This window comes from Medicago sativa, chromosome 6 (genome assembly GCF_051527215.1).
Source record: "Medicago sativa cultivar Bolivia chromosome 6, Bolivia_mono, whole genome shotgun sequence".
NCBI lineage: Eukaryota > Viridiplantae > Streptophyta > Magnoliopsida > Fabales > Fabaceae > Medicago > Medicago sativa.
The window spans coordinates 93,630,869-93,702,957 of record NC_140754.1 but is presented as its reverse complement, the minus strand read 5'-3'; the positions used below and the strand labels follow the sequence as shown (position 1 = coordinate 93,702,957).

The window sequence follows — 72,089 nt, the reverse complement described above, 5'->3', positions numbered from 1 at the left end:
AAGGACCCCATTTACAAATATGTTAGATAACAACTTTAACTACCACCAAGTAACAATCTAACTAACTTTAATATTTTACACTGTAAGTTAATCATAATCGTTCAATCATTAAAGATGTTTGACTTTCATCACATCTAACATTAATCACATCCAACTTGTTATCTATTACACTTAACATCTATTTATAGGACTAACTATATTAGTTAATTGACACTAAACTAACTTCTCTAACAACTTTAACTACCAGCAAGTAACAATCTAACTAAATTTCATTACCTAAAAGCAAATAAACTTAATCTGAATTATACCTCAACACACCCCCTTAATTTAGATTTTTTTAACATCTTAATTTGGAACAACAAACATTATTATTCCTAGATCCCGTTTATTGACTTGTTAGAGCTACCTATCATTTTTCTCTTTGCTGATGCAACGTCTGTGCTTCTCAGATAGCACTTTAACACTATCATCTTTTGTCTGAATAGAACCACATCACTTCTCAGATAGCAGACATTAGATTAATGTTGAAGGAAGATCTTGATTTATAGGATACAATGTGTACACATTTCCATGTCTTGAGCTCTTTCGATGACCTTATTCTCACCGAAATCAACTTTTGCTTTCACCACCGATAGTGTAATCCGCTTGAACATCTTTATCACACCATTGATGAAATTGGTGTTGTCGTTACAAGTGAGCTCTCTTTAGATATAGCGTTTTCTTAAGCTATAAATTGGCATTTGGTTAAAGAGTATATCACTTTTCATGACCTTGGAGTCCACCGACTATTTTGTCTCTCTAATACCGACTATTCTGATAAAAAATAATATGACAGTGACATTGGTACGAATAATAATTTTAAAAAATGAAAGTGATTAAATACAACTAGATGTATCAGTATCATGTTGGTCAGTTGGTGTCACACAAAAATATATCTGTTCGACGCCGAACACATGTTCAATCTAAAATGTCAATGCGACACAGCTTGTAACAAACAAAGATGGATTAGAGGGCTTCATATATTACACCTACTAGCTGCTACTACATGCATGTTTTTGTTTCTAATTGGTGAAATACTTAAAAAAAAATGCTTGTATTCAAGAGAGGATTTAGTTTCCGTAAACAAATGTGAATTGGATAAATCCTGTTTGTAGAAAGCAAATTCTAGGGTAAAGTACTAACTAGGGTTGGACTTATAATGGCATGTATAAAGCAAGATCAGTTTTTTAGTGTTAGTTAGGTCATGTGTTGTAGGGGTTTAGTTTGATTTTTTTTTCTCCTTTTTCTTTTGCATTTTTAAGGAGTTTCTCTTATCATATTGTATTTTAGTTACGTTCTTGATTTAGTCATACTCCACATTTGGTTTGTAAAGTTAGTTGCTATTATTAAGGTGTTTTGACCGAGTTATACTCAAATGTAAAACTATTTTATTATATATAAACTTAACATTTGGAGGTTCAACTAGCACACTATGTTTTTCACCACCACTCATAATTTCATTACTTAGATTGGAGTATTATTGCATTGGTCATTCATGCAATATTAAGTGTTTCTTTTGTTAAAGGTCTCGTCACATCAGAAGATGCTTTCCGGTGCATGTTATTATGATTATTACATCCGAAAGATCAAAGATGTATGCAATGTCATTATATAATCATAATAACATGCACCGGAAATCACTTTGGATGCGAGTAACTTTTAACCACAAAGATATCAATACTTTTACCGGTGCTTCATCACAAAGTAAAAGGTACAAGTCTAAATCTTTGATGTTTATGTCATCTAAACCAAAGTACCTCCAACATCTTAGTTAATAACTTCTTTGATCTTTGAAGTTGGTCCATATGACTTTTAATAAGCAATGGAAAGGTTCATAACTTCATGTGTATTATTACTGGATATATCTCTTTACAATTTCAATTTCCATGAAAATATTCTTTTAGTCTTTGGATCTGTAAGAGTATTAACAACTTTAACATTCAATAGAGAACTATTGGAATTTGCCAAGGTCCTTTGTTTGAAAGTGATGAGAAATGTGTTGAAAAACTTGAGATTTGTCATGATGGTTGCTACTTGTCAGTGCTACCAATGAAGCTGGTCCTTATTTCTTTTACATATACAATGAAAGAGTTCATAACTATTATATGTAAACATAACTATATATTTACGTTGCATAACGGAATTTGAAAAAACCTCTATTTTCTGCGATTCGCGTTTGACAACACTGCATTGGACATACTTTCAACATGGATTGTTGGTGATAGTGTTTTCTGTTTGTTTATGTATAATAGTATCATTAGTCTAAATTTTTACAGTTTCTTTTATATGATATAGCATTCTTTGTGAGCCGAATGATGTTGTGCAACTGATCCAAATCATAGCACACGTGAGTTCTCCTTTCGTATAGTGTTTGTTTAAGCTATAAATTGGGATTTGATTAAATAGTATAGCACTTTTCATGACCTTGGGATGTACTGACAATTTTGTCCCTCTAGTAACCTATGATGCACCGACACCGGTAATGATTGGAAAAAATAGAAGTGATTAAATGTAACCGCACGATATTGTTATCAGGGTAGTTAGTTTGTTAGTTTCTCACTAGCTCTATATACAGAGAATTTCATGTCTCATTTACCATATTTTAATCAATCATTCAATATGAATCATAAGCATTATCAACCTATCAAGCCTACTTCTCCTATGAAGTTCATCTTCAACTCTTTGATAATGTGGTTACTAAGAATTTATCTAATCAAATTTTGGATCATGATTTGCTCTTACCTTGCTCATGTTCATATTGATGCTTATCTCATCCAAACCAAAGTACCTTCAACTTCTAAGTTACTAACTATAAACCTCTAATGCTTATTTCTTGTTTGGGATGCTTTTCAACTTTTGGTTTTCATGATGTGTTCTTAAATTTGTTAATGGTGGCTGTCCATGAGTTGTTTTAAAATTGACTAACATTGATTTTTTATGAATAAACGGTCAATTAGGTTCCTAATATGTCACTCTCTCATCAATTTAATCCCTAAACTATTAAAATCAATTTAATCCCTATCATTAAAACCAACCAATTTCGTAAATCAAATTGATTGTTTGGACTAAATAGTTGGATGAGAGAATAGTTTAGGGACCATTTAGTTAATGTTAAATAGTTTGGGACCAAATTGACATTTTATTCTTGAATTTATAGGTGCTATCGAGTTATAGACTAGTTTTTCATACATTTTTAGTTTGTAACAAGGTTGTTCTATCCATTTCCAAAATTGTTTTTTAATGTGTACTATGTATAAAGCTCAAATGAAATTGAACTTTTTAGGGGAAGAAAATTATTCATGTTTTTCCTAGCGACACCAAGGGACCAATGTGAACAGATACATATATGTCATATTTGGCTCTACGGACATGAATTGGTTTTAAGTGAATCGATTTTGTAAAATTGATTCTAACTAAAAGTGAGTTGAATTAGCACTCTACTTAGAATTATTTCTATGTTTATTTCTATCATTTTGCACACCCCTATTTATGGTTTTGTTTAAATTGTTTGTCCAATGAGTTTGAATCTTTTACCATGCTAGCTGGTTTCGTCTAATGGTTTTGTGTCTTCTCCTTTGCGTTTGTATGGAAATCTAAGAAACCACATTTCCACCGCACGTTTGACTAACTCTACTATTTGTTGCTTCTACAAATTCACATCTGTATTGCATAAGGATGCGAGAAGTGATTAAATAGAAGTGTGGACAACATACAATATATTGACACTGATACCGGTAATAATTAAGTGGCAGTTTTCTAAAGAGTGAGAGATAGTTTTTGTTTTTGTTTATAAACGAGACCGGGAGGGTGCAAGTGGTGATGTATGTCTTGATGAAACGACAATTTATAACGTGTTTGGTTCTTTAATTGAACACTATATTTGTGTGAATATGTAGTGTAGCTTAATTATCACACAAGTGTTATCTATGTTAATGTTACCTCCCTAAATATGATATATTTCAACTAATTGAACCCTAAAAATACGTAGTTCTCGTTAATATGTCGCAAACATAATCTTTGGACCTGCAAGAGTATCAACAATTTTTGCATTCAGTGGACTTATTTCGTCGAAAATGTCATTGGCATACTATGAAGCACATACACTTCTTATATTAAGTGTGTTTCGGTGTCGAACATGTGTCGTTGTCTGACACTGACACAACACCCATAGATATAATTACATTGAATCATGTTATTTTTTTCAAATTTTTATTGGTGTTTGTATGTCAGTGTATATATCCGTGCTTCATAGATGACATACTGTCTCTGATAAGTCACTGCACCATACTTGGATTTTGCAACCTCTATTCCCAAGAACTATTGCTAAGGTCATTTGTTTGAAAGTATGAGAAATGTTCTTGTAACACCTGGGATATGACATGTTGGTTGGTACTTTCTAGTGCCACCAATGAAGTTGGACCTTATTTCTTTTATTTTATAATTTGTATCATTAAGGCTTTATCTCATATATAATAATTATTTTAAAATTTAAATCATTGACGACTTATCTCGTGTATAATAATTATTTTAAACCTTTAGCAGTGGCAATTTGTCCTATGTATAATATTTATTTAATAGTATGTGTCTCACTGACGACTTGTCTCGTGTATAATAATTATTTTATAATATATATATCAATGATGACATGTCACATGTTTAATAATTATTTTAATTTTATATCAGCGGCGACCCGACTCTTGTGTTATAATACTCACATGTCGCAAAAATGGAGAGAAAAAGTTTTACCACTTGTCAACTCACAAAATGGTCAATTGTCATGCATAGCGGCCGCCAAATGTTACCTATTGAAGGAGCTACTTGTCAGCTTCCTATGCAGCGTGCACATCCTTCTTATATTTTAAGAGGATATATTACAAAAAAATACCTCCAAAAAATATTTCGCGCCAACAACTTCGGTTTGAAAAGCCACACATGCTATTTCCCTATTATTATTTTTTAGAAAATGTTAGCATGTGCTCTTGGGGCACTTGTTAAGAAGTTTAAAAAAGAAATTTTATCTTGGAATGATGTATTCAACACATTGAAAGTTTAAAAAGTAATTTTATCTAAGTAAAACTTATAAATTATTTCTATATTTGAATCGTTAACTAGTGTCCTAAGGACATATTTTAACACACTTTCTAACACACTCACTTTGGTTGGTTAAAATTCATCCTATCAAAACACAAGTAAAACACAAGAACAACAACAGCTCCCGTGAGCTCTCTCAGTCTCCGTCAACAACAGTCTCTATCCCCTCCTCCTTCTCAACTCTCTGTCAAAGCTCTCATAGTCTCACTTCAGCTCTTCTACTTCACTTTCTCAAGGTAAAATTTTATTCATTTGAATCTAGGTTATTGGTATAGAAAGGATCAGGAAATTACTTGAAATAAAAAGTGGATTTTTGTTGAATGTTGTTTGGATTATTTGCTCATAAGATTCTTGTATTGTGTGGATTGTTATTGGTATAGAAAGAATCGAGAAAATGATTATTTAGTACAAAAATTATTTCGTATTATTGAAAGACAAAGATTTAGTGACATAGGAGGGGTAACATTGGCGCAACCGGTAAAGTTGTTGTCATGTGACTGAAATGTCACGGGTTCAAGTCCTAGTGGGACCCTTTCCCGGACTCTGTGTATGCGGGAGCTTTAGTGCACCAGGTCCCTTTTTTAAAGATTAAGTGACATGGGAAACCAAAGCTAATAACCAAGACTTCAAAAGTTAGTGGGAAGCTTGAGTTCCTCTTTTGGCTTAGCAAAATTTTTTACCTCCGTATCAAATAGTATCGAGGACCAAATTCTTTTTTTGGGAATCAAATGATCCTAGTCCTGTTACTAATCAAGCTATGGACTATGAATAAAGAAAGGGTTAAATTGTCCGTTGAGTTTTTTTCTTCTGGTTTTTTGATCCCTGATGCGGTTGTGTCTCGGGCTGAGTCGGTGTGTGTTGTTGCTGCGGTCAAGCTTTCTTATGTTTTTGGCTAGATTAAATACATCACTCTTAATCAGCCCTTGTTTTCATGTTTTGATTTGTTTATCCTAGCTAAGTTGTGAAAAATGTCCTGATTGTTTTTTAAGGAAGTAATAACTCTAATTGGCCATTGAATTGTTTGTTTGTTATGCTCACAAAGTCTTTGTGCAAAACTTTGGAAACAAATAAGTGCAACACATTGCTATGGTTTATAAGTGTTTGAAGTTGGTTTTGCTCTTGCCGGTATCACATTCTTTATGACTTGTTTGTTTTTTTTATTTTAATGTTGCTATGCAGGACTTTAGATTGATCTATAAGGCTATGGCTACAAGTGGATCTAGTAAACTATATACTATTTCTGATTTATGGAGCGGTCTTGAAGATATTCGTGATCAAGTCAATCAACAAAGTATCCGTTTCTTCAAATTACTTCCAGTTGACTCATCAGATTTACTTGCTCCGGTTGTGGAAGTACTGTTAAATTACTACAACATTGATTCAAACACCTTTATCTTCAACGGTCATAGTTTTGCTATTACTCTGGAGGATATTCTGTACATAACTGGTTTGCCCATTCGGGGCATACCAATCATGGATGCTTCCAATGACAAGAAGACATCCTCAATTTTCGACATAGAAATCGATAAAGGTGGTTACTCTATTAGCAAACTGAAGGAGCGCGCGAAGGATAAGAGTCTGGATCCTATTTCAAGGATGAAGGCAGCACTGTTGGTGTTAATTGGCTGTTTTGTGACCCCTAACGGGGATAAACACCAAGTAAACCAAAACTTTGTCAAGTATGTTGATAAACTTGATGAAGTCGACAATTATGCGTGGGGCGCAGCTCTTCTCGCTTACTTGCATAACGGAATTATCAAAAAGAAGAAAGCGGGGAATCGAAAATCGAAAATCAACGGCAACCTTTGGGTTGTACTGGTAAGTTGATTAGTTTTTTTTTTTCATGGTTAATTAAATTAAAGAAAGCTATTTAAACCAGTTAGAATTATCTAACAAGTTAGAAAACAAACATAAGACAGAAGCAGATAAACAAAGCTAGGAACTTGGTTGCAACTGTTTGTTTGTTAACCTACTGATTTTGTGATCCTATATGCTTACTTAAAGAATTAGGGTTGGTTCCACCACAGGTAAATCTCACATTACTTGTTACATGATAGAGACAAACCAAAGATTTAAGATTCCATTCAAACTGTTTTTACTATTAAACATCAACTTATTTTCTATTACAACTTTGGACGCAAGTTGCTTTAAGTGCCTTTCCTTACTTAACTGCAGTTTAAATTTTATGAAGTTTTACTTTTTGCAGTCGGTTTTTCTTATCCGTATTCGAAGTTTAAGAGAAGCCATTCCCATCGAATTGGACTTGAAAAATGCAGAAGTACCTTTGCTGCACTCAGTTGTGAAGGCAGTGAAGAGTATTTCGCACAACCACAAGCCCAAATACCTAGATAAAGTAAAGGAAGCACTGGACACTCTTTCTGAGAAGGTAAATCAAATTTATTGATTTCTTAACCAATATAATTTCAAAGTTCTTGTACTTAATTTAATTGTTTTTATTTTTAATTCTTCTCATTAGGACATAACTTGGGTGCCATACAAACAGTCACAGCTTCCTGGCATACTGAAGGAACAGGAAAAGTACAAGTTACTCCTGTCACCGATATATTGTATGAAGTCCATAGTACACCATAGACCGCATCTAGCCGCCAAGCAGTTTGAGGAACTGAAGCATCTAGATTTGAGCAAGCTAACCTGGCAGAAAACCGACCTCGTGTCAAAACGAAATAGGAGATTGTTTGGCCAAAAACTTTCTACAACTGAGCTCACGGAATGGAATGATGGGAAGCTGGTTACCGACTTTTTGCTGAGGTATGAAGAGGAGGGTCTCAGTCCTCATAATGAGGAAACTTCTATCTCTAGGGATGCAGATGCCTTAGAATATGAGAATCCAAATCATTCCGAGTCCCGAAAGATGTCTTTGGATACAAACATGCAAATTATTCACAGTCCCCGTCAGAATGGTGCAAATGAGGCAACTTCTCAACCTAATGATGCAGCCTTTGCATATGAGAATGCCCATCATTCTATACCCGAAGAATCTCAGTGCGGAAAAGTGTATAAACTCCGTAGAGGGAGTAATGCTGAGCAGGAAAAGATTAACATGCCAGTGGTGGACAACAAAGAGAAAAAATGTGGCAGGAAAAGAAAAATCATCCTGTTGAGTTATAAAGAAAATGAAGTTGCTCAGGAGGCTATGAGACAAGGTATGTTTTCTGATGTATAAATGTGTCAAGAACCAACTGTCCCAAGAGTTTAAGCTATTGGGTGAAGAAAAACGAATGACTTTATATTATAGTTCTTATATGCCTCCTTACGTAAGAACGTAGATAATGCATAAATTATCATGTTTGTCAAAATATGAAATAGAACTATCACAAAAATAATTATTAGCAAGACAAAAACCTCAACTATAGACCCTTTGTCTATTCACCTTAAAAGTTCAAAAGATGGTACATTGCTTGGATGCTAAAAGGTTCATTGTCCTAGCTACTGAATTTAGAGTTTGCATAAGGAAAAAGGCATTACTTCCTGTGTACAATTCTTTCCTTTACATTGTATAATTCTTCCCTTTTTTAAATTATTTAATTTTGAAGCATAACTTGAGCATCTTGTATAATACTGTCATCCCTCTTGCAGAAACTCCTCAGACAAAGTCCTCACAACCTGTTGAGAAGCTTTGTAAGAAGAGGCGTAGTGCTTGCTATGGTTGGATTTCTGATGACGACGATTAGGAGGAGGGGGAGCTAATAGAACTACCTACATTGTATAAGCTAGTGAATGGAGCCTTTACTAAAAATCCAATCAAAGCTGCTTGTGGAGGTATTTTTAGAGATGCAATGGGTGCTTGCCTTGGTTGCTTTGCACAAGATATCCCTAATTGCAACTCTGCTTTTTTTGCTGAGATTTTTGCGGTTATCCTAGCTATTGAAATTGCTGTCAGTAACAATTGGTTGAATCTTTGGCTTGAAACTGATTCCCAGATAGTGCTATTAGCTTGTAAAGATGCCTCAATGGTTCCTTGGATTATTAGGAACAGATGGAACAATAGTATGAAGGCAACTAACAATATGAATTTTTTTGTCAGCCACATTTTTAGGGAGGGGAACACTTGTGCAGATGGTTTGGCTAATCTTGCCTTAGCTCAATCTGCACATGTTTGGTTCCCTACTGTTCCTGATTGTATTAGAGCTGAGTTTGTTAGGAATAGGCTAGATCTTCCTAACTATAGATTTATCTCTTTTTGAAAAGGTCTTGACCTAGTTCCCCTTTTCTTTTTGTATCTATCTTATTTTAATGAAGTTTGAAGTAATGCTATTTGCATTACTTTAGTTTAAAATAAAAAAACTCTTGAAATTTGTTTTAAAATTTCCTTTGGTAGTTCATGTGTCTATTTGTTGGGGTTAATTATGTTACTCGTGTATTGCTAGCTAATGGATTTTAAGTCTTGCGATCCTCTTTAGATGTCTACTTGGTTTTTTTTTTTCCTTTCATAAGTATGTTCATAAAAAAAACGCAATTTTTTTAATACTTTTCTATTTTTTTAATACTTGGTAGATCCCTTTTCTATTTTTTATTTATCGTAACATATATATTACGGGTCGGCGGTCTAGTGACATAAACATTTATTTAAGTCTACTAGAATTCATGAAAATAATTTATAACATGTCCATAAATAAACCATAAAACACTATGTAACTACATTCTCTCCATAGGTATTTGGTTGAGTTGTTTATCTAGACAAATTGATTGGACAAATGGCAAATTAATTCATGGTAATGTATCAAAAAGGTGTAGTCCTTATTCTTTTTCCTTTTTAAACTTAAACGATAATCTTTTTTTTTTTTACTAATTAAAGATACTCAAAATTAAATCAAATATCAAAATATATAAATCAAAGAATAAGAAAGACACAATTTTATAATAAGAAATTTTGTCTTCATTTACTGATGATTGTTGGTTTCAGAGAAAGATATTCAAATCTCTTAAGCATATAGTACTAGTTTAAGTTTCAATTTTAGCAAGTAGTTGGTCTCAAATAATTCATGAATATGAGGTAAAATCAAAGACTAAGAAAGACACAGGAGTACTGGTTAGAAATAACACTATTGGAAATTGCAGGAGCAATTGGCACTCCTCTCATCATCGACGCCGCAACTTAGAAACGCACCTTTGGCCATTACGCCGCGAGTGCTGGTATATTACAAAGACGGACTAGAGGGCCTCCTATATTACACCTTCTGTTTGCTGCTACTACACATGCATGTTTTTGTTTTCATTTGGTGAAATACTACATTTTATTTGCTTGTATAGGAGAGAGGATTTAGTTTCCTTAAGCAATTGTGAATTGGATGAATCCTGTTTGTAGAAGGGAAATTCTGGGTTTAGTTTTATGTGTCAGGTTTTTGTGTGTTGCTGGGTTTAGTTTAATTTTTTCTCCTTTTTCTTTTACATTTTTAAGGAGGTTCTCCTATCATGCTGTATTTTAGTTACGTTTTTGATTTAGTCATATTCCACGTTTGGTTTGTAAAGTTAGTTGCTATTATTAAGGAGTTTTGACCGAGTTATACTCAAATGGAAAACTATTTTATTATATATAAACTTAACATTTGGAGGTTCAACTAGCACACTGTTTTTCACCACCACTCATAATTTCATTACTTATATTGTATAGTATTGCATTGGCCTGTCATTCATGTAATATTAAGTGTTTCTTTTGTTAATGGTCTCGTCACATCAAAAGATGTTTTCCGGTGCATGCTATTATGATTATTACATCCGGTGCATGCTATTATGATTATTACATCCGAATGATGTATGTAATGTCATTATATAATCATAATAACATGTCGGATGTGAGTAACTTTTAACCACAAAGATACCAATGCTTTTACCGGTGCTTCATCACAAAGTAAAAGGTACAAGTCTAAATCTTTGGTGGTTATGTCATCTAAACCAAAGTATCTCCAACATCTTAGTTAATAGCTTCTTTGATCTTTGTACTTGGTCCATATGACTTTTAATAAGCAATGGAAAGGTTCAAAACTTCATGTGTATTATTACTGGATATATCTCTTTACAATTTCAATTTCCATGAAAATGTTTTAGTCTTTGGATCTGTAAGAGTATTAACAACTTTAACATTCAGTAGAAAACTATTGGAATTTGCCAAAGTCCTTTGTTTGAAAGTGATGAGAAATGTGTTGAAAAACTTGAGATTTGTCATGATGGTTGCTACTTGTCAGTGCTACCAATGAAGCTGGTCCTTATTTCTTTTACATATACAATGAAAGGGTTCATAACTATTATATGTAAACATAACTATATATTTAGTACAAAATAGAAGCTATAGCGGCTCTATAACAATGTTGCATAACGGAATTTGAAAAAACCTCTATTTTCTGCGATTCACATTTGACAACACTGCATTAGACATGCTTTCAATATGGATTGTTGGTGATAGTGTTTTCTGTTTGTTTATGTATAATAGTATCATTAGTCTTAATGTTTAGAGTTTCTTTTATTTGATATAGCATTCTTTGTGAGCCGAATAATACTGTTAGATTGACACAAATCATAGCACACGTGAGTTCTCTTTAAATAGTGTTTTTCATGCTATAAATTGGGATTTGATTAAATAGTGTAGCCCTTTTCATGACCTTGGGGTGTACCGGCAATTTTGTCTCTCTAGTAACCTATGATGCGTTGACACATGATATTGACACCGACCCTATTATGTAATAATTGGAAAAAATAGAAGTGATTAAATGTAACCGCGAGATATTGTTATTAGGGTAGTTAGTTTGTTGGTTTCTCACTATCTCTATATATATAGAGCATTTCATGTACTCATTTACCATCTTTTATAATCATTCAATATGAGTCATAAGCATTATCAACCTATCCAGCCTACTTCTCCTATGAAGTTCATCTTCAATTGTTTGATCATGTGATTACTAAGAATTTATCTAATCAGATTTTGGATCATGAATCGCTCTTACCTTGCTCATGTTCATATTGATACATATCTCATCTAAACCAAAGTACCTTCAACAATTTGGTCCATAAACTACCATGAAAACATATGCTAGTTTTGTGACTAAACAGGTGAGAGAATGATAGTTTAGGGACCAAATTAACTTCTTATTCTTGAATTTATAGGAGTTAGAGCACATAGGTCATATGCATTAATATCAGTAAATATGTAAATTGCTCCAAGTCTTTGCAAAGGACTTAACGAAAAGTTATGCTAGCTAATAATTTGGACTGAAGTACATCCTCTCGTGATGAATATAAGCAACAAAATAGTCTTGCTTATGGGTTTAGAATGTCATTCAATTGATTCAGATTCGGAAGACAATAACTTTTTTATTACGCTGAAAAATTAAATGACATTTTTCTAAAGAGTGTGAGGAAGTTTTTGTTGTTGTTTATAAACGAGATCGGATGGAGCAAATAGTGATGTATGTCTCTAGAGTCTAGACAAAATACTTTCTTTGATGAAATGACAATTTATAATGTGTTTGGTTCTTTAATTGAACACTATATTTGAGTGAATATGTAACGTAGCTTCATTATCACAAATGTGTCATCTATATTAGAGCCCGTTTGTTATAGTTTTTTTAAGAAAAAAATCACTTATTTTAAAAAAAAATCACTTTTAAGAGTATTGCATATGTTTGTTACAGATTTTTAAAAAATCAGAATTTAAAAATAATCTAAAAACAGCTTCAAATGCGAAGCTGTTAGGAGCAGCTTCTCAAAAAATAGATTTTTTTTAGAGGAGAGAGAAAATATGTTTCAAAAGATTGAACTAATTTTGTAACAAAAAATCCCTTTTATGTAGTTGTAACCAAACAAACTAAATTATTTGTTCAAAAAAAGTGATTTTTATTACGGCAAACAAACGCAAAATAGATTCTGATTTTTCATAAAATCTCTAAAAAATAATCTCTAAATTATTTCCTGTCAAAATCACTTTTATTTTAATCTATAACAAACGGGCCCTTAATGTCGTCTCCCTAAATCTGATATATTTCAACTAATTGAACCCTTAAAATACGTAGTTCTCTTTAATATGTCACAAACTTAAATCTTTGGATTTGCAAGAGTATCAGCAATTTTTGCATTCAGTAGACTTGTTTCGTCGAAAATGTCTTGGCGTATTATGAAGCACGTACACTTCTCAGATTAAGTGTGTCCCAGTGTGGAACATGTGTCGTTGTCTGACACCGACAAACACCCACACATATAATTACATTAAATCATGTTACTTTCTCAAATTATTATTGATGTCGGCATATCAATATCTATATCATGTCTGGTATATGTGTCTATATCCGTGCTTCATAGATGACATATTGTCTCTGATAAGTCATTGCACCATACTTGGATTTTGCAACCTCTGTTCCCAAGAACTATTGCAATTTGCCAAGGTCATTTGTTTGAAAGTATGAGAAATGTTCATGTAATACCTGAGATCATGTTGGTTGGTACTTCCTAGTGCCAGGAAAGAAGTTGACCCTTATTTCTTTTATTTTATAATTTGTATCATTGACGCCTCGTCCTAGGTATAATAATTATTTTAAAATTTATATCAGTGACGGCTTGTCCTGTGTATAATAATTATTTCCGAATTTGTAACAGTGAGTACTTGTTCCGTGTATAATAATTATTTTAAACCTTTAGCAATGACAAATTGTCCTATGTATAATATTTATCTGACAACTTATTCCGTGTATAATAATTTTATAATATATATCAGTGATGACATGTCACATGTTTAATAATTATTTTAAGATTTATATCAGCGACGACTTGATTCTTGTGTTATAATACTCACATGTCGCAAGAATGGAGAGAAAAAAGTTTTGCCACTTGTCAACTTACAAAATGGCCAATTGTCATGCATAACAGCCGCAAGATGTTACCCATTGAAGGAGCCACTTGTCAGCTTCCTGTACAACGTGCACATTCTTATAATAGTAAGAGAATATATTATATTATTATTATTACAAAAATACCTCAAAAAAATATTTCGCACCAACAACTTCGGTTTGAAAAGCCACACATGCACTTTCTCTATTTTTTTTTAGATCTTGCTAACTTGTGCCCTAAAGATAGATATTAAGAAATTTAAAAATAAAAATATTCTCTTAAATTTTGCACATTCAATCAATCAAAAATAAAAAAATTAAATTCAAATCTATTGATTACAACACAAAATTTCTAATTTCGTCTCTTCAAAGTGTAACAACAATAGCTCTCAGTCTTGGTCAACAACAGTCTCTATCCACTCCTCCTCCTCAACTCTCTGTCAAAGCTCTCACCGTCTCACTCACTCTAAGGTAAGCTATTGATTCTTCAATTTCTCCTTCCTTCTCCAATTGCTTATTTTAGAGTTTCAAAATTGGTAATTGAAAATGGGATTGTTGCTTTTGTTATGAATTGTTTTGTTTGTTGAAAAGTTTGGAATTTGGGTATTTTAGAGAAGGAAATGCATGTCGCTTTCTTTACCTATAAAATGCAATTTTCACAGGTATCATGAGATATGGCATTGGTGATTATGCTTCTGCTATCACACGTTTTTCAAGTCACGTTTATCCTAAATTTTGTATTACTATCCTGATTAGGATTAAAAAGGGTTTATACATGTGTTAGTCTATGAAGCATGGACACCGGACACGACACGGACATTGACACGTCGACACAGCTAATAATTTAAAAAAAGGACATAATTCACTGTAATTACAAGTGTCGGTGCGTGTCCGACACCGGGACACGCCTAATCCGAGGAGTGTCCGTGCTTACATCACTCTTAATCAGCCCTTGTTTTCATGTTTTGATTTGTTTATCCTAGCTAAGTTGTGAAAATGTCCTGATTGTTTTTTAAGGAAGGAATACCTCTGATTGGCCATTGAATTTTGTTTGTTATGCTCACAAAGTCTTTGTGCAAAACTTGTGGAAACAAATAAGTGCAACACATTGTTATGGTTTATAAACTTTTGAAGTTGGTTTTGCTCTTGCCGGTAGCACATTCTTTATGACTTGTTTGTTTTTTTATTTTAATGTTGCTATGCAGGACTTCAGATTGATCTATAAGGCTATGGCGACAAAAGGATCTAATAAACTATATACTATTGCTGATTTATGGAGCGGTCTTGAAGATATCCGTGATCAAGTCAATAAACAAAGTATTCGTCTCTTCAGATTACTTGAAGTTGACTCCTCACAAATACTTTCTCAGGTTGTGCTCGAATTGTTAAATCATTACAACTGTGATTTGAACACTTTTATCTTCAACGGTCATAGTTTTGCTATTACTTTGGAGGATATTTTGTATATAACTGGTTTGCCCATTCGGGGCATACCAATCATGGATGCTTCCAAGGACAAGAAGACATCCTCAATTTTCGACATAGAAATCTGTAAAGGTGGTTACCCTATTAGCAAACTGAAGGAGCACGCGAAGGATAAGAGTCTGGATCCTATTTCAAGGATGAAGGCAGCACTATTGGTGTTAATTGGTTGTTTTGTGACGCGTAACGACCAAGTAAACCTAAACTTCGTCAAGTATGTTGATAAACTTGATGAAGTCGACAATTATGCGTGGGGCGCAGCTCTTCTCGCTTACTTGCATAACGGAATTATCAAATGGAAGAAAGCAGGGAATCGAAAATCTTTAATCAACGGCAACCTTTGGGTTGTACTGGTAAGCTGATTAGTTTTTTTTCATAGTTAATTAAATTAAAGAAGTTAAAATTATCTAACAAGTTAGAAAACAGAAGTAAGACAGAAGCAGATAAACAAAGCTAGGAACTTGGTTGCAACTGTTTGTCTGTTAACCTACTAATTATTGATCCTATATGCTTACTTAAAGAATTAGGGTTGGTTCCACCACAAGTAAATCTCACATTACTTGTTACACAAACCAAAGATTTGAGATTCCATTCAAACTGTTTTTACTATTAAACATCAACTTATTTTCTATTACAACTTTGGACGCTAGTGTTGCTTTGTGAGTCTTTCCTTACTTAACTGCAGTTTAAGTTTTTTGAAGTTTTACTTTTTGCAGTCGGTTTTTCTTTACCGTATTCGAAGTTTAAAAGAAGCCATTCTCGGCGATTTGGACTTGGAAATTGCAGAAGTACCTTTGCTGCACTCAGTTGTGAAGGCAGTAAAGAATATTTCGCTCAACCACAGGCCCAAATACCTAGATAAAGTAAAGCAAGCACTGAACACTCTTTCTGAGAAGGTAAATCAAATTTATTGTTTTCTTCACCAATAGAATTGCAAAGTTCTTGTACTTAATTTAATTGTTTTTATTATTAATTGTTCTCATTAGGACATAACTTGGGTGCCGTACAAACAGTCACAGTTACAGCTTCCTGGCATACTGAAGGAACAGGAAAAGTACAAGTTACTCCTGTCACCGATATATTGTATGAAGTCCATAGTACACCATAGACCGCATCTAGCCGCCAAGCAGTTTGAGGAACTGAAGCATCTAGATTTGAGCAAGCTAACCTGGCGGAAAACCGACCTCGTGTCAAAACGAAATAGGAGATTGTTTGGCCAAAAACTTTCTACAACTGAGCTCACGGAATGGAATGCTGGGAAGCTGGTTACCGACTTTTTGCTGAGGTATGAAGAGGAGGGTCTCAGTCCTCATGATGAGGAAACTTCTATCTCTAGGGATGCAGATGCCTTAGAATATGAGAATCCAAATCATTCCGAGTCCCGAAAGATGTCTTTGGATACAAACATGCAAATCATTCACAGTCCCCATCAGAATGGTGCAAATGAGGCAACTTCTCAACCTAGTGTTGCAGCCTTTGCATATGAGAATGCCCATCATTCTATACCTGAAGAATCTCAGTGCGGAAAAGTGTATAAACTCCGTAGAGGGAGTAATGCTGAGCAGGAAAAGATTAACATGCCAGTGGTGGACAACAAAGAGAAAAAATGTGGCAGGAAAAGAAAAATCATCCTGTTGAGTTATAAAGAAAATGAAGTTGCTCAGGAGGCTATGAGACAAGGTATGTTTTCTGATGTATAAATGTGCAAGAACCAACTATCCCAAGAGTTTAAGCTATTGGGTGAAGAAAAATGAATGACTTTATATTATAGTTCTAATATAATATAAAGCTTAGTGGGATAAGGCTTGGTTGTTGTTGTATATTATAGTTCTAATATGCCTCCTTACGTAAAAACGTAGATAATGCATAAATTATCATGTTTGTCAAAATATGAAATAGAACTATCACAAAAATAATTATTAGCAAGACAAAAACCTCAACTATAGACCCTTTGTCTATTCACCTTAAAAGTTCAAAAGATGGTACATTGCTTGGATGCTAAAAGGTTCATTGTCCTACCTACTGAATTTAGAGTTTGCATAAGGAAAAAGGCATTACTTCCTGTGTACAATTCTTTCCTTTACATTGTATTATTCTTCTCTTTTTTAAATTATTTAATTTTGAAGCATAACTTGAGCATCTTTTATAATACTGTCATCCCTCTTGCAGAAACTCCTCAGACAAAGTCCTCACAACCTGTTGAGAAGCTTTGTAAGAAGAGACGTAGTGCTTGCTATGGTTGGATTTCTGATGACGACGATTAGGAGGAGGGGGAGCTAATAGAACTACCTACATTGTATAAGCTAGTGTAAACAGAGCAGGATATTGCTTGACTTTCTATTACTAGACTTTTCGTCAAACCATCGTATGGTTCAACAACAATACTTGTTTTGGCGAGTTAAATTTTACTATATAAACCTTTTTGGTTTCTTAATTATAAATCTTATTTAGTTAAGTTTTTGGTGGATTCATAAGTTAAAGAAATTGAACCTTTGTTTATCAACTTCTTTCTTCTTCCTCTTCAAATTTTCTTGCGTACTCCATTGTTATCATGATTTATTTCTCACACGTTGTCATGTTTGGTCTGATATCAAAACTCCTATATTGTACAAGCTCCATAGCAGTGAGGTTTTTTCTACTGTTCTACAGTTGGTTCTTCTAATTTTATAATCATCGTAATTAACTCTTCAAATTTGTTTTAAAATTTCCTTTGGTAGTTCATGTGTCTATGTATTGGGTTTAAAATGTCATGATGGTTTATAATCATCATAATTAACTCTTCAAATTTGTTTTAAAATTTCCTTCGGTACTCCGAAAACTTAATGTTTGTTCTACCTTAGATATGTCATGATGGTTGCTACCAATGATGAAGTTGGTCCTTATCTCTTTACAATATCAGTTTTGATGAAATTATTTGAGATATAAAATCTTTGCTGGAACTCACTTAACAGCTTCAAACTTTGAGGAGTGCTGGTCCTTCACAATATTTGGAGGCATACAAAGATATATTGTTGAATCATTGTAGATTAGTTTTCACACATTTTTAGTTTTATTATGACAGGGTTGAATGTGTGCTATCTGCTATGTATAAAGCACAAATGAAATTAAACTTTTTAGGAGAAGAAAATTATTCTACTAATTTTTTCCTGAGTGATATCAAGTGACCAATGTAAACATAACTATTTAGTACAATATATTATGAAATATGAAATAGAAGCTATAGTGGCGCTATAACATTGTTGCGTAGCGGAATTTGAAAAAAAAACCTCTATTTTCTGCAATCCGCATTTGATAACACTGCACTGGACACTTTCAATATGTATTGTTGGTGATACTGTTTTCTTTTTGTTTACGTCTAATAGTATCATTAGTCTCAATTTTTAGAGTTTCTTTTATATGACATAGCATTCTTTGTGAGCCGGAGCCGAAGCCGAATGAGACTATTACTGTTAGTATCATTCAGATACTATGACACAAATCATAACAAACGTGAGTTCTCTTTTGATATAGTGTTTTTTTAAGCTATAAATTGGGATTTTATTAAATCGTATAGCACTTTTCATGACCTCGGGGTGCACCGACAGCAGACAAGATATTGACACTGACACCGGTAATAATTTCAAAAAAGAGAAATGATTATGTATTTGTGTCGACATTAACATATGTCAGAAGCCGACCACACCTTCAATTTAAAATGTCTGTGCTACGTAGCTTATAACAAACAAATAGGGATTTGAAGGCTTCATATAGTACACCTGCTAGCTGCTACTACATGCAAGCAAGTGTTTCCTTATGGAAATCTGAATTGGATGAATCCTATATGAAGAAAGCAAATTCTATGTTAAAGTACTGACCGTTGGACTTGGAATGGCATTTAGAAATGCAAGACAATTGAGTGATAGGTTAAGGACTAAATTGATACCTTTTACTACATTATACATAGGTTAAGGCTAATAATTTGAACTGAAGTCATGCTTAGGGGTCTAGAATATAAACACATCTTAACTAATTTTATCTTAGTTAATGGTATTATTCCTACAATGCCATTAAATTAATTCAAATTTGGAGGATACGATAAATTTCTATTACGTTGAAAAAATTAAATGACATTTTTCTAAAGAGTGTGAGAAAGTTTTTGTTGTTTGTAAACGAGACCGGGAGGGAACAAATAGTGATGTTTGTCTCTAGAGTCTAGACAAGATACTTTCTTTGATGAAATGACAATTTATAATGTGTTTGGTTCTTTAATTGAACACTGTATTTGAGTGAATATATAGTGTAGCTTAATTATCACAAATGTGTCATCTATGTCAATGTTACCTCCCTAAATCTGATATATTTCAACCACTTTTTTTTTTTTGAGAGAATAAATCTGATATATTTCAACTACTTGAACCCTAAAAAATATGTAGATCTCTTTAATATGTTGCAAACTTAATCATTGGACCTGTAAGAGTATCAGCAACTTTTGCATTCAGTAGACTTGTTTCGTCGAAAATGTCTATGACATACTATGAAGCGCAGACATTTCTCGGGTTAAGTGTATCCCGGTGTTGGACATACGTCAATGTCTGACACCGACACGACACCCACACATATAATCACATTGAATCGTGTTATTTTCTCAACTTATTATTGGTGTCGGCGTGTCAGTGTTTGTATCATGTCTGGTGTTTATGTCTGTATTCATTCTTCATAGATGGCATATTATGTCTGATAAGTCACTGCACTATACTAGGATTTTGCAACATCTATTCTCAAGAACTATTGCAATTTGCTAAGGTCATTTGTTTGAAAGTATGAGGAATGTTTTTGTACTACCTGAGATATGTCATGATGGTTGGTACTTGTTGCTGTCTGAATCATGTTATTGTTGAATCATTGTAGATTAGTTTTTCACACATTTTTAGTTTTATGACAGGGTTGTTCTATTCATTTCCAACATTGTTTTTGAATGTGTGCTATAGATAAAGCTCAAAAGAAAAAATTATTTTACTTATGTTTTTCCTGAGTGATATCAAAGGACCAATGTAAACAGTTACATATCTGGTAAAGCAGATATAAATTAAAACAATTAAGCGTGTGTTTGGTTTCCCGTATGCAACATACAAAAGCATGTTTGCATGCTTTCCGATGTGTTTTTAATGTGATTTCCAAAAGCTCCAGATACTAGCTTCTACGCTAACGTGGTTTTTTGCTGTGATTTCCATCAAACTCAGTTTTGCAAACACTGTACCAAACAGACACTAACTGTAATACTATTAGGCCGGTAGATGTTGCCTGTAAGAAAGAATGACAGAATCTGTTACGAACCTTTCTTTTGGTACAAGAAAGAATTCCCTAAACTGGGTGGAATTGAATTAACAGAAAAGTAATTCTAAGTAGAATAAAGTTTTCTTTTTGTTATTATCAATTGAATGAAAATGATATGAGTCTGAATCTTTTACCATGCTAGCTGGTAGTTCGTCTGAGCTGCTTAAATTTTTTTACCATACTTGTTTCGTGCCTTCTACATGTGTCTGTTTGGAAATCTAAGAAACCATGTTTCCACCGCACGTTTGACTAACTCTACTATTTGTTGCTTCAGCCAATTCACCTTTGTATTGCATAGGGACGCGAGAAAAGCAATCCAATCGTGCATCCAAACATAGTAAATCATTCACGGTAATAGCTCAGTCTAATGGTTCTGCCTAAGCTGCCTAAATTTTTTAGCGTGTTTGCCCTAGCGGTGGGAAAGTAAAAAACTTGCGTTTGGCCAAACTCTCCAACAACTACCTTCTCAAAAACCACGGTAAAAGTGCATAGGGATATGCGATATTAGCCTTCTTGCTGCTAAACCAAACACACTATTGGTATATTAGTGGCTCCGTTTAATGGTTTCATTGCAATTAATCTGCTTATTATACCTCTAAAAAAAAATTGTTTATTATAAAACTGAAACTTGCAGCAATATATATAACACTATCAACTCTAGTAATGTTACAGTAATTGTCATAAAGGAAAATGAAAATGAAGTAAAGTAGGACCCTAGTGACAAGTGAACATCTTTCTAAAAGCAATTATTATTAGACTACGTTTGGATACGCATTTTCTAGTGCATTACCGCGTCCCAATGCACCTTCACCGCTAAAAGCATTAAGCTACTATATACAGCTTCTACATTACTGTGACTTTAAATGTGAGTTTGGATAAAAGAGACGCCAATCCAAACATACACTCGGTAACTTCGTACAGTTTGTTGATCTGGCTATCCCTTTTTTGTTGCTAATATCATTATCTATATTTTGAATTGATAGGGCCATCAAACTAAAGCAATATTGTGACATTTTATCATATGTTTTTACTTGAATTTTAAAACTTTTTACTTTTCTGTTTTTGTCATTGGATCTGACAATTATATTTCCTGTCCATTGACCTATTAGACCTGATCCTGGCCCTCAACTATTGTTGCATTTAGCAACTGCCAGTTAGTGGACCTATCCTTTTGCTTATATAATTTTAGGGTTGAACAATTTTTCATGAACAGTATGCCTGACTGATAGTAGTATCAGCAACTTTTGCATCCAGTAAACTTGTTTCGTTGAAAATGCATGTGGCATACTATGAAGCACGGACATTTCTCTGAATAAGCACTTGGTCGGTTTCTGACACCGACACATTGAATTATGTGATTTTCTCAAATTATTATCAGGGTTGGTGTGTCAGTGTTTGTGTTATGTCTGGTGTCTGTGTCTGTATCCGTGCTTCATAGATGGCATACTGTCTCTGATAAGTCATTGCACCATACTTGGATTTTGCAACCTCTATTCCCAAGAAGAACTATTGCAATTTGCTAAGGTCTTTTGTCTGAAAGTGATAAGAAATGTTTTTATACTACCTGATATATGTCATGATGGTCGGTACTTGCTAGTGCCACCAATGATGTTGGACCTTCTTATGGTTCTTTTACATATACTACAATGGAAGGGTTCATGACTATATGTATTTATTACTTGATATATCTCTTTACAATTTCAATTTACATGACATTATTTGAATCATTGCTGAGACTTCACCTAACAGCTTCAAATTTTGAGAAGTGTTGGTCCTTGACATACATGATAATATTGTTGAATCATTGTAGACTAGTTTTTCACACATTTTTTGTTTTATAACCAGTCAGTGTAAACAGTTACATAATTTATAAAGGAATTAAAACATAAAACAATTAACTAGAATATTACTTGATTAAGTAACATACACCTATAAAACTATCTTACATAACAGAAAGCATTAAGGTAAGTAGTTACAGGGAAGAATGATAGAACCTGAAATCTGTAACAATATGCATAGCATATGAAGCACAATACTGACGCTGACACGGATACGACATGGATACTGACACATCGACACCGCTAATAATTTGAGATAATCACATAATTCAGTATAATTATATGTGTCGGTGTCGTGTCGATGTCGGACACGACACATGCCCGACACCGGGACTCGTCTAATCCGAGGAGTGTCTGTGTTTCATGTCATATTCTAAAAGCAGTGTTTTAGTAATTTAGTACAGTTTGTTGATCTGGCTATCCCTTTTTGTTGCTAATATCATTATCTATATTTTGACTTGATAGGGCCATCAAACTAAAGCAATATTGTGACATTTTATCATATGTTTTTACTTGAAATTTTAAAACTTTTACTTTTCTGTTTTGGTCATTGGATCTGACAATTATATTTCCTGTCCTTTGACTTATTAAACCTGACCCTGGCCCTCACCTATTGTGGCATTTATCAACTGCCAGTTAGTGGACCTATCCTTTTAGGGTTCAACATTTTTTCATGAACCATTGTCAGTTTTTCATATCGTTGATTGTCTAATGTATTGTTTTTAATCTTTCTTTAAGCATCCTTTGTTTTGTATTTTGTTTAAATGATAGTAGTATTTTAGTACACAACATTATGATGTTTGTTGCACCGACATTTTTGATTGAAGACGTATCCTAGTGTCCGATAAGTGTCGTGTACACCGACATCGACACTTATGATTACAATGAATTATATCATTTAACGGTGTCGACGTGTAAGTGTCAAGTGAACATCATTGATTAAAGACGTGCCCTGGTGTCTGACATGTGTCGTGTACGCCAACATCGACACTTGTAATTACAATGAATTATGTTATTTTCTCAAATTTTATCAGTTTCAACGTGTAAGTGTCTGGTGTTCATGTCTATATTTATGCTTCATAGATTATGATTCTTCAATAAGGCCGGCACCCATCAACATATATAACCAGAAGCAGTGTGGAAAATGTGATCTAATGGACATGGATACATTGCTATCTCCACATTTATTTTTTCTTGGCATGTTCCTAACCTCCTAGCCTTGTCTTTTTCGTTAGATGTACTACATATGATGCTATTTCCTTCTAGTTATAGTTACTTCCCTATGCATAATCCAAAGTGATTCCTGTATAGATCCTGGTAAGGGTAGTTATTCTTTTAAACCATTATGGCTTTGACTAACATAAAAGGAAAAACATATGATTTGAATTAAGTTTTCGCAGTAACTCGGTTGGTGAGCTAAACGACGAGACTATGAAAGAGTTTTAAGAATGACGTTCAGCGTTCAAATCTTAAAAACCAACGCAGTCACTAACTTACTGTGATTTGTCTATAAAAATTAACTAAATTCAAAAATAAGAAGGAAATATGAATAAAAGTGTCTTATGATCGGATTTGGATTTCCCGAGGTAAGAAATTTTCCATTTACAAGCAGTAAATGATCTCGATTGTTATATTGAAATCGGACGACTCAGTTTACACAATAATAAAATCAATGTACAACAATCTCAGTCGTTAATCAGATCAAACGTCGAGCATTTACAACACATAATATATTTCCCTTGTGAACAAGTTATACAAAAGTTTGATTAGCTTATTGTACATGTTTTACAACTCAAAGCCGGTTGTCAGTGGGCCCTAAGCAGGTAATCAATGGGACCAGGTGCCACAAAATGGTCTTTGTATCTTTGTTGGTGTAATGAATTTATGTGATGTAAGTGTATTTAGTAGAATAATAATAATCGTACCTTAAATGAAAAGTATAATCTACCTATACCTTTCTTCATTTTGTTCCTATCATTCACTTTTTATTTTTGATTTGCCAAACAATTTTTTCATTATTCTTAATCCAAACCGGCACTCATATTAAAGAATGTTCCAATCATAGCCAATCATTTGGTCATCTTTTGATTACAACATTATTTCATCAAATATAAAATGTGGTCGGAGACTTTAGGATAAAAATATTTTGCTAAGTCGTGCTCTCCTTAACATTAATTTTTTTTCTTTTAAATTAAAGAATTTTTAAGCATCTTCTAAACTTTACAAATATTTGTTTCTTTGCTGACCCTTTCTTATCAGGCATGCTAACCACTGAGCTGGCCTTCAAAAAAGGTAGGGTCTCCTTAATTAACGAATCTAATTTGTTTCATGTTAGTTTGAACAATACAAAAAAGTTGTTTGTTTTTGTTCTAACGTGCCGACAAGTACCAAGGGTTAAGAAAAGTATAGTAGTTTTGGTTTTTGTTTTTTAATTCATATTGTCGGTCATCAGATGATCTCACATTCACGCATTCGAGACATCAATGTTAAGGTTGCGGTCGCGTATAAGATTTTGCGATTTCAGCTGTTACGGATGTTGCGTTATAGATTGCAGTTGTCGCGGTGTTAATTAATCACAACATTGCACAACTCTTAAACTAAATAAGGAGATACCATTATGTAACTTATGATCAAATATGTGATAAAAACTTTCATCTATCTTGTTGAAAAAATATTCAGATTTTGTCTATTGTCATGAACGGCATTTTTTGCGGCCGTAACAATGTTTCGTCACGGCTGTAACGGCGTTTCGTCGTGATTTTTGTTCACTCTGTAAAAACGGTTTAAAACGGTAACGTCGGTACCTATACCTTTTTGTCGCAACATTTTCTCAATAACGGACCGTTTTTTAAAGTCTTTCAATGATAGTATGATCTTGATTGTACTGTCTTAAAATTGTAAATTTTAATTGCATAATCCAAAATACTAAGTTTAAATATAAATCGTCTGATCTTGATGGAACGATGATTCAATCCCGAATACATAGGGTCGGGTCCTTTTTGTAGTTGCCTTGCCTCTATTCCTTTTCTTGTATGTTTACTTTATCTAAATTAAGATGTTATGAGGAAGGGTCACAAAATTGGGTGGAGGGGGGGACAAATAGAAGCTGGTGGCTCTCATGTTGTGTTTTTCTAACACTTGTAAGATTCTAGCATGATTGCCAACTTTTTGATTCTACACTTCTTTAGATTACATGTTAATTGAACTTTTATTCTTCTAATAGATTATAAAATCTTAAAATGTTTCTCTCAAAAAAAAAATCTTAAAATGTTATGTATGGGGTGCATAATTTAATTTTGTTGTACGTGGTCCAAAGGTTATGTGTCCGGTTTAACGCATGTTAAGCAAGTTCAATCTTTCTAAATTTATGATAGGGGAGAGTTCATTCATCTCTACATTTTATTATGGGAGTTTCCTTGAGTTTGATGTGTCGAATTTTTGTGTCAAAATAAAAATACTCCTCCCTTTCACAATAATTGATATTTTTTGATAATGTACATTATTCAAATGACATGCATTGACTATAATTTTTTACTATTAGATAATGATAATTATAAAAACTAGAACCTCATTTGGGGTTGGTCCACCGGTTAGTTTGAGATCTTATAGTGCATTCTTTTTAAGATCCCAGATTCGATTTCTCTTAGTGTTAATTTTGATGGAATAAGTCCATACAGAGTTATGCTCTGGCTTTAAAAGGAACCTCCACAAGTGGGCAGTAAAATTGATCCTTTCAAATTAATCGGTTCTTAGATCGAATACCAAGTTTTAAAAAAAAAATAGAAGATAAGATGTTGGATTTTTCTCAAAGAATTTTTTTAAACATCAATTTTTTATAATTTTTACTGATAGATAATTAAAAATAATAAATATCAAATTTGTGTATTGATATATGTTAAAGAGTAGAAGAGGGTATTTATTATTGTTGGTGTGTAAGGTTTTGACACCAATGCTCAAGGGAAAAAGTGAAATGTCAAAATCAGCATATAATATCTATAGGCAAGTAGATATAATAAATGTGGAGTGGATGCTGTGAAAAAAGTGAGACCAATGCCACAAAATAGGGTTAGGAGACCTTTAAGGCTCTATCTTATCTTCAAATTGTACCATGTTCTTCATTGTAAAATGAGAGCCAAGCACATGGCACCCACAATTAAGGGACCGCCACCAAGTTTGGTATATAGTATTTTGATTTGCTATTCTATTATGTGTTACCACTTATATTCTTTTTATGGTCCTTATAATTCACTCAAAATTTTAGTTAACAGTTTCTTCTTCTTTTTTTGCTGAATCCAAATGTTAATTAATAGTTGATCCACTATTAAACCAAGAATTCATTTTCAACAATGCATTGCATAGTTGGCTAAACATGTATGGATTTCTTAGTACAAAACAGAGTAACAGTTGTAGAAAAGAGTTTTACTATTTTAAAGGAAAAATTATTGTTCACACATTAGAGAAGGCTGGGACACACATGTAAAATACGTTTTTGCCCCCTCGGCAGTTAACTGCCGAGGAATTTGAAATCCGGCTGCAGTTAACTGCCGAGGAAAGCATTTATGCAGACAGCAGGTCCTGCATTAATGCTAACCCTTACCAAGCCGTTTTTAGGCCAGTTTTGACCTGTAATTTCACCAGTGCATTTCCATAGGCAATTCAAATTATACAACAATGAAACTCGGTCATAAACAAGAAAAATACAATATCTTTTACATATGTCCATAATTAAATCAAACCGACATTTGGTTCAAACCACACAAAAGTTTGAAATTCATCAAAACGGAACAAAGTGTCCATAATCAAACAACACATTACAAGTCATTACACATCATTACACATCATTAAATTAAATCCCTACTTACATTCATTACAATTGCATATGGAACGAACATATATATATATATAATACATTATTTTCCACCATATTCCTAAACATAAATCCGACGTCGCTATCGTCTTTAATAATCCAAGGCATATAGCTTGCCGTTTTCCATGTGAATTCATCTCTATCTTCTCCTAGGTCTATCATTGGCATTAGAGCAGACAAGGTGGTCATGGCATAGGCTAGGAAAGGTGGGAAATCACTACAAGCATCTTGGAACTCCACTAATGCATTTGCATATAACTCTTGAGTGGACGATTCAACCATATCTTTCCATGCCCTCATGATCTTCTTGACAACATCGCGATTACTCACCTCTTTCCCATCCTTTTTTCCCATAGGATATTTACAATCTAAGACGCACCTTTGTTTAACATTTGCTTGCACATGAAAGTAACAATTCATACCATAACTTTCCGGGAAAACAATTCCAACCGCTTTCATCAAAGACCCATCTCTGTCGGTAACAATCACCTTAGGCATATTCATCTTTGAAGTAAGAAGTTTACGCAACATTTTTAAAACTCAAACAAAGTTTTCCTCTTTCTCATGCATCCAGAATCCAAACCCAACCGAATATGTCAAATCGGTCGAAGTTACCCCAACTACCTCAAACATTGGCATCTTATACAAGTTGGTTTTGTAGGTGGAGTCCATAACCAAAACCGTTGGAAAATTGTTAAACAACTTAACGGATGTTGGATGAGCCCAAAAGATATCTTCGATTGTATTACTTTCACCATGTGTTCTTGAGTAATAAGTATAGTTGTGCTCCTCCAACTTCGAGATTAGATATTGCAACGGCTTCTTGTCACCTCTATTTGCCTTCCATATTTTTTGACGTTCATTGTACACTTGCTTCACATTTGTCATGCAATGTGGTCTTTTGTTCTTCAAGTGTATCAAAATATTTCTTGGAAGCATCTTGCTCTTGGTCAAGTCATGTACAATCTTCTTGTCATCCTCCTTTAATCTACCGGCAAGAATGTGTCCTTCTAAAGTCGGCTCCATCGCATGGTTGTGAACTCCATTAAGAATGTTCAATCCCCATTCCTTTGTTTGCGTACTTTGATATCCACTAATCATGAACAAGCACCCGTATTTTCTTGAGCCCGTTGTCACATGCTTTGGTTTTTTTTTAGGCACTCTGTGAGCTCCACTCCTTTCACACACTAGGCGCAATATTGGATGGATCAAGCTTGATCTTTGTGTAACAATTGTAAATCCCGCCTTATTTGCTTGACAACGTACCCACCCAAGCAATTCTTCTCTATCTTGAAACTTAATGTCGTCAGAAAAAAACCTAGCCGTGTCCACTTCGTGGGCTTGAAGTGGGACGACACTGGGGCTAACATATTTAGAAGCTTGTTCAATGTTTGGTTTGACTTCAACCTTAGGCGGCTTGACATCTCCAAAAATTTGGACAAAATTACGTTTTGTCTCTAACGAAACATCTTCCGCGTTCTCGGTCATTACTATAATTAAACAACACATAAATATGAATTAACAACTAACTAATGCATAAACATCAATGCCATAATGAACTAAAACAAAAAAAAACAAAGAAAATTTTTTTTTGAAAAAATGGCAGTAGCTGCCATTTTTTCGTCCTTCAAAATTTTCCTAAGTGTTCCTCGGTACTTAACTACCGAGGTTTCCCTCGGCAGTAAGCTACCGAGGTTTTCCTCGGCAGTAAGCTACCGAGATTCCCCATGATAGTCTTACGTGACTGACGTTGTAAACCAACATGATAGTGTAACATATACCAAAAATAAACCGAATAAAATGCTCAATACCTATTTTTTTACGTCAAAAGTGTGTTGAATCATCCTAGGCTTGATGTTTGAATCATTTGGGGGAATATTTGATAGAAAAAAATTATTGGATTTGGGGGAAATGGATGAGTTTGATATGGAAGTTGATGAAAATAGTGTGTAGGGGAGCAGGTTTCCTGTTTCATCTGACGAAACATAATACTCGGCAGTTAACTACCGAGGAAATCCTCGGCAGTTAACTGCAACCGGATTTCAAATTCCTCGGCAGTTAACTGCCGAGGGGGTAAAAGGGTATTTTACATGTGTGTCCCAGCCATATGGAATGTGTGAACAACAATTTTCTTTTAAAGGAAGAAAAAAAAAAAGTAAGTATAGTTTCTAATTAAAAAATGATGTTGGTATATTAACAATGTGAGAATGTGTTTATTTATTCAAATGTAAGTTTCAAAGTCTCGGTGTTTTTAGATAAACTATTTTTTGTCAGATTTTACTTATCTCTTGGCTGAATTTTGAATTATTAGAACTCTTTTTTTCAGAATCGTAGGATTAACACAAAAAAATCTCGATATTTTTTTTCAACTCATTTTAATTAAATTCAATAGACGCTTTGGATAAATTATAAGACTAAGGATGGTGTATTGGATTGTGATTTAGAAGGATTTTAAAAGACTTTTTGGTTATAGAAAAATTTTGAGGTATTCAATCAAAATTTTAAAAGATTAGAAATAATTTCAGTGGTATTCAATTAGGATTTTAATGATTTTTTAAAGAGTACAACAAAATCTGGTGGTATTCAATCAAGATTTTTTACAACTTAAAAATTGTCTCTTGGTATTCAAAAATGTATAGATTTCAATGGATTGCTTGGTATAATGGATTTTGTGAGACTTTTTAGTTAAAATTTTTAAAACTAACAATCTCATACAAAGAGATGAGATTTCTTGAGACTCTTTTTACTCCCATCATACATTCTTTCCTTGTTTCTCCCACTTCATCGATCAACATGTGTACTGTTGATATCCTCCTTTCATTCTTTTTTTGTTTTTTTTTCTTTTTCCAGAATTTCATTTTTTTACTAAAGATCACTTTTACCAAATGTTTATATTTTTTTTTCCTGTTCTTACATGTTTATATTATTATCAATACGCTTTTTTTTTAAAGAATAACTTTTGATTTTATTAAGTAACTATCTTATAACAGTAAAAAAGAAAACGATATATATATATATGGGGTTTGCTAGGATACACCCACTAATTTTTATTAAGGTGTGTTTTAGCAAAGATATAACTAAAAAGTTGTTAAATACACCTTAAGGTGAATGTTGCTAAAACACACCTTCTAAAAAATAAGTGGGTGTATCCTAGCAAGGCATTTGGTAACATACACCCACTTATTTTTTAGAAGGTGTGTTTTAGCAAGTTATAACTAAAAAGTAGTTAAATACACCTTAAGGTGTAGCTTGCTAAAACACTCCCACATAAAAACTAGTGGGTGTGTTCTAGCAAATCCCTATATATATATATATATATATATATATATATATATATATATATATATCGTTAGTTGTTAAAAAAAGTTATTTCAAAGTTGAAGTTTTTAATTGTCTTAAAAATATTATCAATTTTTTGTTCAAATGGAGTAACATGTATAAGATGATGATAATTTATGGTAGAATAGTTTAGATGTGAAAAAATATTAGACATGAAACTAGAACCACTTTGTTATTGAAAAATTAAAAAATTGTATCGATTTTATTTTTTATCATGCAAACCTTTGATTTTCTATTATCTCTAGTCATCCACTCTTTTAATTTTGTATTTTTGTTAAAATTTTATAGAGTCATTTCAAATCTTACGAATTCTCTTAAAATACCTTCAAATCTTAAAAAATCTTTGAGTTAAAAATCCATCAAAATCTTAAAAGTCTTTTATAAAAATCTTGAAAGTTGTACATTCCTACACAATCTTTTAAAATCTTCATGACTTTTTTTGCCAAAATAATCTTTTAAAATCTCAATCCAATACACCCCCCTAATTATCTCGATTAGACTGTTTGGGTCTACTATGAGAGTAAATTTCAATTTATATTCGTTTATTTTTTTTTATATATAGGGTTCGACTGCATTCCAAATAAGTCATGTGGCACTACGTAATTGGTGAATGGCAGGTGTAGTTTCCCTCAGAAGGCAATGAAGTGCAAGTTTACCATTTATTCTATGAAGTTTACATTTATATTTACTTATCCAAAAAGACATATTTATATTTGAATTCCAAATAAGTCATGTGGCACTACGTAATTGGTGAATGGCAGGTGTAGTTTCCCTCAGAAGGCAATGAAGTGCAAGTTTACCATTTATTCTATGAAGTTTACATTTATATTTACTTATCCAAAAAGACATATTTATATTTGAAAATTATGTCATATTATTGCATTATTAACATTTCCCAACCATTTGTCAAAAACAAAAACATTGACTTCGTTATAGTTATGGTTCTCCTATTTTCACTTATCTATAGAGATGGTTCCCTCATTTAAAATCACTCGATTTTGGTCTCTTCATCATATTTCAGTGTTTGAAAGTAGTGATTTAACATATTTTAAATGACATAACATATGTTTTGATGATGTGAAGTGATCAACACTCATAAAATTAAAATAAAACTCATTAAAAACTTTAGTTTCAACTTCACTTTTACCATTTCTCATCCAATATTTATTCAATAGTTTTATCTTCTATTTTGAATAAAACAACAACACCTTCATTTTCACCACTACTTCTATTCGTCTAATGTTCTTTAAAATGGTAAATAAATTTTTTATGAGTCAATGTTTATTTTATGAAGGGAAAAAAAAAGGCTTCTTTCGTGGCCTCTCCCTCTATATATAAATTTTTAAGAATAAACACAAAATCCAAGCATGTGAAACAACTCAAAGTATCTTACTTAGAATATTGTCTTTTCCTCTACATTCAATCGAACGTTAAACGGTATAATCCAAACAAGACGGCAAGAGGAAGAAGACAATGTGTATCATTTTTCACAAATTGACAATGTGTGAAATATGCTACCTTCCTATGTTTCATTTGTAAAACTGGTGGTACTTGCTTCAACAAAAAACGAAGGGGGTCCATTGAGAAACGTCTGTAAAAAAATATCAATAAATATCAACTCGGTATGAGTAGTGTTATCCACCTTTTATTGATGGGTAAACAAGAATTTCCCTATAAATAAACAGATAAACAAAAGGACCTTGTCTATTTTGGTTCCTTAGCTTGTATATATTTCTTTTCTTACATAGGGATATTTCTACGTATGTATGTGTGTGTCTATATATATATATATATGGGATTTGCTAGAACACACCCACTAGTTTTTTATGTGGGAGTGTTTTAGCAAGTTACATCTTAAGGTGTATTTAACTACTTTTTAGTTATAACTTGCTAAAACACACCTTCTAAAAAATAAGTGGGTGCATCCTAGCAAATGCCTATAGGAGTTGCTAACATACATCCACTTATTTTTTAGAAAGTGTGTTTTAGCAACATTCACCTTAAAGTGTATTTAACAACTTTTTAGTTATATTTTTGCTAAAACACACCTTAATAAAATCTAGTGGGTGTATCCTAGCAAACCCCTATATGTGTGTGTGTGTGTGTGTGTGTACACACACACACACACACACTTATTTATATGATTTAGTATTTAATTATCTACCATAAATTTTAATCTCCTCTTAATAGAAATTATAATTGCAATATAATTTTATTTAAAATTATTTTATTATTATTTTACTATATTAATTATAATAAACATGATTTTTTCTAATTTATTATTTTGTATATATGGCAAGGGCGAGACAGGGAAATTTGATCTTCTTCGAGGGTGGGCATGGCAACCCAAATTCAAAAATCGACAGGGAACAATGTGGGTTGTAACATCTCAGACAAACTTTAAGTAGTACCAATTGACCCCACAAGCAAACACGGATATTTTCAACGTGTTTTACACTCGCACGCTTTCTGGGAAACTTTCCATAAGGTTACCCTCACATACAAGAAGAATACACATTTTGTTGGTATAGATTGTACCAAGCAATTCTTATAAGCTTTCCTTCAACCATGTTATCCCATACCCGCACGATCTAAGGATCTATCTCATTCAAATGTGAATTTGGTTTTCCTAGAAGATGTCAGGAGCCGCTCGTTGTCATATCTTGTGCCCCGACGACCACTCCCCGCCTCGTTACATGTCCACCAGTTCCGCTTGATTCGTCCCCTAAACCACATCGTATTGAGAGAGGTCTGATATGATACCACTTGTAACATCTCAGACAACTTTAAGTATTGCAAACTGACCCTACAAACCAACATAGATCTTTTCAACATGTTTTGTCCTCACACGTTTTTTGGAACACCTCTCAAAATGTCACTCATGCCAAAATTGCTCCAAGTCATGCACACTTAACTATAGAGTTCTTATGGAATGGACTACCAAAAAAAGAGACATCTTGTTGGTATAAGTAGTATCAAACAATTCTTATAAGTTTTATTTCAACCATGTAATCTTATATATGTACGATATCATGATCCCTCTCATTCTGATGTGATTTCTGTTCGTTTAAAAGTCGTTAAGAGTCTCTCATTATCATGTCTTATGCACAGGCGACCCCTCTTTAGTCTCAGGCGTTGCACGGATTGAGAGTTGGGGACAAGGATGGGGAAACCAAAATTCCCCCCAACAGCCCATTGCCATACATATTCTCCATTAAACTCTATTTTTATTAAGTGGTAAGTAGGGCTGAATATTAACTAGGCTAAGTTACTTTCTGGAAGATATGTGAGTCTGACCTACGTTTAAAGTTTATGGGTAATGTTAACCAATCCTCCTGGGGCACTGGTTAAGGAAGCATATAGCAATATGACATTAAAATTTGTGCAGTCAACTCATTAAATATTTAAAAAGTATTACTTTTAATTTAAAATTTCCTTTTTCTGGTTTTCTTAACCCGTGCCTCGGGGCACTGGTTAACATAACCCAAAGTTTATTAGGCAAAGTTACACTAGTATTACATCCATTGATGAAACGATAATAATGATGGTTTTTCGATCGAAGTAATCGTGTGCAGTAAGCAAGCCGCTAAATGCAACAAAGAAAAGTATTCTATAGAACTCTTATGATTAGGAGTGATCATCGTGAGGAGGATGGGACCAAATTATTCTTTTATGTGTTAACCAATCCGATTTTCATGAATATAATCATCATTTAGAATTTGAGGGTCTAGTAAATATAGTTTGGTAAAAAATTATTTGATTTAGGAATCAAGCTAATTCGTTTTTTTTTTAAGTTTATTAACTCCTTGAGTTTAATTGTTTGTTTAGACTAAATTATTCTATTATAATAAATTTTGAGTTAAATTACTTTACTTTTTAGATAGATTAAACAACAATAACCATTGAAAACACATACACAAGTTGAAGAGTTAAAGTTTGAATCCCGATTATAATATTTAACTTAAAAATTTTGGTATTTTCTTTAATTGAGTTAAGATTTATGAACGTTAAATTACTCTATTTTTATAAAACTTTCAAGTGTAAAAACTTTAAAAAAATCAATACATCTGAAATTTTTATAAAACTTTAAAACGGTTAATTTGCTTCTTCAAATAACTTGAATTTTGACTTTTAATAAACTTTTTTCAAAAAGACAAAGTATATACCAATCAAAAGATTACAAGGTATAAATTTTATATTGTTAATATGACTGATAATATATAATATGATCATCTAATTGATCAATGTTTAAATTGATTTTTTTTATGAAACTTATGAAGCATAATATATAATTGTATTTAGGGATTCTTTTTGAGGTGTTAACCTTTCTGTTACGGGAAAAGAGGTCTAATGTTTTAGAATTTGGTTGGAAGATAAGTAATACTTGATCAAGAATCCAACAAAGCTAAAAGCATTGGAGTGTTAATAACATAAAGTTACACATGAATGAAAGGTAAACAGGCAACAAGTTGCGCCACTAACCCTTTCTAAATGGCAAAATGGATCCTCTAAAAAACTGCATTCATAGACCTAAGAGATAGAACATTACTATGTATGATCCTTTGAACCCTCTATAGAAGATCCACAACCTCTAGTGCTAGGTAGCCAAAACTGTCAAACGCAGATAATATAAATGCATGTTGATCGTTAGTACATGTTTCGTCATGTTTGACCACGTTACTTGAATCTGCTTTGAAAACCGTTTATCCCACCGTAAAAGCCCTAGTGCTCGATCCCACGAGTAGGGAAACTCCGGTCAAGTCAAAACATGTATGTTCCCTCTTACACTACCCATCAGAACATATGTTGTCTAAGTTTCATCGAGAATTGTTTCACCTAAAAGTCAAATTTAAATCCTCTCGAATGATTTATTTTTTGTAGAATTTAATAACCACTTGAGTCAAATCATTTGTGTATTTTTCCAAAACTTTTTTTTCAATCCATCCTCTTGTTATGATTGTGTTAAAATCAGGGCCTGCCCATAGCTTGTCGAGGCTGGGCGACGACACTGGGCCTCCAATTTTTTGGGGCCCAAAGTTTATTTTTTATATGTAAGACACAAAAATAATGGCTATATATGTGTGTGTGTGTGTGTGTGTGTGTGTGTGTGTGTATATATATATATATTAAAAGCAAATTATTTCAGTTTGAACATCTTGCTTCAGTGGTGTGGCCACTTTTTGTTGATTTGTTGAGTGTGAGGTCATGTGTTCATTCAAGACCCACCAAAGTGTGATTTCTAATATTTTTTTTTAAAATGGCTTATTTATTTTTGTTGGGGCCAAGAATTTAATTTTTACTACATCCCTTATAAAATTAAAACCGGGCCTATGAATTTGTTAAGACGGCCCTGGTTACAATTGCTCTTTTTTCTTCATTTAATTGTTATTCCATTGGTACATGCTTCTTGTTGTCATCCATTGGACATGATAAACTTGACTTTTCTTCATACAGTATACTACTACTAGTATAACTATTATTAATTTAATATTATTATATTGATATTTAATATTATTATATCAATTAATGAAAAGAATATCCATTCCACACATAAGGTCAAAAGTCAAGGGTAAAACCAAAGGCTTTAAATGCTATATAAGTATATATTTCTCACGTATTTTGTTTGAACTTAAAAGAAAGGCCGAAAAGAACAAGTACTATGTACAAAATACAAATACATGGAAGAAGAAAAAGAAGAAAAGGATTTTCTCAAAAAAAAAAAAAAAAGAATAACGCGTCATATGATTCTAAAAAGGAGAAACATAATGGTATAAAAAAGAAAAAGAAAAGAAAAGGTGGAAAAGTTCATCACTTTTCTCATCCAATAAAAAATGATACTATATTTTATCATATTCCATTATAGTTATTCCATCCAAAAAAAATTCCATTATAATTAAGGTGGGGTTAAAGTTACTTAACTTCTTCTATACAAAAAAAAAAAAGTTACTTAACTTCCTTTGAGTTTATATCCTAGAAGTAAAACATAAAAGAAACAATAGGAAAAAAATATCCTTCTAAATATTCTTCTTTTCAATCAAAATAAATAAGTAACGAACCTAATTCCACCTTCTTCATTTGTTTATGAAGGAACCTTCTTCATTTTTTTATGAAGGAACCTTCTTCATTTATTCCTCCTTTCTTTCTCATAAAATATCAAACAAAGCTATAAAGTTCAAAAGGTCCTACAGAATAAATCAAATTCAAATGGTCGTAATCCCATGAAGAGTGGAAAGCACGAAGGGTGGAAAATTATGAAAATCATACCCCATCCTTTGATACATTGTGTGGTATATGGGGTAATGGTATAGTTACTCATGAAATGAAATAGATGTGTAAAATATATAACTTGATGACAAAGTTGACCTAAAAATTTAGTCATGCATGGATATAACTAAATATGTATAAATAATCAAAAGAATGACAAATAAAAGATATTGAGTAACAACAAAGCAAGAGGGAGTCAGCTTTATTACTTTCTTAATTTTCTCCGTGATTTTAGTCACCGCCTAAGTTTTTTATTTTCCTTCAAAAAAAAAGTTTTTTATTTTTCTTTTAGTTTTCTCTCACAAATCCATTCAAGGTATCTTTAATTTAAGAGTAAATTAAACTCCTTTAAAAAAAATTGAATTACACTCTTTTCTTCTCCGGATCTTATATTAAAGAGTAATAAAAAGAGTCATTGTGATCTTAGCTCAGTTGGTAGGGACAATGCATAATATATGCAAGGTCGAGGTTCAAATCTCGGTCATCATCACCAAAAAAAGAGTAATAAAAAGACACATTTTAGTCAACCAAAAAAAAAATCACAAGATCTAATTTGTTTTTTTTTAACAAGCAAAAATGTAATATATTAACGTTAAAGGAGAATTAGTTTTAACATAAGGCGTGTCAAAAACGACCTCAAGAGTTTACAACACAATCCAAGCTTACAAAACTAGATTAGCCGATACTCAAACAAACAATCGGGTTCGACCACTAAATGTGAAAGCTTAAACTAATATTAACATGAGTAGCCTTCATCCAGCAAAAAGAATGTAACTTGACTTTATCTAACAACTGGTATATGAAGCTTTCGTTGTGCTTAAATAATATGTTATTTCTCTCATTCCACATAACTCAAGCGCAAGACATACAAAAAGTTGCATAAAAGAACGGTGCCGTAACCCACCTGAAAAATGAACAAACCGAACAAGTGATCTTGTATTATTCTTGTATGAGGAGTGAATGGGTATTATTTTTTTATATTTTTTACAAAGAAAAAAAGACAAAAACTGTAGCTAGCTTTTATGTGTTGTCATGATTTAAGTGGATGTGCTCAAAAATTAGGTGTTCTATATGCGACTATAAGACTTTCTCCTAAACTAGATGATTAACTTGTTTCAATTCGGGTCATGAGGCATAAGCTAGTTTTAAAATATGATAATAAAAAACAATTTATTCCATAGAATTTTCAATACTTAGATTAACTCTCACCATTTAAAATTACAATACCTAAACTAAATTGAAATAGTTTCAAATTTAACACTTCAAAATCTTAAATTACATCAGCAAATATAACAAATTCATGTATAATTTACTTTCAACTCATATGGATTGTTAGATTGCGATTAAAAATTATGTATTTTCCCTCAACTTATTCACAATAAAATTACACTAAACCATCGTGATTTTATATTAACTATATTTTTGGTTGTGCGTTTTCTTCATATTTCTTGCATCCCTATGAAGTTTGAATGTGATTTCATGAAGCAACAAATCCAAGCTTCTATCAAACTCATGTTGATAATGTCACTTTTGTCTGATTATAAGGCAAAGTCGGTGGCTGAGATGTTTTCCTTAGGATGGGCGGAAGGGGAGAAGCTTGGAAATGACGGCGTCGGTTGTTTGCATGGGAGGAGGAGATGGTGGGTTAGTGTAGAGCTATTTTACGTGATGTCATTTACAGGTTAATAGTCCGGATGAATGGAAGTGGCTTCCCAATCAAGGTGATGGTTACAGTGTTCGTGGTGCCTATCAGTTGCTCACTCATCAGGAGGATCATCATGTTATGGATCATGGAATCCCAGGGATAAAGGTCATAGTGATCTGCTAGAGAGAGAGCATAGTAGTATTCATGTGGTAGATAACCATATAGACTCATAGGAGAATCAATAGATTTGATAAAAGATATGTATGAGTACAATAGAGTGAGGTATTTATAGGAGTGAGTTGGAGTAACTAACTCCCTAACTAACTTGCTTGCTCTCCAAGCTATTTAGATAACTTGCTCTCCAAGTTATCTTCACACTATATTCTAATAGTCCCCCTCAAACTTAAAGTGGGAAAGTTTACCAATTTGAGTTTGAAATACAATGAAAATTACAATTTATTCTTACTAAGTAACTAAGTAAAATTGGGGGGGGGGGGGGGGGGGGGGTAAAACAAGTAACTAACCAAAAAAAAAGGAAAGGAAATGAAAAAGAAGCCCAGATTGAATCCAGAGATGTTGAGCAAGCCCAACCCATCTGAGAACATGTGAGGAAGCTTCAGACTCCTGAACCAAAAACGCTTCTGAACCAAAACGCTTCTGAACGAAAACGTCAGAACCACTGATGCTAAACTTGCTTCTGAATGAAAACGTCAGAACCACTGATGCTAAACTTGTTTCTGAATGAAAAACAGCTTCTGAGAAGAGTCTGAGTAGATACCACGCGCTTCTGAAGAATACAGAATTCCAGTTCTTATGAGAAGAGTCTGAGTCGATACTACGCGCTTCTGAAGAATACAACTTATGGAAAACGTGCGATTCCAAAACGAGCTTGTCCATAACGCGATGCTAACTGAACGTGCTTGACCAAAATAGCTTGTACCAAAAGTGCTTTTCAATAATCGCTTTTCCATAATCAGATGCAAAATAACTGCTTCAAAGCGTGCTTCTGCAAAGCTACTGTAAAACGTGCAAAGTAACGCGATAATTCTCTTGTGCAAAACGGGCGTCTTCCAAAAAACAGCTTTTTTAAACATTGGATCAAAAGAACTTCTGTATAACGTTGTATAAAGCGCTTCTGAAACGATTTGGAAACACGTTATGGAAAAGCGCTCTTCTGCAAGTGATTCTGCAAGAGAAAAGTGAATTCATCGAAAACAGCTTGTTCGAGCAATAACTTTTGGACCTGTTAAGAATCAGATAATGGAACAACAAAACGACACAACACGCTGAATCATGACCAGCAACAAACACTATTCCAATCGTGATTCTGCAGTGAGATTCGATGAAGATCGAAAGTGAATTAAGCCAGGAACAGATAAATTCTTCTTTTAACATCTTAAGCTGTAATCCAAATCCAAGCATGAATCTGAACATAAGCAAACCACCTTTCTTTAAGAAGCACTTCTGTAAACGCGCATAACTTCTATCTCTTGAGATCAATGCTGAGAAACGTTTCTTTCCTCGATCCCAAGGTATCCACAACAAACAGAAAGAGGTGCACCGTAGAACACTAGAATCGGAGAACAAAGAACACGAGAAAACACTTCCACCGGGATCGAAATCGACGATTGATTCGTCATGTAATTTGAGAAACAGAAGCTGATTATTGATGGCAGAAACAGGTTGTTCAGACTGTTTTCCGACGAACAACTATAAGGTGAAAGGCCTCACGGCGGCGACGCCGTAAACAGAGCTCTTCAATCTCACAGAAGTTGCGTGTGTGATGAATTCTTCCGACGATACAGAGGCATCGAAAACATAATCGTAATTCTTCAATGCTGCTTCAACATTCTTCACGTAACCGTCTTCTTCGGAAGCAACGAACACAGAATCGTCACAATCGACGATGTTCTTGCAAGAATCAACGAATACGCAAGAAATCTCACCAATTTGGACGGAGAATCCATCGAATTTTGGTTCGATTGAAAGAGAAGAAACCGGAACAATTGGAGAATCAAAACTACCGAAAACGATGTGATTGTGCGAAGCTGAATATTCAAGAATGGAAGAGGCAGAAGTTGCTGTGAGAACTACATCAGATTCTTCATCTTCATCTTCACCAATTTCTGAATCGGAAGCGGAAGCAACATCAGCATCTTCATCCCTAGGGTATCGCTCTGATACCATGTTATGGATCATGGAATCCCAGGGATAAAGGTCATAGTGATCTGCTAGAGAGAGAGCATAGTAGTATTCATGTGGTAGATAACCATAGAGACTCATAGGAGAATCAATAGATTTGATAAAAAATATGAATGAGTGCAATAGAGTGGGGTATTTATAGGAGTGAGTTGGAGTAACTAACTCCCTAACTAACTTGCTTGCTCTCCAAGCTATTTAGATAACTTGCTCTCCAAGTTATCTTCACACTATATTATAATACATCACTTGGATACGGTCTTGGACAACGTTTGACATAAACATGTTCTGTTTAAGGTGTTTATTTGTGCTTGGCGCCTTTTGCGCAACAAATTACCAATTAAGGATAACTTGGTTCGACGACCCATTATTTCAACATATGATCATTTTTGTGTTAATGAGCTCAACATTTGTTCCTTCATTGCAATTTATTCAGTTCCCTGGGGATGCAAGTGCGGATTTGGATTGGTTTTAATTTAGTGGATCCTAATAATATTATGGATCATTTTATTCAATTCTCTCATTCCACAGGAGGTTCTCGTGCTCGCCAAAATTTTCTACAATTACTTTGGTTTGCATCGATGTGGATCTTGTGGACAGAAAGAAATAATAGGCTATTTAAATTAAAAGAAAGGTTAATCATGCAATTGTTAGATAAAGTACAATTGAGTTCTTTTTGATGGCTAAAGACAAAATATGCTAACTTTCCTTTTTGCTATCATTTGTGGTGGCAAGACCCGTTAACTTGTTTCGGCATTGGTTGATGCTGCTTTTGCTTGATTTGTAATTTTGTAAACTTTATATAGTTTCTCTGATACACCTTGTGCTGGAAAGACTCATATTTAATTGTTAATATATATATATATATATATATATATATATATATATATATATATATATATATATATATCTCATTTATAGTTTTAGCAAAATCACAAGATCACCGTAATTTTATTCAGCCAGTGTGATATCAAATATCTATTTTTTTAGGGGACAAATATCTATTTCCATGCGGTTTGAACTATGGAAGAAAGAAAGAAAAATCAATCAAATGCTTTGAATATGATTGGAGTATTGGACTATCGAATTGATCATATTGATCAATATTCCTAATGTTTCATAGTGAGAATGAGGTCTATTCCCCCACATGGGTCCCTGAGTTGGATTATGCAAAGTGATAGAGCACGCCACGTATTTGACAAAGAACAAAATAGCTTACAGTTGGCATTGCATGCTGGCAATTCTGTCTTGTTCTAAGGATTTGTTTCACATTAATATGTGGCAAGTATGCCACCTAATATTCTTTCAACTCCACCATCTTATTTGATTAATTCCACCCTTCATTCAAAGTATATATACGTTCAAACAATCAATTCAACACACACACACACACACATATATATATATATATATATATATATATATATATATATATATATGATAAGTATTACTTTTGTTATTTTAAATTTAAAATAGTTTGTTTTTATATAATGAATTCATCAAGTATTATTTGTTTTGCTTGGACTTTTTGCCTATCATACAAAAAAAAAAAAAATGAAGCATACCGACTACTTTTCTACATAATAAAAATAGTGAAAATGTTTGATTTAAAATGGAAAAATGTTTGATTAATGAAGACTCAGTTTAGAGATTATTAGTTATTATATTAAAATATTATTTATTCATAACTTGTTTCTTGAAAAAGTAATATAAAATTAGACTGGATTCTTATATTTTAATACTTTTTTAGAATAAATATTCGTTAAAATATAATTTATCTTTTGTTTGAAAAATTAAAACATTAATCCTTGCTAAAATTTAGTTTTAAATTTAACTACTCATACAACTATTAATAAAACGAAAAATACATGATATCTAGTTCGTAGTTAGATTAATATATCAATATAGATAGTGATTTTTTTTGGTGGTGAGATAGTGAATGTTTGAATGTAAACTAACTTCAATTTGACATTGACATCAAAAGCACAGGTCAAATTGTGTTTACACCGACGATATATATAATTTTTTTCCTTCTGAAAACTCGGCATCCGATCGAATGATCGATTAATTTGAAGAGACGAATTCCACAGTTCACTAACAGAAGATCTATTTAAAGGAAGAAGAGAGTTTTGTATAGACTATCTCATCGAATTTGACATAAGGCAGATTTAAATATGAGATTTTGAGACGAGCACTCTCAAATATTTCAAGTATATCATTTAAATCTGAATTAATTTTGTTAGTTGAATTGATTAAAATTTTAGATGACTTGTACAACTTTGACCTCAATCACTAACTTTTTACTTCAAATTTATTGGTCAACTTATCTAAATTTGGTAATGCACTTGTCAACTAGGGAGAAGTACAAAAATACTCTACCCACCCAAATGATTAACTAAGCACACAAATCCAACCCAATAACTATTTAGACATACAATCAATGAGATTAACAATTCACTCATAACCAAACATGGTTTGCCTCTCTTTTTCGCCACTAACCAAGACCAAGAGTTTCTTTGAATTTCTTCAAAAATGTTCACCAATTTTGGCTCTTTAGATAATAAAATGAAATCTCCTCGTGTCCAACACTATCAGGCTTGCTACGTGTATATAGATGATGGATATCACGATCGATATGTTCTAATATCATATATTAGATTTTGATATTGAGGCTAATTCAACCTTAAAAATCCGACTTATACGGTGATGTATGTCTCTTTTTATAAACTGTTATAAAGAGTTATATATTTTCTATGTGTGACTTGAGTCATGCATTTGCTTTGGTACGCCACAATCTATTTAATTTACACAAATATATTTAAAGATACATCAATTTATGTCCAATTCATTTTCAACAAAAATTAATTTTACAATATCAATATACACTAAAAATGGAACTCCATATCAGTACTCAATTGATTCCAAAATAGAATATGTACCAATCTTAGTCTAGTTTATAATTTTTGCAAATGGAAACACATCACACATGGTTTACTTGTACAAAACGCTCCCACCCCACCCCTTCTATTAAAATTGTGTACTATAAAATTCAATATTGTTATCAACGATACAAGGACATTAAGTAGTAGTTCATATTCTAGCTACCACTGTGTCTTCTAGAGCAATGGGATAACAATTAATTTTGACGTGAAGAGGGAGCCAAAGAGTGGGGTCCAATAAATTGTCCTTTTATCGTCCATCTTTTGTTGCATAAAATAAAAATTAGAAGATATTAAATAATCTTTGATCAGATTATACTAACTTCATAGTCGAACTCCAGATTATCAGAGCTCTTTTCCATAAAAACCTCTGGAGGATTAACACATAAAAAATGTTAGAAATGTATATTTTTTATAATTATGTAATTAATGCAAAATATTTACCTAAAAGAAGTTAATGTGGAATATCTAATAATTTTGTGGATGAGATTAATCTTAGGCAAACCTATCTAATCATGCTATGTAGATTCTCGTTTTTCAAACCTGAACATTCCTTGTGATATTCGAGTTCACTGTTTTTGAACCAACATAATGTATGGTGAATTTAGCAAAGTTAAGGTGATACATTAAACTTTTTGAAGGATCAAAGTACAACTTATGTAAAATCGCTTTTTTTTTTTCATCGTGATTCTGACAAAATCATCAAAATTTCAAACGCACACTAAATTGTGCATATAAGAAAGAACCTTCTGTAATTTGATCATCAAAGTATTGATACGGTATATGACACTTTATATGTTTATATTTGGATCTCTCATAATTTTTGTCCTATATACTTTACACACTTTTTTTTTTGACAGGATTTACACACATTTTTTAAACACACACAAAACACAAAAATCCTATTTGAAATCAATATTTCGATCTCCAAGCATATTTCTTATAAGGAAAAAAGATTTTACATAAAAATTAAAGAGTTTCTAAGTCTCAACTTGATTGGTCAAAATGTCAAAATTGTTAGGTCAGCGTTGAGGTTCGAACTCCAACAATTTTACTTTATGTGTGTGAGTTTATAATAATTTTGTAATTTCGTCTATCTAACAAACAATGCTCATGTGGTTTAACATGAAAGAGTTTTTTTCTTCGTTTTTATTTATTTATTTTCTTTTATTCACGTGAAAAACTAGAACCAGCGGTTACAACTCACAAGGTCGTGATCTAACCGCCATTGCCATAAATGTTTGGTACTTAGGATGCAACACTATCCCATTCCACCCACACGATTGCTGGGATGTTTATGAACATTATTTCAAGTTTTTATTTAACTGAATTTTTACTGTTTCAATATAAATGGAAGTTTGGCAACAAAAAATATGGAAGGAGGAGTGGGCATAGAAAACTATTCGTAAACTTGATTGATTATTATATAAGCAATATGTGAACCGCAGACCGCGGAACCTAACTCATCTTTTTTTGAGCAAACTCATCTGACAATATCGATGTTGTTAATTTGTATATTTACGTAGTTATTTGTGTTTGAATCCTTGATCTTATCTTTCAAGTAGTTTTTACCACTTTGTTTATAGGCCTAAAAAAAGTGAATTGTAAAATCTTATCTTATATTATTAAATACTAACAATTTCAAGTAGATAATAATATAAAAACAAGTATTGCATTATTATTGTTAATTATGACAATTTTTAAACAAAATTCAAGCTACCCTTTGATTTTAAAATTTTATGAATCTTCAGATATTATTATCTAATGAAAAGCTAAACTAATTCAAAATGTAATCTTTTAGACATAACTATGCTTCAAAAAACTAAAAATAGAGACATAATTAAACTCAAAGTGTCAAAATTGTTAGACTATACATTTTTTTTTATCATATGGATTCGAACATAGAATTCTTCCCCTTACGTGTTTGAGTTTTCATGTGATGATTATCACTATGAACATAAACAAAAACCCAATTCAAAATGCAGCCTAAGCATGACTAAGTTGCAACATATTATAAACATATGATAAACACAAACCCTAATAAGAAAATATAGTTGTTTTTGGATGCAATTTAGAATTTCCTTGTTATATAAAAACACTATATATCAAAAGATATTTGTTTTTTGATAAACATAACCCTAATTAAAATGACATTAAAAAAACACTATAAAATAATGAAAAACTTGAGAAGATTGTTACCAAAAAAAAATCATTAGTCATATGAACTTATATATCAAAAGATATTTGTTACAAGTTAGCAATTCGATTTGCCAAACAAAACCATTAACCTTTTTTTTTTTTTTTTAAAGAAAACAAAACCATAAACTTAAAGATGGAACAATGGTCCAAGATTTAATGATGAAAATTTGACAGGAAATTAAAATTAAGTGGATCGATTTATAGTAAAAAAAAACTGGTTGACAAATGTAAAAGATTTGACAAATTAATTTCCTACTACTAATTAATTTCGTTAGGAAATTTGGTACTAATCTTTATGGCCTGTGAGACATAGGCAGTCATCATTAGACAAAGATGCTATGAAAATAATATAGGTCGAATTAAGTGGTACCATTGAAAATGAAATATCATTAATTTGGAGAGTATATTAACAAAAATGTTTATAATAAATTAATACAACTGGAAAATGGATGTATTTGGTATTTGGATTAAGCAACTTCCACCGGTTGTTTGCTTAACTTTTTATGGTCCAAACGCGTTTTTGTATGATAACAACTAACAAAGCATTTGATCATGTAGTGATTGGAAGAAAATGAAAGATCCATTGTATGCTACTACTATTTTTGTGTTTTTATTTGTTAATTGTTGCTACCAAACAATACATTAAGAGGATATGATTGTGACAAATATTTCTATTATATATTTATTTACATTGTTTTGTAGGATTTAGTATTATAATAATGAGAAAACGATTTAGTATGTTTTTATAAAGACTAAATAATGTTTTTAGTCATTAAAATACAGTAATTCTCTTTTTTTTAATGTATTAAATTTGCTAACTTTATTTTAGATGTAAATTTGTTACTTACAGTTAGAACTAATTTAGTGAGGCAGAAAATTGATGTATTCATAGTTACCCTAAATGCAATGTTAAATATACGGTATTTTTCAATGGCGTTAAATATACCGTATTAATTTAAGTGATGAAGACAATATTAATTAGGATCGAACTAATCATACATAATGTATAAAAAAGGGTAATGTGATATTAGATTTTTCATTTAAGATTATCTGAACAAACTGTCTTTGGTGGATCTCATTAACCACTTGAGCTCAATTGCTTCGTTATGTCATAATCAATATATAACTAATTATTAAGTTTGATAGGAGGCATAATATTTACGATGTATCACTGATAATATACTCTCACATAAATGAATCGTGGAACCTTGGATTGAAATGACAACAACTTGGATATATTGAATAGGTGTTCGTGCTTTTATTCCGCAGCTGAATTATATTGGAGTATGTTAAAAGTCTCATATTGAACGAAAGATGACCTGAACATATATTTATATGTGGTAGAATTTTTTACCTTATAAGCCGATTTTGTTTAATTATGTTAACATTATTACGAAATTGGAGAAAGATGAAGTAGACTTGAGATTTATCTGCAAGAGAAAAAGTCCATTAAAAATTTGTGAAATCGTCAAAAAATAAAGCATAATAACTATGACCACTAGAACTTATGGTAAGAAACATTGTTATTAATAGTATATTTGACAACATCTAATGAGAGTTTTAATTAGTTTTGGTGCATGAAAGACCTTGACCTAACATCAAGGGTGTTTCCATCCACTTTAATAGGATATCAACCTGCAGAAACAAGTGCCAACAGAATACATTCATGGTAAAATACGACCTGAAAAGCAAATCCACACCACAAACTTCTCTATTTTGGTGGTGGGACAAATAAAATCAAGTGACCAATTGACCAATTTCACACTTTAAGGTAATGATAAAAATTTCACCATAAAAAATGCATTTCCTACATCCATGATATCAAATGCGACTGAGTTTCCAAATGCTAACTAATTTGTTCTTCATAGTATGATAACTGAGACCTTTTCCTAAAAACTTCACAACCAAGGCATCCCTACCAACTAAAAAAAACTATTAAACCTATTTTTTAATAGAATTCATATCCAACTCAATGAAGTGATAAGATGATACAATTACATAAAAAAAAAGTACTCAACATTATATTGAAAATTAAATGTGTCGATCATTTTTAGACAAAATAAAAGAAAATATTTTTGTTGGTGTCATTCAAAAAGATAACAATTTATATTATATTTGTTATATTTTTTAGAAAGATATTACATTTTTTTATATTGTTAATATCATTGAAAAAGATAAATATAGTTTGTTAGAATATAAAAGTACATAATATTAATTATCAGTACATATAATTTTAATCAAAATCAAATTAAGTTTAATAAAAATTTCATAAAAACTACTCCCTCTGTTTCAAAATAAATGTCGTTTAAGGTTTTTACACACATATTAAAAAATGCATTAATTAAAAGAAAGAGGAATGTTATTTTACCAAACTATCCTAATTAACTATTGGATTGTTTTTCATTAAAGAAAAAATAATACTTTGTAAGAAGTGTATATAGTATTAAATGAAGGGTATAATTGAAAAGAAAAAGATATTATTGCATTGCAAACTGAAAGTGACATTCATTTAAAACAATTTTTTTGACTAAAACAACACTCATTTTGAAACGGAGAAAGTATCATTCGTAAATTATACGCATTATCATAATAAGATAAACAGACAGACACGTAGTGCCCATCTATCTAGACGATAGTAAAATATAATATTTATTGTGAGACAAAAGAAACTCATTTTGTTAAAAAGAATTTTGTAAAAAAATTAAGTTTAAATTTAGAATGATTTACTCACCGTCAAAAACACAACTATCGACATGGGGATTGTCTTAATCATTCAATTCAATCTTGTTATTGGCCTCTATTGCGGAATAATCGTCATCAAAATACTTTGAATTTTCTTCCAAATGAACCAATGACATTCTTCTACAACGTAGGACCTACTAATAACTCTCAAAGTCAATCAACATTTTGCTTTCTATAATTAGTTACTCTAAAATTAGTCATCTATAATTAAGAATCTTCAAAAGAATTTTAATTAAAAAAAGGGAAATCGGTGGAGTAAGTTAATCTGAAAAAGCCATAAATTCATTCATAAGGGAAAAAGCCGTCCACAAATTATCGATATCACGGGTTTGTAGAAATTTGAAAAAGTCCAAATGCCATGACATAATTTAATTTCAATTAATTTAATTCTTTATAATTTTATTCATTTATAACTTTTTTTGTCTATTTATTTATTTAAATTTAAAAAAAGGTTGCTGACATGGCAACAGACGCCGACACAAACAACCACTTCTCAGGTTATGATTAAACAAAACAATTTGTCAAATCAATTAACACTTTGATTAATTATTATTTAATTAAACTTAAGCTACCATCAAAGTTGAGGATCATGCTAACAGCTTTCTATATTTTCTTCAATAAAAAATACTAGTAAGTTACAACAACTACAAATAATCATCATTACTACCTCCGTCCCGGTATAATTGACCTACTTTGGTTTTTCACACAGATTAAGAAAAGTGTATAAATAAAGGGGAAAGTGGAATATATTGTATTGGGAATGATAAAAGTAGTATTATTTAGTGTTATATTGTATTGGGAATGATGAAAGTTGTATTGAAAATTGAAATGGATCAGTTATTTTGGGACATTTTTTTTTAAAAAATGGGTCAGTTATTCCGGGACGGAGGGAGTATATTTTTTGTTTAAAATATAGGAATGGAAACAATGATTACTAATTTTATGATAATTTTTTTCTAAACATATTTTCAACTTAAAAGAATAGTACTTGTTATTTTTCTTTTGGTTTAAGAAGTCTAATTACTATTTTTTGACAACCGTTTATTCCATTGCACACGCCTATTCCTCTATCCGCGTCTGCTCTTTATTCAAAGTGTGTGACAACTAAGTTTTTTTTTTCCTGGCTCAAATAAAATGTAGTTTAGCTAAGAATTAGAAAAATTTAACCTATAGTGAATAGAGTAAATGCTAATATATTAGTCCTTTAACAGACTCACTAAACCTAAAAATATTTTAGTATATGTTTGATATCATGATATGTATGTCACAATTACACTAATCTATTGTGATTTTACATATAACTTCAATAAAATCACCGTAATTCTGATATATCCATCGTAATAGAAAAGATTGGCTTAGAGAGTTTAGTGGAGATCAAGTATATCTAAACAACGGTTAGAAAAAAATGTTAGAGAAAAAACAAATAAGACCAACCATAAATATGAATTAAAAAAAACAAGAGCCTAGAAAAAAAGATAGAGAGAGAATCTGGTGGGCTTTGAGCTGTGATTTAGCTGTCCCTTGCAATGAATTATTTCATCTCCACTCTCACCCTCTCTCTCTTCACACACTCATATACACCTTCTCACACAGTTCCAAAATCCCTAGAAAATCATCTTCCTCATCTTCTCTCTCTACCTCTCTCTCTCTCTCTCTCTCATTAAACAACCACATTTTCCATTTCCATTTCTCTCTTAGATCTCACAAACTTATAATCTTTCCATATCTCCCACTTCAAATTTATTTGTGCTAGTTAACCACAAAGAACACACATTTAACATCATCTAAACATTCACTAGTGAAAAACATATTCATTATTTTTTCAGATGCCTCATGTGAGATGAGGAAGAAACAGCATTATTCATCTCCATCTTATGTTATTGTTCTTCTTTCATTCTTCCTAAGTTTATCAACAACACTATCCTCAACCATTGTCTCAGATGGGTCCCACCTTACAGAAGCAGAAACACAATACATCAAACATAGACAACTCTTATACTACAGAGATGAATTCAACGACAGAGGTGAAAATGTTACGGTGGATCCAACCCTAGTTTTCTCCAACAACCGCATCAAAAACGCTTACGTGGCATTACAAGCTTTTAAACAAGCTATTCTTTCTGATCCACGTAACTGCACCGTTGATTGGGTAGGTTCCGATGTTTGCAACTACACCAATGTTTTCTGTGCACCCGCACTTGATAATCCTAAGATCAATACCGTCGCTGGTATCGATCTTAATCACTGTGATATCGCCGGATACTTACCGGAAGAGCTCGGTCTTTTGACCGATCTCGCTCTATTTCATGTTAATACTAATCGATTTTGTGGAACTGTTCCACATAAATTCGAGAAGTTGAAAATCTTGTTTGAATTGGATCTGAGTAACAATCGCTTCGCCGGAAAGTTTCCGGAGGTTGTTCTCCGGTTACCGGAGTTGAAATTTCTAGATCTGAGGTTCAATGAATTTGAAGGAACTGTACCAAAGGAGCTCTTTGATAAGGATTTGGATGCTATTTTCATCAATCATAACCGTTTTGTGTTCAATTTACCGGAGAATTTTGGTAATTCTCCGGTATCAGTGATTGTACTGGCCAACAACCGTTTTCACGGTTGTTTGCCAGCTGGGATTGGCAATATGACAAGATTAAACGAGATTATTGCGATGAATAACGGTTTTCAAGCGTGTTTGCCTGAAGAAGTAGGGTTGTTGAAGAATTTGACTGTGTTCGATGTCAGTTTCAACAAGTTTTTGGGACCGTTGCCGGAGAAGTATGGGAATGCTGTAGGTTTGGAAGTGTTGAATGTGGCTCATAACTATCTTTCCGGTCAAATTCCGGCGAGTATTTGTGCCTTGCCAAATTTGGTGAATTTTACTTACAGTTATAACTTCTTTACCGGTGAACCACCGCAGTGTTTGGTGTTGCCGGCCGCGGATGATAGACAGAATTGTTTACCAGGGAGACCAAAACAACGGCCGGCGAAGACGTGTAAGGCGTTTTCATCTCACCATGTTAATTGTAATGCTTTTAGATGTAAAGCATTTGTTCCTTCTTTGCCATCACCGCCACCGTCGCCGGTGTTTCCACCTCCAGTTGTTACTCCACCTACGCCGGTTTTTAATCCACCACCATCACCAGTATTGTCTCCACCACCGCCCTCACCACCACCACCGGTGTTTTCTCCACCACCACCAGTGTTTTCTCCACCTCCACCACCACCGCCAGTATATTCACCACCGCCACCACCTCCTTCACCTCCACCACCTTCACCTCCACCACCCCCTCCACCAGTTTACTCACCACCACCCCCTCCACCATCACCTCCACCACCTTCTCCCCCACCACCACCTCCACCGGTGTATTCACCACCACCACCTCCACCAGTGTATTCCCCACCACCACCTCCACCCTCACCGCCCCCACCTTCACCACCTCCTCCAGTTTACTTGCCACCACCTCCTCCACCTCCACCACCACCTCCATCACCTACACCAAGTCCTCCACCACCATATTGTGTTAGGTCTCCGCCTCCTCCACCGCCAAATTCACCACCACCACCACCTCCACCGGCTCCTGTATTCTCCCCACCACCACCAGTTCCTTACTACTATAGCTCACCACCTCCACCACCAGCTCATTCGCCTCCACCACCACCTCATTCGCCACCACCACCACCTCACTCACCTCCTCCACCCGTATATCCATATTTATCACCCCCACCACCTCCTCCAGTACACTCACCTCCACCACCAGTCCATTCACCACCACCTCCATCACCACCACCTTGTGTAGAACCTCCACCACCTCCATCACCACCACCTTGCGTAGAACCTCCACCACCATCATCGCCAGCGCCACATCAAACACCTTATCACCCACCACCATCCCCATCACCACCACCCTCGCCAGTATATGCCTATCCCTCACCGCCACCACCGGTATACACCTCGCCACCACCATCACCAGTATATGCATATCCCTCACCTCCGCCACCGGTATATTCATCGCCACCACCACCACCTGTATATGAAGGGCCTATACCACCTGTCTTTGGAATCTCATATGCATCACCACCACCACCACCCTTTTATTGATTCTTTTGAGAACTTCTCCTCTTACCCTTTTACCCTCTCCACCACCAACCTTTAACACATTTTTATCATCAATCAAGTTCAGTCATATATGCATGCATACTCGCGACCCTCATCGCGCAATGTTAGAGGAAAAAAATCAAATCAAATTACAATAAACCAAGAGAGAACCTAGAAGGGTTTTGTGTCAAGGAAGCAACATAATTAGTCCTTGTTTGTGGGTCAATAGATAAAGGAAGTGAAAAAAAATGTGGTTATGGTGGATTGAGTTATAGGTAAGAGGAGAATGTCTCTGTCTCATTGATTTGAATTGTTATGGATATTCAAGTTGTGTAATAAAAATGGCTGAGAAAAGAAGATTAGGTTGCAGAGAAAAAACTTGTATCTATGGGAATGAATGAATGAATTTGGAGGAGACCATGACACCATAATTCAGGGCCTGCAAAGATCAGTGTGAGTGGCACTTTCTTCTGCTGCTGCTACTGCTGTTCTTGTTTATGGAGTTTATTGTTATTGTCTCTCTTATATCATACTTTTTATTTTTTACTTTTTTAAATTTATTTTTGTTTCTTTGGCATTGCAATTTATAGTATAAGTTTATGAACATTTTACATGTATTGATTTTTCTGAATTGAGGTAATTCCTTTCTCTTATCACTGTCTCATATATTTCCCTGCTATCAGAATCTTCTGTATGCATGATTTGGTTCCCCTTGCCACTTTAATGTTTCTCTGCCTGCATTCACGTTCCATATCGTATGAGAATCTGTCTGTACTCTGTAATTGGGAGCTTACAGAGCCACATTTGTGTGAATGTGGATTGATTTAGGGCATGTTTGTCATCATGGTAGGTTACCAGAATCATAGTGAGTTATCGTGATATTGCAAAACCTACACTACCGACGACTCACATCACTTTGGCAAATCTATAGTGATATGTAGCTTTTGCAAAATCACGGTGGCTCACTGGAATTCTATGACGAACTCACAATACGTAGAAAAAAAATTATATTCATCGTGGATTGATTTAGGGCATGTTTTCCGGTAGGTTTACCAGAATCAAAGCGGGTCATTGTGATTTTGCAAAGACTACAAACTTTTGCAAAATCAAGATGACTCACGTCACGGCAAATTCAGAATGATACGAATCGTTCACGTAACAAAATTTTGTTCTAGCAACAATGTTTTGCAAATAAAATTTTAATCATACTTGTGGAAGGGTTAACAAAGAAATCTATATGGTGTTTTTTATTTTTCTAAAGCAATAATTAAGGTGAAATTAGTCCTTCAATTATGGAACTTTGTGGTTTGAAATTTGTCCTCAATCTTCGATCGAGGTCTCCACCACTGTATAATTTCAACAGCTTCCTATTTCATATTCATGTGGTGGGACCTTAATGTCCATCCCAAGAGCCTTTGTTTATACAATTTAATTCTTAATGGAGCCTTTTTCTTGCAATTGGTTAATAATATATAATAGTATAGTTTTGATTAAGATTACACTCCATGTGCAACGTTGGTCTTGATTTGAATTCAAATTTGTTTACTTCACGCACACTTTTTCTCATTGGAATTGTGAACATTAATACTGTTAACCTTGTGATATCTGAAAAGATCATATGATTCAGAAGTCTCTAATTTACCATGGCCACTTATTCAACTCTTGTGAAAAACTATTCATGAATTCAATGAGTGAAACATAGTTGGTCATTGTGTTTATTATCTTTTTCATTTCACATAGCTTTTGTCTTTTGCTTTTCTATTTCTTGTGCCTCTTTTTTTTACTCCTATGAGAAAATGTCTCTCTCCTAGAGTGGCCACTAAAGACCAATCTACACATAAAAGTTAGTTAGACAAGATGAAAGTGGAAAGTTTATAATCCAACTAAAATTATGCTTCTACTATTTTTCTCCTTTAACACATTGAAGCCCTTTGTGGTGATTTTTCATTCATTGAGAGAATCTCAACAAAATAAATAAATAAAAATAGATAAAGAGATTAAAGGGACATTTGGTTCCATCTAATTCTTTTGATCATGTATTGTAGACTATGGTCTATGCAAACATAATAAGGAATAGTGCAAAGGTTCCAAGTTTTCATGGTACATTGTCACCCCTCTTTCTTTGGTTCTCTTTCTTTTACTATTGTCTATTCCTCTTTGAAGAGAGGGGCATGTAATTGAGTATGACAACTTTGCCATCTAATAAGAGGGAGAAATAAATTTATGTACTTGCATTTGCTGTTTTTTGTGGTTTGAATGTACTTTTGCTTTTAATAACTTGTTTGTTGATGGTCCCTCAATCAAAGGAGGTGATTTTTCAAATAATTGCTTCATTTTATTTATGCAATTCTTTGTATATTAGTATACCAGGTATTGGACTAGGGAAAGCAAATTAGATTACTCGTTCGATTTATGTTTAGAATTACGGTGGGTTTGACAAAGTTATGACGGCCTTGTGCACTTTTAAACTTATTGTGAATCCAAACATGCACTTCAAATTTTATCTGACTCATCTTTTTACGACAACATTCAATGGATATGGTTTAGTTGATAACACACATTGAGCTTGTGGGTGGACGAACTAACCTTTGATTTCCACAATACACACAATTGAATCGGGGTGATCATCTTTAACTGTGATGGTGTGACTAACTGCGTGTGTTTGCAATCACAACAAAATGTATCTTCATCGTGCGTTTGTTTGCCGTTACATTTAGGAGCTTCATAATTTTAACGGGCGTATTTACAATGGGACGCAAGAAAATGTATGTCACTATCAAAACAAACACTGCGGGAGTCCCAACCCAAAATTACTCTCGTTGTAAACCTAAAGGGTCTGAGTTGTGGAGATACCTCGCGTAACATTGTTCTGTTGCCCAAAAAAAACTTAATATAACACAATCTAATATGCACACCTAATAAAGCAAAAAAGAATTTCCCTTCTAAAATTTCCAAGATCTAGTGGACAACTTTGGACCTCTAGTCACTTTCTCAACTATGGCAACCATGGTAAGTGTGATGAAAGTTCCTTAAAACTTGGCGGGTTTGGCCTTTAAATTAATTCTCCAATAACCTTTATGTTAGGGAAAGGGAAAAAGTGGAAAAACTTAAAATCACACAACTTCCACTTGTCCTTGTAATTGTAAGTTATAACCCTTGGATGAAAGGAAAAATAGGAAAAATGCAAAAGGAGGGCATATCCTACCACCAAAGGGTGTAGTGATGTAAATGAAAAGGGCCCCTCTATGTATACATTCACATGGGTTGTAAAGCCTTTTTGTTTTCCATATCAAACATGCAATGAAAATATTAATGTTATGAAGTTAGTTGACTTGTTCTATTGCCTCAACCGGGACATAACTATCATTTAATTATGCTTCTAGGACAGCCTGTGATTAGGTCAAGCATATTTAATGACATTTTTCATAAAGTGACTCTCATGATATAGACCCCTTAGTCACATTACAAAGAACAGACAAGTCTATGTTTCAAGCAAGAAAAAGGAAAGGCGCCTACAATATTTTCTTTTAAACCCATAGTAATTAGACAAGTCTAGGTTTTTTAATCGGTTATTAGACTAATCATCGAATCAACAACTAAAAATCGAAACATTTTTTTCTTTTAAGGGATTAATAAGGTGTTTGGGTTGGCATCTAAGAGCTCAGACGTACGTTTTCAAGCCATTCCACCGTGAAAAATAGAAGGTAAAAATATTAGCTTCATTCAAGACGTGTGTTTAATGGTCTGGGTACTGCAGAAACAAACAAGCCCTAAGTTGTCTCTCAAATGAACGACTTCGAATATTAAATCACGATTCTTTTTCTTATGAGAGTAATGTTAAAAACTCTTTCAACAACATTTTGGTACGCTCATATGAATCTATTTATCAAAATATGAGAATTTGCTTATTCTCTTATCCTTTTCAAATTATTTGGGATTTTAATTTTTACCACTACCTTTTATGCCCCACAACTTCGAATCTCTCTCAAAGCAATAAGATCAAGCTTTTATTTTTCTCTTATTGTAATCTGGTTAGCTAGGCTTAACCCTAATATATTAATATAGGGCATTAAAACCAAACATAGGTTAGTATTTGCCTTCAGCATTCCTATAAAGAAACACCATTTAACTCTTTTACATCTCAAAGTAAAAGCAAAATGAATGGTGGTAAACAAAAAGAGTGAGATTTATCTCTTTTATATTTCTAGGTAATTTATTTATTGGTATAGGGGAAAGAGGGTGGCCAGTGTGCCAACTAATTCATATATGCATTATGCATATACCACCTAATCATAAACTTGGCTCATATGAAGTGAACAATTGAACTTTTTTAAGGTAAAATCCACATAAACTTCTATAAAAAATATTCATTGTCAAGGTGGCAGAGTTATAAGATAGTAAGGTTGTTCAGGGAAAAAATGCAAGAACCTTTGTGTACATTCTTTTTCATTTGTAACCAAATATGCTTTTATTATTCCAATATTATTGAGTTTATGTTTTGGATATGAGGCAACAAAAATTAATTTTGAACGAATATTGATTCTTTTTTGTTGGTGTTAACCTTCCGGTTTTTAAGAGAAAGACCTTTAGTCATGAAATATTTGGCCGTGAAATTAAGTTTAAGAGAAATTTGAGTTCAACAATAAGTTGAACGAAAAATTTGAATGTGAAATAATGCTAGGAATAAAAAATTAGAATTTCTAACTACAAGCAAGCATAAATTCTAGCGAAATGAAGTGTTAGCTACACCCCCTCTTAATGTAAAACCAAATACACATTGAATGTGAGAATTCAATTTAAATGATAACTAAAATTTCTGAGTTTTTATATAAATAATAACTCATCTATCCAAAATAATAATAATAATAATAATAATAATAATAATAATAATAATAATAATAATAATAATAATAATAATAATAATAATAATAATAATAATAATAATAATAATAATAATAATCAATTGTTACGATTGAGTAATGAGTTGTGTTACTTTTCTGATCATATGCATTATTGATGGGCACACAAAATATAAATACAATGTTGACATGTCTTTGTATTCTAAGCAAGGAGATGTGGCTTAGATGTGCTCCCTATTTGTTTTTTCAGTTTCATTTTTTTCCTAATCCAATCCAACAATTGTGCCGTGTACATTCATGAGTGAAAATAGAATAGTGTCGGTGTAAAAGATACCATGAAGGAAGTAAACAATTTTACCACAACTGATGAATCTATGAGATAAAATCACATTATGTTACATCAAGTGTTGTTCTTATAATTAGGACACCCTTAAAATTTTGAAAGGGGTGTTAAAAGAAAATTTTCGGAAAACGATGTTATTGTAATTTTCTTTGGATTTTATGTAACATTTATAAGATTTTTATGTTATTACTCATTAATTAACGTGGATTATTTAGCAAATACGATTTTATCTTGAATTATTTATAAGATTTTTATGTTATTACTCATTAATTAACGTGGATTATTTAGCAAATACGATTTTATCTTGAATTATCATGTTTTGTTTGTATTTCTCTTACTTCTGGGACTTACACATTAATGCTAGCCCTATCTCAGACGGTGAACTTGTCTTCCCGTCCTGTTAACCACGGTTGCAAATGATGAAGAGTTCTTTCATCTCTTTATTGTACTAACAAATGACTAACCACCCCTAAACCACTAGGGCCAGAGCTTCTTTCATACAAGAACTACTACAATATCCCTAATTTGTTTTAAAAATTACAAGACATCTCATCCTCTTTTCACTCTCACGCGCGTAACCTCCTCTATTATATTCCTCCTCTCACATGCGTATGTTGTATATTTTAGATATTTCAAAAGTTATTTATATTTATTTATTTTATTTTGATTGATTTAATTTGGAAATTAATTTTAATGACATATGAATAATAGATATGATAAGTCACGTTGTCATTTTACCATGATTTGTGGAACATCCTTTGAATTATTCTAACTATTTATTGAGTGATATTAGTTAAACTTAATTATTTTAAATGTGTTTTAAGTGTGCGAACTAAGTTTGACTTGGTATTTTACTTGACTAATTCTTTTTTCCTTAACTTTGTTGTTGGTGCGTTACACTTACGTTCCTAAAACTTCTCAACCGCTGGTGTTAATATTAGTGTGAAGGAAGTTAGTGATAAGTGGAGTCTATACAATAGAAGCGTAGTTTGTCTAAAACAGTTTTTTGACGAAAACCTTCTTTCAAAAACCAGTCCCTCATCACCTTAAACACTTAGTAAAATTTGTTCTTTCATTTTACATAAAATAGCAAGTGCCTGAGTTACCTTGTATTGTTTATTTCTCGTGTTCTGATAGCCTCGGTATGATTATCGCCGAGATGAACCTGTTGTATTCTGGGGGAGTTGCGCAATTCTGCGGATAATTCCTTAGTCCAGTGACTTAGTCACGCCTCAGGTTTTACTTCACACTTTCTTGTTTTGCAGGTTGTGATCCTTCAGTCATCCGCGTACAACAATCTAAGGAATTATGGCTGGAAAGGGTTCTGAAATGTCGTTACCAACCTGCAACATGGTCGGCTCTCTGACAGTGGCCACCTACGATGAGCAGCTTGATGATGTTACTTGGAATTGTGAATGAGTCCTTACATCGTCATGTAGAGGTGGTGAACCTTTGATTTGAAGAGAATGACGAATAAGTTGTAGAAAATTACATTGTGGATATGTCACACAGGTTCTATCTACTCCATTTTACTTGTCCTTAATTTAAACGTACTTGTGTAAATTACAATCATGTGTTTGGGTGCATTTTCCTGCTTAATTATTTGAGCTAGCATAATATTTTTAATCATGTTGAAAATTGTTGATTTACTTGATTTGAAATATAGTACTGTTTTGATTAATGAGGCATTTTGAAAATCTGATGTAAATTATTAAGCCCTTGTTTGTTTGAGACTGATCACCTGTAATTTTAAACGTGAGTTTCTAAAAGGTTTCATACTATTTTATCGTAGTACTCTTTGTTTGATTGATGACAGTGATTTATCAAAGTTGAAAACTGAATTTCATAAAGCATTATATGCCTCATACATATGTTTGTTGGATACTTTCTCAATTTTTTTCCTTCTCGGACACATGTATTCAAGTAATATTGTCTTTAAAATATTCGATGTGATATTTTATCTAAATGAGTGAGTGCAAACATGAGTAGTTAAAAACTGATTTAAAATTTATTCAAAGTGTGTAGAGCTTTGAGATGATTGTTAATCTGAATACTTTTGTGAGACTTAAAAGAACAAGTTTCTATTAACCTTCTTCATCCAATTGGACGAGAAATGCTTGCTGGGACATGTGTTTACTTTGTGTATTCTATTAGATCTATGAAGTTCAATGTTTGCACATATTGGATATATGAGGTTGTATTATTGGGATTGATTTGCCTTGATAATTTTTAATAGAGTAGTTTTAGTTTTATTTGCTATCAAACATTAATTGAGTTAGGAGTTGTTTGCCGTAAATTAAAATGATGTGGATACAAATTAAACTGAAATGTTTGATGATATAAGAGAACTTTATTGGAATGTTTATGCTACAAATATATATTTTTTGAGTAAGTTTACTTTGTGACGATTGTATATATATTTCTGTGATTTGAGAAATTTTAGAAGTGCACTAATATGATATATATGTTAATGAGAAGTTTATGAAATGTATTACGTGGGTAGTTGCTTTAAACCAAATTGTGTCGAACCAAATTTGGAACTTATGTAATTTGTAGTTTTGAAGTCCTTATTTTATTTAGACCTTTTGACTAATATGCTGTGAAAGTATGCAAAATATTTCCTTTCCTACTTTTGAGTTCATATTCTATGTTGAGATTTAGTGCTCTTAATAAGTGGATTTGTTGATGTTATGATTGTGAAAATTTGTATGATCCATTTAATGAGTTCACTTTATAAATAATTTTGTGATGATTTTTTAACTCATGAAATATCAAATGGTATACTATGAACTATCCATTGTATTACAATTTAATTAAATTAACTCTACATTATATTACCAATTGTGGGGGCATTGTCTTTTGATAGTCATTCAAGCATACCTGGTTGATAGTGACGTCGCTTAGAGTTTATTTAAGCAGACTTATATAATAACTAAATATTTTTGGATTTGATTATCCCCTTTGTGGAGATGTTGTCACTTGGAATTTGTCTAAGTAGACTTGATAAACCATATTAGGGAAGTTGACTGGACAATACATGAGACATTATTTAGAATGGATGAACCATTGTATTCAAATAATACAATGATGATAATTATATATGAATCCAATAAGAATAAATCTACAAGTAGATTTATCTTATTGATGGCTAATTTGTCGCTTAGTTGTCAGCTAAGCAGACATATGTAAATTTAATGTGTAATCCGAGTTTATTTTTATAGACTTGATGAAATATGAGGTTTATTGACTAAGAGACGTCTTGGTCAATATTTGTGAATTTAGCGGATCCGTATATAAAACCCCCTTGGGAGGAAATTTAGGGAAATGAGACTATGCCACTCGAAAACGACAAGTGATGGGAACCCAACCTTTATGATTGGAGATCCCATGAAAAAGGTTCAATGGGAAAAACAAGTCACTTGTTAGTTATGTTAGCACTAAACTGTTTTGTCCTTTTCCTATAGTGTTATGACAATGAAATGAGAAGTGCTAATTAAATTAAAATTTGAGGGTTAGGCTTTTAATGCCTTTAATGATTACCATAAGCCTTTAGGGTGGTGTGTGGTTGTAGCATGCACTAGATGGAATCACCTATATGAGTGTCAAGTGGGGCCGCTTGCATGAGACCGTGGCGGATCTCTAGAGCACTCATGAAAACCAGACACGCGCACGGCCTAAAGGCGCAACACAGCGATTACACGAGAATTGTGGGGGTGTAATGTGATTTTGAGACCTCTAGCATACATCAAGTGTATTGGGTTCCATAGCTTGCTAAACCAATTCACTGTGTGTTAAGCCTCATTACTCTAGGACGGGTTCCATAGCTTGTTACACCGTTCCGATGCATTACATTCAAAGGTGACTCAGGCCAATTATTTTCTTAATTTCAAACTTTTGAAATATGTGGGGGATTGTTGTATATTTTAGATATTTCAAAAGTTATTTATATTTATTTATTTTATTTTGATTGATTTAATTTGGAAATTAATTTTAATGACATATGAATAATAGATATGATAAGTCACGTTGTCATTTTACCATGATTTGTGGAACATCCTTTGAATTATTCTAACTATTTATTGAGTGATATTAGTTAAACTTAATTATTTTAAATGTGTTTTAAGTGTGCGAACTAAGTTTGACTTGGTATTTTACTTGACTAATTCTTTTTTCCTTAACTTTGCTGTTGGTGCGTTACACTTACGTTCCTAAAACTTCTCAACCGCTGGTGTTAATATTATTATTATTTATATTAATTATAGTGTGAAGGAGGTTAGTGATAAGTGGAGTCTATACAATAGAAGTGTAGTTTGTCTAAAACAGTTTTTTGACGAAAACCTTCTTTCAAAAACCAGTCCCTCATCACCTTAAACACTTAGTAAAATTTGTTCTTTCATTTTACAAAAAATAGCAAGTGCCTGAGTTACCTTGTATTGTTTATTTCTCGTGTTCTGATAGCCTCGATATGATTATCGCCGAGATGAAACCTGTTGTATTCTGGGGGAGTTGCGCAATTCTGCGGATAATTCCTTAGTCCAGTGACTTAGTCACGCCTCAGGTTTTACTTCACACTTTCTTGTTTTGCAGGTTGTGATCCTTCAGTCATCCGCGTACAACAGCGTAACCTTTCAACATTCCCTCTTCTTCCTCTATCACGCTGCTCGCGACCCTCAGGGACGGACCCACGTGTAGTGTCTTGTGGGCATGGGCCCTCACTAGTTTAAAACAAATTAGAAAAATACTATCCATACACTTGTTCACATCAATGGGGACAAACTAAGTAATTTAATTTTAATAAACTAACTCATTTGACTTAGTAATCAAAGATCAAAACCAGAACAAGCTTCACAGAACATACTGAAAACTTAAACGATTATAGAATGTAAAAAGAGAACAAATAGATGGAGTTCAGCCAAAACTGTGACCTACGTCTCCGGGACATAGCACCAAAGAGTGATTCAACTATCTATCCTCACCAAATGTTTTCAACCATTTTCCCTTAGTGCACCTATGTTTAATTCATAACTATCTCAATCAATGTGAAAAATCTACACAGCTTGTGTTATTAATTACCAGCTGAATCAGATCAGCTTATATACATACATGGAATAAAATGGGAAGAGGAAAATAATTACAAGTTAGCTTAACTAACTAACTTTTAATTACAACTCTAACCGGTTTAAGTAACTTCATATGCCAAATTGCTTATTGGCAATAAAGTATTAGTAAGCAATAGCTTCCTTGTTGCCTCTCAACTGGCCCGCACTACTAAAAATTCCTGGGTCCATCCCTGGCGACCCTTCCTCCCAGTTGTGTCGGCGCCAGTCACAGGCAGACGACCAAATGGCAGTGAACTTGCTAACTTACTCATTCATGTTTTTAGATGGGAGCAAGTTAACAAACCTTATATATATATATATATATATATATATATATATATATATATATATATATATATATATATATATATATTTATGTATGTATGTATGTATGTATGTATGTATGTATCAAGTGAGAAGACTTTTATTGTGAGAGATGAAAAGTCCAAGTATCCTGTCTCTTTTTCTTGTTAATAATGCGATTTTTGTTCTAGTTCTTAGTTGAATCAACTCTAATTTTTTTCATAATTTTAAAATTTGTCATATTGCTTGTAAAAGATAAACATGATTTGTTAAAATTTGAAAGTAACAACCATCTATCTATATTTATAATTTTATTCAAAATCAAAATTTTATAAAAGAAAATATTGATTATAATTTACACGCGTTAAAAAGCCAACAGACAGGAACATAGAGTTTGTCTGAATGCTACTATTATAATTAAAGTTAAACATTTATTCAGAGTCAGTAGTTATTTTTATTAATTAAAGTGACACTAATTATCATCTACAACCGTCTTTAGAGGATTTAAAAATTATTTACCCTGACACCACAAGGCTAAGCTCTTTCAAATGAGCTAGCACCTTAAGTGTATTAATCCAATGGTTCTTATTTATTATCAATGTAAAATATATTAACATTATTAGTGCATATTTGTTAAATAGATATCATTATAGAGTGACGTTTTTTCTTCATATTTATTAATAAAATCTCAATCCTTGTAATGTTTTTAATGCTTGGAAATATAACATATGCAATAATTTTTAAAATATTAATTTAAAGTAGTGTGTGATATTAATTACAGTTTTTAGTCTTTCCAACATTATACAATATTAAGTAACATATGAATTCAAAAACATTATACAATATTAATTAACATATGAATTCTTGACAAAAAATATTAACATAAGAAATACTAGATAATGATCGACATCTTTAAATTTGTATTACATTACTTTATTTATTTATAAATATAAATAAATTGGAAGATATTATTAATAATAGTGACACTAATGGTTGTTGTCTTCTAAATCTAAAACACTGAATATTTAAGGGTGGAAAGACTAAGTGTAAAGCATACACTGTCCAATATATAGTATAAAAAGATATCGATCACGCAAGAATTGTGGAGCTATAACTTCCTATAACTTTCAAGTAGAAAACTTGTTTGAAATAACATAAAATAAATCATTTGTCACAACAATAAAATAAAGACAAACTTGGAAATTCTCAAAGATAAAAGCGTGGTTTAAACAAAGAATCAATTATGACAAAGCTTTGCTACGATTTACAGAGCTATATGTTTCTATGGCTTCCTAACAAACTGGTGATCACTAGGAGGTTTTTCACTTAGCCTTAATGTTAAGCACATGAAGACATCCCCTCGGAGTACATTCATATAATCTTAACATGCAACATTGCTAGGTTAGGTCATCAACAGTTCGAACTGAAATAATACTATGTTGAACCTTTTGCATATGACAAGAATCCTAGTAAGATCTCAACGCTTTCATGCTCCTCCAAGATCTAGTACTCGTGCAAAGTAGTCTCTCTTGTTCTCATAACCTTTCGGCTCATAGGGACGTAACTCATATCAAACAAACATTTTCCATTCTCATACCCTTTCGGTATCAGGGAACTATAACATCAAAAGTAAAAGAGATCAAGTTTTACTTTTTAAGATTTTGAGTTAAAACCGTTTGTTTGAAAGACGTGCAAAGTTGTAGCTTTATAAATCTTAATAAAAGAATATCATAACCTCATTATGTCTAAATCACAAGAAGTGGTTTGTCTCATGATGAGCTTAACCACAAAGATGAAGGTGAAATGCAACATAAACGAAAACATGAAAAACTAAATTGATAGATAATAAAGAGTTAATAAAAGATTATAATCAATGAATGAAGGATGTGAGCATGAAGCATCACCTAAATAATTGTGACTCTAAATCACTAGAACTAGCACTCATACTCATCTATTGAGAAGATGGGATTGGGTGAAAACTCTAGTGCTGCTAACCCTAGCTGGACTTGACTGCTCAATTCACTAATTAGATGTTTTAGGCATGCATTTACTTAATTTCTCATTCATTATGAAGGATAAGTACAAAGTGGTAACCTATAAATTTACTGGTTATCAATGGTCAATTTTCATTCTTAAGCTCTTACAACCGAGATATCACCTTGTGGACATTTCATATGCATTTATACAAAAATAAATTGTATTACTTAAACTTCTACATTAATAATTTTGTAACTTTTATTATAACTTAAATTCAATATCAAGTCATTTTTTTTTAAAAAAAAATTATCATTTCCCTAATCAAAGTATATCCGAAATTGTATAAATACTTACAGCATGTATTGGATATATACCGCTAATAATATATTATAATAAATCATGTTATTTAAATTTCATTTTAAATTTTAATTGTATACATTTTTAAATTTGAATTTTAAAAATATTATAAAAAAACGTCAAACTTGAAGTAGCAATAAACATCGCAAGAAAGAGGAGTTTGAATTGTGACCCTTTTTAAAATTAATCCTGAAACTTAAATAAGTTTATATATTCAAGAATAAAATTCTTGGTAATGGTTAGATAAACAATTTATAGTGAATGATTATTTTATCAGATTTAAGAAGCTTTAGATTAACTTAAGTTATTATAGTTTAAACAGTTTAAATAAGAACCAGAATGTTCTGGAGAATGATAAAATTAAATTGTGATAAATGTGAGATAAGAGAACTTTAATTTAAATATTAATTAGGACCAGATTGTTCTGGAGAATAATTAAATTAAATTGCAAGATAATATTAAAGATTAGATTAGGACCAGAGCACTCTGGATTAATTTAATTAATAAGGACTAGATTGTTCTGGAGGGATATAATAAGTATTGTGTGTGTGTAGTGTAAAATAAATGACAAGAGAAATGGAAAAGAGAATAACACAAGAAATTTATCCTGGTTCACTAAATCCGGCAACTTCCAATCCCCACACTTCATGTAACATCTAGGAAGATGTTTGATACTAGAGACTGAGATAAATTCAAATTTTGTGACAGATTGTCTAAGTTCAAAGAGTTACCGAGACATTTAGGTACATGAGAAAATTACAAAAATTAATATACACAAACTATTACATGTCCTTTTTCAAACGCAACTGATCCTACTCAGAAACTAGTTCCCTAGCTCAAGATATAGAGTTATTAAGCTAACTGACGCAATGTAATTTGTAAAACCGAACAGCTCAATTCATAAAATCACACAATCAATATAAAATTACAAGACTTCACAGTATCAAAGTAGTAGAAGTAAGCTTTCCAATCTAATTGGTTTCACTCAAAATTGATTCCAATAGCTCATTCTATACCCAATTTAACTCAGCAACGTCACCATGTTTTTTATGCAGAAAATAACCGTATTTCATCGCTCACAATCCGCTATATCGCATATAATTATCTAATAACAACTAATTATCTCATTCCCATCAATTATATATAGTTTATCATGAAACATATAATAATAACTATAATACTAATTCTATATATATATATATATATATATATATATATATATATATATATATATATATATATATATGTATGTATGTATATGTAACAGGATTTATAAAATAGATCAATACTTACAAGTCTAATTTTCTAACATGCAAGCAAGAATAGAGAAGAAATATTCATAAATCATAAATCAATTTTAATAACCCTAAGTACACTGTAGAGAGGTTTTAGAGTTTAGGTTAAGACTATATATGTTACCTCAAGAGATTTAAACCCAAAGCTTAGTCAGTTACTCTTCTCTTCCCCAATTGTTCGTAACTTATTTCATTATGTGATTTATTATAGTGGTTAGTTTTAGGTTAATATGGTTAATATGTATAAGAATATATATATATATATATATATATATAGTAATATTAATGAGAGGGTTTTTCTCCATGACTAGCGCACCAGGCATGGCTGAGAACATCACAATTTATTTTATATTCTATGTTACTGAGTCTTTTGGCTCACTATGTTTGGGGTGATGTTTTCAGGTTTAACTTGACATTAGAAAGTTGAATAGTATGTCTGGACTACTCGTCAGCAATTCAATGTAGAGCTTCTTTGTTACCGGATCACAGTCAGAGTCATAGACTAGAACGTTGTTTTTCGTTGTATGATTTGATTATTATTTTTATGAAGTTGTTGTTTTAAAGGTTCGAAAAGGAGTCAAATTTTATCAGATTCATTTTATTTCTATTTTAGTTGAATTTATCTCAGTCTCTAGTATCAAACATCTTCCTAGATGTTACACTTCATATGAGATTATCCACTATATTATCCTGCTAACAAAAACTTCTTACTAGCACTATATGTTCTTGAACACACCAGATCAGTTCGTTACACCCTGTATTATCAACCTCAGCAGACTTCTACACTTCTTTCCCAAACTATTATGACAAATAGACGTGAGAATTACAATACAATTTGTATGATGAAGGATTTTGTGGATCACGATTTCTCAACACTTGTTTGAGATTATAATTACAAAACAAACTCAAAAGATTATGATCCAAAATATAATGAGAGAGCAAGAACTTATTTGTTTTTGTGAAAAGCTTGTGAGAGAATGATATTTGCACTTGAGAGATAATTGATTTGTTTTGCAAACTCTTGGTTTGAGACTTCAATGCCTTCTTCTATTTATAGAAGCTTAAAAACTTGTTCCCCACTTCATAAGCGAGCTGACCTTGCTTCATTTTGAATGTGATTTGCTTTCCAAACTTTTGTTTGATGGAAATGCATGAAAAAATGCACTTGCAGAATGCTCTTGACTTGGTCCAGAACGTTCTTGAGATTTCAGCTCGCACAAAGAGAAGGCCATGCGTTTTGCCAGCTTCTTGTTTGCGTACAACAACTATTGAGAAGTGACTTTAATGATGTCACACTATGATATCATTTCTATGTCAGATGGATAAGAGAAATTTTCTTTTTATGAGTCATTTTCCTTAATGGATCAAGAAAGCTTTTATGGCTCATAAGTGGTATTTGTCTTATACATATCAAGTCATAAGATTTTTTTTTCTTCTTTTGTTAAGACAATTAGTTTCTTCTCATTTCATTAATTTCTTGATCTCGATGATGCAAAAGCCATTTAACATAAAGTCCAATCTTCTGTTTTTGCATGAATGCCATGAAGATGCTTATGGTCAAAGATTGTTCTTGAAAGCTTTCTTATGAAACATTTCTCACAAAATTGATTAGTAAATAACAAGATGAATTTGATTAAATATATATGTTTGTCATCCTTAAAACATTTAAAAGAGATTTTGCTTCAACAAAACTAAAATAGTTAGCGGTGGCTAACACTGATGTTCTCTTTATACAATGGTATTAATTTCCCTCATCCTCAATTTTTTTTTCATTTCACAATATTAAAGAAATATCAATATTTTTTAGTTATTATCTCTAAATGTTCATTAATACAAAAATAAAATATTAAATTACAATTACTCTTAAATTGAAAAGGAGTTGGGCTAGGCTATTTAGAGCTCTATAAATTCAGATTGATATATGCCTTGCAGGTATTGTGCATCTAGCTATGGCAAATCAAAACTCAATTAACGTAAAACTCTCAATATTCCTAATTGCAATAATTGCTTTTGCAGCTAGAGAGACGCTTGCTTATTTTTGGGGTAAAGTAACGGTTACAATTATCAATGATGTAGTGCCGGTTTCAACCCCTACAAGTATCACTCTTCATTGCAAATCTAAAGATAACGATCTTGGATTTCACACACTCGAGTTTGGAGGAAATTACATGTTTTCATTTAAGCCAGTATTGATTCCCTGGGAAACTACGTTATTCTTTTGTAGCTTTACTTGGTCAGGAAGCCCTTACCTTCATTATTTTGACATTTACGATTATAAACGAGATGACTGCAAAAAATGCATGTGGAAAATAAAAAAATATGGTGGCTGTAAGTATTTGAAGGAAACAGGATCGTTTGATGTGTGTTCGTCTTGGAGTAGTGTTAAAATAATGGATGCAAACAACACATCCAAGTCTTAATAAAAAAAAATTTATAACCTTAATAAAAAGAACAGCACATCCAAGATATAATTTTCTTGTGTTTCTTGCAATTGAAATAATGCAAATCAAATCAAATAATCTATCTCCATCTGTATCTTTCAGGAGAATATTTATCCATAAAGATGGTTTGAAAATGAAAATGTGAAGTGTCCATATCTATCTGTATTAATACAGAAAAAGTTAAAATTATGCGAAGGATACTTTTTCTTAATGGTTATGTGAAAGAGACTTAAAACTTTAAATATGAGTAAAAAATTAAGAGTCAAATATGTTTTTGGTCCTTATAAATTTACCATTGAGATGTTAGCTCGATGATAAAATTAGTTATTATACATTCCATCCGGTCCTATATATAAGAGGTATTTGAATCAACTATCTTCCTTAATTTATAACCAGGCACTTCAAGTAATAAATTGATAAATAAGATTGTCTCCCCATGGATTGTCGTTTCAACTCAACAACTAGTGTTACTTATTTAAAACAATAAATAAATAAAGCAAGTAAATTGGGGGGAGTTTGCAAGTTTGTTTTGATTGTGCAAAACATTCGTGGTTTAATAACCAGGTTGATTGCAGACAATCAACCTAAGGATTTTGTAAATCCCCTATATTTCCTTGTTAGGTTAAAGACAATCAATTATCATTTATAAGATAAGGTTTATATCTAAGTGGTGAGTTCTTGGGATTATAGTCCATCCAGCTGTCAAGTTGCATATGCTGATCACTTATAAGGTTATATATGTTATATGGAAGGGTTGTCAGCCCTGGTAATCAGTATAACTATCGTAAGGATTTAGAGTGTGACCTTACTCTCGCAGAGGTAATTGAAACACAACCGAATTGAGATTCTTAGATTATCCTCTAAAGACTCCAACTTCTTTTGTGAATCTTAAAAGTACATTACATACCCTCTCTTACTTTAGTAGTTCTAAAAACGGACAGTCCTATGTCATCTACCTTACCAAGGGAAAAGAATAAATTATCATCTAAATACTCCACCTATTTCTAAGTTCAATCAGTATCCCTAGGTTTCTCACACTCCTTAGGGCCAGTGAAAGAATTAATACTTTTACAAAAAATTACTTAATACAATACTTGAATAAAATTGATCCAATAAGCAAATAGAGGTTCAGCTTCAAATTCTATCCAATTAGGGTTTAACTACACATGGTAACTAAAGAGAATTTACAAAGCTCAAATGAATAATAAACACTTAAGAAATTATAAGATGAAAGTTTGTAAGAAATTTCTAAGTATTTTTGTGCTTGAAATTTGATAAGAGTTTTAGCATAATTGAAAATGTATAGTTCTTTAACTTTCTTCAAACGCTCATGGTCTTTTTATAGGATATTTGAATAGAGTCGTTGTTTGAAGAGATTGCCAGCGCATCAAGAGCTATCTTTAAATCTGAAAGTTTTGCCTATAAGAGATAATTTGGTTGGACAATACTTTAGAATGATCTGTTGCATCCAATTTGTCTTGGAAAAACTTTGTCTATTTCTACAATGTTTCTTCATTTAATTCATCAAGAACAAAACTTAATACTGAACATGGATAATGATGTTTCTTCAACAGAAGACAAAACCGGTCAGATGTTCTTCAGAGTGTTGACTGTTTACTTCATCCTTTAGAGCTTCGTCTTCAGAACATAGCTTGTCTTCATAACTTGATGCATACTTGATCAGAGCTTTGATATTTTGTTGACCATGTTCATATCAGAGCTTCGTCTTGGGTACATAAACAGTTTTGCTTCGGTTAGAGCACATCGTTTAGAGCATAGTGTTTCAGAACCCAATTGTTCTTTTATACATTGTTATAAACAAAACCTTAAAGACATTGTTCTAAAATCCATATTGGTTCAACAACAATGCTATATTGTTAATGTTATTAAAAAGATAAAAACTTATATTATATTTGTCATATTGTTGGTAAAAGATAAACATGATTTATTACAACTTGAAACTAACAACCATCTATCTATCTATAATTTTATTAAAAATTAAAATTTCATAAAAATATTGCCTATATTTTACATGCATTAGCGCAACAAAAAAAGAAGACAGTCGAGCACGGAGTACCACTCCAAACGCCAATATTATATAATTAAAGTTAAACATGTAATCATGAGTCAATTAATATTTTTATTAATTAAATTGACGGTAATGACCATTTACAGTTGTCTCCGGAAGATTTCAATTATTTACCTTGAGACCACAAGGCTAAACTCTTACCGTTAAGCTAGCACCTCAAGTGTACAAATCCAATGGCTGTGATTGAATGATTGCCAATATAAAATATATTTACAAGTGCAAATCAATATCCTTATATAGTGATAGGTTCTCTTCATATTTAATAATAAAATTCTAAAGCCTTATAATGTTTTTATTGTTTTCAAGTATAATATATCAAAAGATAAACAATAAGTTCTTAACATTTCTTTAAAGTAGTGTGTGCGTTGAATTTAATTCAAAATTAATTACAGATTTTAGTCTTACCAATATTATACAATATTTAATTAATTTTTATTGTTTT

At 32.5% G+C, this 72,089-nt stretch overlaps 1 protein-coding gene and 1 long non-coding RNA gene across 2 annotated transcripts; one reads left to right on the top strand and one right to left on the bottom strand.

The window, feature by feature from the left end:
* The first annotated feature begins 50,397 nt into the window (after positions 1-50,397).
* Positions 50,398-53,537, top strand: LOC146918347 (leucine-rich repeat extensin-like protein 4). The gene has a single exon (XM_085720005.1). It carries the CDS (start codon positions 50,632-50,634, stop codon positions 52,885-52,887), a length of 2,256 nt encoding a protein of 751 aa, XP_085576131.1. The 5' UTR covers positions 50,398-50,631; the 3' UTR covers positions 52,888-53,537.
* A 5,537-nt stretch (positions 53,538-59,074) lies between these two features.
* Positions 59,075-62,691, bottom strand: LOC146918346 (uncharacterized). The gene is made up of 2 exons (XR_015016161.1): positions 62,514-62,691; positions 59,075-59,536 (listed from the first exon to the last, which is right to left on the bottom strand). It is a non-coding gene; the product is annotated as an uncharacterized LOC146918346 (long non-coding RNA).
* Between the last annotated feature and the right edge of the window lie 9,398 nt (positions 62,692-72,089).

What these genes read in the sequence shown, in the direction of transcription:
- LOC146918347 (XM_085720005.1), top strand. Translation starts at nt 50,632, where the DNA reads ATGAGGAAGAAACAGCATTATTCATCTCCATCTTATGTTATTGTTCTT.